Here is a 72,089-nt window from a genome sequence, read left to right on the forward strand (position 1 = left end):
TTTTTATTTTTCAATTTGTAGAATTTTAAAATTCTATTACTATTATTTTTATATTTTTTATTCACATTTTTCTTTTTTCAAAGTATATTTTATTACTATTGTAAGTTTTTTCTTATGAAAATTTATATTTTTAATTTATTTTTCTTTTTTTCATACATCTAACATTTTTCATATTTTGTATAGTAATTTGAACAAAATTACAAAAGTGAAAGTATGCTTATATTTTTTATTATTTAATTGATCATTTGATAATATATATATATATATATATATATATACGTTTTTGTTCTTTTAATTATGCTTCTAATTTTTCAGTATTTAATTCATTGTTTGATAAAATATATATTTTTAAGAAAAATATTTAATTTTTTTATTTGATACAAATTTTAGATATATAAATATTATTATAAATGAAGATGGTACAAAGTGAAGGTATGTCATTTTTCTAAATTATTTTTTTTATGATAAGTTAATCAGATATAAAATTTTATATATTTTATAAAATTTTAAATTGAATATAATTTTTATAGAATTTTAATTTATAATTATATACACATGAAATAAGTACAATTATTTCGAACATCACTAAGGTCACAACTATTTACTATATATAGTAGTAGTATACGTATTTTTATGATGTATTAATGCAGCGGTTAAAGGTAATTAACTTGGTTTAATTACCATGCAGCTCGTTTGTTTGTTGCTTGCTTTACCAATACTATCTTTCTAGCTGTACGTACGTACGTTGTTCTTCTTCATTACATGACAACAACCAACGAATGAATATATGACGTATCTATAATGAGAAGAGAGTTTGAACTTTTAAGAAGAAAGGAAAAGAAAATGGTAAAAAGGAAAGAGGCAAACAAATTTAGTGGATATAGGTAGTGAGATCAATCGTTCTCTCGGTTGTCTTCCTTCCAGCAAGATTATGATCAACTCATCTGAAAGAGATTTGCTCGGTTATCTACGTACTTCAATTGTAGTAATTAACAGTAGTAATTCAACTCATTGTTTACGTTGTTAGAAAGAAAGAGAGACAGAGACCAAATCATCACGTGAATTGGGGCTGTAAATGATCAGGTGGCAACGTTTCTGGCTGTGGCTGTAGAAGAAAAGAAATTCGCCATTCATCTCCATGTCAGCCCAACCATGGCCCATGGCATTAGGGCTTTTCAAATTTTTTTTTTTTTGTCTTTGTCCTGTTGCTCGTATTTCTCTGCCATACTCCGTGCAATCAGCTTTGGTGATGAACCCAAAGAATACTAACAGCTTTAACTGTGTTGACCTATTCCATGCAGGACAAATTTCTATTCCATCTTTGTAATCACATCAGACACAGAGTCGAAGTGATTCATATCTCCATATTTCGGTTGTAATTGGCTGTGTTAAACTGATCTACAGTATAAAATTTAGGCTCTCACGGGAAAAACAGGTTGAATTAGAAAGTAGATATCTCCCATGGTTTACTTTGGATAAGTTTTTTTTTTCAACTTAAGACAAATAGTTGGACTATAAATGGTACTATGAAAATAACGGTATATAAAGAATTTATAAGAATTAGAAACATGCAATTTGTTGCTTAAATGATCAATCTCTGGTGGTCAAAGAAGGCATAATTCTGAGTTAAGTACAGGGATGGTAATTTCACTTGTGCTTGATAGATTATTTGTTTTTTGTCTTGAACGAGAACGATTATGAAAAAAATTTTGTACCTGATTATGATAATTGGATTCAAATATCATCGGGTACGAAGATAAAGATTGATAAAGTGATACTTGCTTCGTGAGTTATCTAATAACCAATATATATATAAATATATATTTTTTTATTTTCCCTTTTTTATAATTAAAATAATATATAATTTAGAAAAAAATATTTTACATACTATTTTATCAAATGAAATTTTTTTTTGAATTTTATTAAATTGTTTAATGTAAATTTGTGATATATAATTTTTTATTTTTTTAATTTATAATAAAATATTTGGATAAAATTTAGATTATCCATTTCTCGTTGAGATTGAGACATTACCTGATGAGTACGAATGCATGAACAAATATAAATATTATAATTAAATATGGATACAAGAAATATCATATTCATCTCAATAATAACCCATTGTCATCCGTAGTTAAGCCAATAGGTACATATATAATTGCACATCAAATCATGCCACTTTTTGGAAGAGTAAGAGAACGAGACCGGTATATATTTAAGGTTAGTTTGGTGCGATGCAATTCTAATTATATCTTGGTTCGTTCTTTTTTTGTAAGTTCAAATGCTTTTGTTTTTGGATTAATTACATCTTGGGATGCATTTAAGTAGCATCTGACCTCAATACTCTTTCATTTGGAGAAAAGGATTTAGTAGTTCATTGTACCTTATAATAGTGGAAGGAAAGGATTTAGTAGTTCATGGCACCTTATAGTATTAGTCGATTGTTTTAATGTAAAATAAAAATGAATATATTTTATAATTATGATAATTGGTTATTTTTTAGAGGGGTAGTCGATTGCCATTTCTAATCCTATCATTAGTATTGTATTTACATTAAAATATATATTTAGCATTGATTTTAATTTTACTGTTTTAATATTCAATTTCATCTAATTTTGTTATCACCGTTATTTTTAATCTCAACTAAATTAATTTGACTGTCCACTCTAATGGACCTTTAATTTTCATTTTTGCCTTACAATTTAAAAAAAAAAAAATTATGTTTTCTTATAAATCATATATCATCTTTTAAAAATTTCAAAAAATATAGTACAATGCAAGCCATGGTTTTTTTTTTTTTTTTTAAATTATACAAATGTAAAATTGTTTTAAAATTAAAATTTTTTTTTTTATCCAAATCTAGTAGAATTTTGCCACAGTACATGCAATTCTAATATATCAACAACAGCCTATTCTAATATTTCAACAGTTAATTTTCATGATTCACACGATACTTTGTTTACTGGATCTGCGACAATCTTGCTTATCTCCTGTAGTCACATTCTAACAATGTCCTGAATTCGATTAATTAATTGCATTATTGATTTTTCCATTTATTTGAATATCTTGTGATTCCTTTCCCTCCAAATCTAAGTAAATGCATGCGTTACAGGCCAACCTTAGTACGGTTGAGATCAGTGATTTCCCCTTTAATCTACGCACTACCAGCATAGTTCTGCTGTCCAACTGTCCAATCTCTTGTCAACCCTAAACAAAAGTAGGATCCTTTTCCACACTTCCTTCTAGAAATGGCATCAAAAGAATACATGGTCGCTTGATTCAACCTCATTTTTACGCAAACAACATTTATCTTCAACCTCCACACCTCAAGCTCTCAATCTGTTTTTTGTTGGGAGCCGATTCAAAATTGTCATCCGGGAAATCATAGAATGCTTTGGTATATGGAATTTGAGCCAAATTAATCTGTGCCACCCTAATTTCCCTTGTTTAGGTTTGATCTCATTCCAAACTGTTGTAACAGAGTAGCAATTCCATGGAAAAGATCATACCTCATGGCCATTTTCCATCTTGATGAATTTTTAGACAATCTCTGGAGTATTTTCCTCCAGCTCCAGCTACTGTTTTGCTGAGTCGGAATCCTTTAAATGCTTCTCCCCCTAAGCACATAAGGTTCCAGCCATGCAATCCATATTGATCTTGTCTTGATGAAGATTGACCATACATGTTTTAATAAATAAACCTGGTTCTTATTCAAATCTTTAAACCTTTAATCTTCATTTTTCCTTACAATTTAAAAAATTATGTTTTTGTATAAATCATATATCATCTTTTTAAAATTTCAAACAATATAGTACATCGCTAGCCATGGGTTTTTTTTTTTTTTCAATCTTACAAATGTAACATTGTTTTAAAATTAAAAAATTCAGGTGAGTTATCATTGGTTTAAGACCGACATTGTTTTAGAATTTAAGAATTTTAAACATTGTTTTAGAATTATAAATTTTTTTATTACATCATAAAAATAAAATTCTATTATAAATAAAAGAAAAGAAAAGACCTATTATAAATAAAAGGAAAGAAAAAATCTGATTCAAAATCAAACTTTCGATGTTTTTTTTAAACATCTTTAGTCATTAGACCAAAGATTTTAAAATTATGTTTCGGATTTATCATTGGATGCTCCGGGAATTTACTCATGAGTGGTCAGGTTTGTACTGTATATATATGATCATTAATTAAAGACTGACAAAGATCCGAGTTTAAAAGGCCCATAACTCTAAAATCTAACAAAAGGTTGCATTAACGGGGGTTCTTTGACCTTTCCAAAGTGTAATGTTGCAGTAACCAAGAACTAATGTTTTGTTGAATTACTTTAGTAAAAGCAAATTCTAATAGGAATGTGTTTTACTGATGAACAGTGTGCGACGGATGCAGTGCCCCTTTATAGTTGATGAAATGCCACACGGTTGGCCACTTCTATCGACCCGTCTCATTATTATTGTTATTATCAGAACTTATTTTGGAATCCAATGAAAAGATGAAATTACTTCCATTTGTGGTACCCATCTCTCCTTCTGTCTCCATTTTTCTAGTTTTGGTTTTCTCATTAGCCGGGCAATTGAGTTTGAATTTGCCCCCAACAGAAAAATGAAGTACAAGCCATAATTAAGTTGGTTTGCAATTGGTGAAGAATTCTTGTTTTGTTTTAATTAAAATTTTAATTTTAATGATCATAATTTAAATGATAACTTCAGATAAAAAAATCAGATAACAATTTCAAGGTCATGTTCACACAAATAGAACCACCAAATCTATAGTTAAATCGTAACAACATGAAGCCATATGCCTGGATTTATAATAAAACAGACTCCTATGACGAAGAAACAACATAAAACACGAGAAAATAAGAACATGGTATCAGCCTTTACAAATGAATATCATCTATTCACTCATTAGAACCTGTCAAAACTTTCACCACAATCTGCATCACTTTGACCCTCATTTGCAAAGACAATATATATTCAGCTGTCTCGCTGAAAAGCCCATCCAAGCCAATCGACTCGTTGTTCGGAACTAACTTCTTCAGGGTTTTTAACTTCCTTGCAATAGGATTTACGGCCCTTCTAGAACCTCCTGTACGTACCCTCCTCTTCATTAAAATACTTCTGGGCCTTTTGCACTTAACAAGCTTTGCCTTTTTCTTAGTGATTCTCTGCTTCTGAACTTTCAACCTTCGCTTGGCCTGCGCTTCCAAAAGTTTGTTCCACAGGGAACAATTAGACTTGGACATTTCCTGATTGCCTTGTACACCATTCGAATCAAATGAAAGCAGGGGAAGTCGAGAAATTCCCATGATTCAAGTTCTTTGCGTGTTAGAGACTGATTTCTCTCAAGAAACTTGGAAGTACACCTTTCAAACCTTTGTTGCCAAGACAATGACCTTGTACAGCACAAACGGCAGGCTTGAGATCTTTTATATGGTTCTTTAGGGTACTATATTGGTGGGCAATAAGAATAATTCAAATAATTTAATGAAAGCTAAAACGGGTAGGGACAAGGGTTCAATTTCATGGAAGGCTTCCAAGGGAATGGGATGAATGAATAAGGAATAACCAAGTTGCTTTGGGCATGTTCTCCAGCTGAATGCACATGCAACCACATGATTCCACAACACCTTCCAACCCCAACCCCCCTCTAAACCACCACCTTTCATCACCCCAATCTCATCAAAACACCCTGGATTATTCCACCCCACTTTCCAAATTCAATGCATAGATAATGTAAATTGGGATCCTTAATTTCCTTATTCCAGCTCAATCAACATTGGCTCCAGGCCGTTTCATGGTTTGGTTAGCCGGCCCATGTTTCCAGACAGGAAACCTATGCATAAGCTAGGAAGGAATTTATGCGCCAGAAGATTGTAGCTTGTCAATATATGTGTAAACAAAAATAGACACTTTAGATCCTAATGTTGGGATAAGGTAGATTTTCTTCTGACATTCATGAACCACATTATCCATTGAAATGAAGACTGTTTTCTTAAGGAAGTATCAAAAGATCGATCATGTTCGAACATGTTCTGATAAAAAAGTACACATAAAATTTGATCAACTAGACAAACCTTGGGGACAAAGATACATGCATCTATCACAGTCGCCGATCCTCTAGTCGACATTCTCAACCTTGAGGTTATAGAATCTTTTCTTTACCTTGTTTCCACACAAAGTTTCAGGAGATACTATACAAAGCTTCTATCATATATATTTTCATCGATCCATTCACAAGTTTATGATTTTCTTAACATATTTAACCAGTTATCAGATAAATGCAGGAAAAGAACGAAAAGGAAATGGTTTTAAACATCCACTTCCATACAAAGGTCTAAAATTGCATGGTTTGTAAACATGCAATCCTGACTAAATATAGACAAAGGCATGTTTCATTTTCTAATGAATTCCCAGCAATGGTGGGTTTAATTTGCTTAATGTGACACATCTCTGATTAGGTAGGCATGCATTGTAGCATGTTCACTTCCTGCTGTTAGCCTATTATCTTAATGCTGATGCATATGTATATGCTTTTGAATTTCTATTTTTAATTACAAAAATGACAGCTATGGCACATGGATGAAACCTTCGCCACATAACTATTAATGCATTATTAATTGATTAACCATTAAACTTTTATGAGAAATATGATAGTAAACTCATGTTGTGTTTCTTCTTATGCGCCGGTGCCCGTTATGTGAAATAGTTAAAAATGACATGGAGAACTCTCCTCGATCTGAACCCAAAGCCTAGTATCTAAAATGACTTCTTGAAGAGAACTAAAATGAAATTGAAGCGTACTAGAGGTAGATCTGATGATGGCTTGGAAGATTTGGATTCATCAATGAAGAGTGGAGACCAATGCAAACGTTGACAAAGCCATGACTGAGAATAGAGGGAAGTTTTCTTATGGTGATTTGCTAGCAGGTAACGGTACTCCTCAAACTGCATCATGAAAGGATTGGGAGAGTACTAATAAATATAAGATACTTTGAAACAAAGAAAAGAATCCACTACTACATATTAAAGAGAAACTCATAACTGTTATTTAGGATTAGCACTATTGGCATGATGAGAATAAGAACCAGGTAGAGCACTTCCATGTGCAGAAAATGATCGCCTACCTAAGAGAACCCAACGATAGTGGTAAGCCTTGTTTCGCCCATGAAACTTGTTCCCTCTTCTCAGATTTCATCATTCACCTTCCCTAACTTGGTGTGCCATTCCCATGTTCTCCATGTGCTTAAAGCTTAGGCTGCTGTATTTTTATTAGGATCAGGATAACTCGTGTCGATAAACTCTCTTTTTTTTTTTTTTTTTTTAATAAAACACATTTTAGAGTTATTTTTATTTAATACATTTTTTTGAACCGTAAAAGAAATTAATTTGATTGATAGAAACAGCTACATCCAAGCTACAAAGTCATTCTTTCTGTGCACACCCAATTTGGCCAATGAATCAGTCAATTGATTGGCCTCTCTATAAATGTGAACCAAAAAAACTTTATCACTCTAGAGTAGAGGTTATACAATTTGTCAAGAAGATCATTATATTTTCAGGAATTAGTGCTAACCTTGTTTGTCCAAGATATGAAAGCTTGCGAATCACTTATTATTATTATTTCCGGCACCAATTCAATGTTTGCATTCACCACAATTGTGAGAGCTTCGATTACCGCTAAAATTTTTCTAGGTTGGAATCTTCGACGTCGATATTCTTTAAAAACATGAGCAGCACATCACCATTTTTATCTCGGATAATGCCTCCAATGCCTGCAGGACCAGGTTTAGGAGTGGAAGAGTCATCGACATTAATTTTCCAAACTCCTTTCGGTTGAGGGATCCTGGGCATGTTCTTTCTGACATTTTTCTTCTGTAGAGGAATAGATAAGTCTTGGATGCTATTTAGAAGTTCAATTCAGAGAAATACAGGTCAGGAAATTTCGCCTTCATCCACCATCCAAGACTCGTCCATATTAAGCTGAGGATATGATCTTGTGAAACAGTTTTTTGGTTGAATATTTTCTCATTTTGAGCTAATCAAATAGGCCACATCACCGCATAAAACAAAGTATCCCAAATTAGCTTCTGATTTCTACTGGCAATGAGACTTGGCCAAGACATAGAGACTTTATTGAACCTGGAACAACCCAACTAATACTCCATTGGTAACAGCACTTACACAAATCTGCCAAGCATAGAGACAATGCAGGAATAGATGATCAATGGATTCAGGGCCCTCACGGAATGGACATTTGTTCTCCAACCTCTTTTATGAAGAGAGTTTATAACAGGGATGCCACCTCTTAGCATTTCCAGCAGAAGATCTTAACTTTTGGTGGAGCAATCCCCTTCCAGATATACTTTTCCAAAACGGAGGCTGATTCTGAAGTGGAATCGAGGACTTCTTTGAAGGATTTGGAGCTGAATACCACATTCGCAGTAGGCTGCCAAATGATCCTATCGCTATTTGATGGGCAGAGAGACACAAAGTTTAGAATTCTCATGAGCTTATTCCAGCTTTCATATTCCCAATCAAACAAATTACGGCGCAAGAGAATCTTACAGCTTCAAATCCACTCATTCTATTCACTGAAGTCTTTAATAAAGCCTTTTTTTGTTGACAGTCAAGGCATATATTCTTTTAAATTCGTTTTTCAGAACCGAATTCTAGCTCCATTACCTGTACAGAAGAACAAACTGGATTTTATAGTATTAGAGAAATCACCTGAGTATCAAGTGTTTTGGATGTCTGACCAGATGCGAGAGAGGGAACGAGGAGGACAAGGGGTAGGCCACAGATCATTCCCATTAATATTGTATTTGTCGTATGTCACTTTCCTCGAGACACTACCAAATCTCCAGGACCATTTCAAAAGCAGAGCCTGATTAGAATGTTTCAAGTTCGGGATACCCAAACCCCCATATTTCTTAGTTTTACAGATAGTACTCCAATCAACAAGTCTAAGTTTACGTTTATCACCAGAATCCCTCCGAGAAACTACCATTGTATTTTCTCCAACTCAAAGATTACACCACCTGAAACTTTTTTACTAATAGAAAAAATAATATATGATTAATTGATACCATTATTTAATAAGTACTGAGTTATTAATTTTTTTTTTTTATATGTAACCAATTCTTTATCTAATTTTATTTTTTGTAAACTAAAATTATCTTTGGACAAATTTTAAATTTATTTTATTATTTTATTAAAAAAATAATTTTTTTAAACGATCAATCACTACTAATGACACTTAAAAATAAAAATCTGTGGCAACTGTTTTGAAACCTTTAGAATTTTTTGGTCTAGTTGTCCCTAAAGCTGTCATAACAACGGCGAAGCAACAACATTTCTAGCTGCATCTACCAGTTCCCATGAGGCGCCATAATCACCTTTTTGTTTTAATGCCAGTTGTTCTGTTTCTCTATTCTTCTCTTCAATGCTTCTCGATTTGGTCATTTTGGAGTGGGTCTCTGGAACTTTGGAGTGAAAAAGCTGATATACATTTCACCCCAAAGTTCCAGAGAAATTATGGGTCTTTCTCAATGGAGACTTTAATAGGATACATTTTACCATTGATCGAAACCCATATTACTTTAGGTAAAAAGATTGTCTTTCTTGATTATGGTTAAGAACCTAGCAATATCCAATCTTTTTTTATTCATCGTATTGTCATCAATGGAAATGAAGCTGCCCCATAGATTTGCAATTTGTTTGGAAAGGTCATAGCACCATCCATGAATGGGGATGTCCTCCAATTTAAGCCACACAAATTTGTCTCCACTTATCAGCTCCTGACCCCGTGGTTTAACCTAGAAAAACCATTCACTTAGCCATATTTTTCCTTCATCTAACATACCGACCATTTCCTCCCTTTGATTCGAATCTTAAAAGAACCATACTACCACCCATAACCGTAATGGAGAACTGTAGAACACTTTAACTGATAATGTTGTTCTGGAGCATGTGAATAGACTGAGGATTTTTCACTATCGCCACCGCACATGCCTCTAATCAATCTAACTCTAGGACATCTTCTTCCAAAACTATCTGAGGACGTGTATGTTTATCATCACCTGTTTCCCACTCCATAAACTCCTCAGAACCATCAAACTTTCTGTTCTTACATTTACCTTTGTTGTAACCTTTGTAGGTTTACTCCTTGCTACTTCTACATAGGATGGTTTTACCGTATCATTACTTGTCAGAAGCTAGGGACCATTAGCATTTGCATACCTCTTCTGCCTCGTGGCCTTCTTGATTGAGACTGTTCTACCTTTTTCATATTTGGATAGCCCAACTTTAAGTCTCCACCCATACCATACTGAGCAGTCCAATGCCTTTATTACAGAAAGAGCTTCATGTAAATATTTGAAACGAAAGAACCCAAACTTGTTACGCCTTCCTTTCTTCTTGTTTAATGGAATATAGAAACAAAGAACCCTGTCATGCTGCATGATTAACTTCCACGATCACTCTCTCTTCCAGATGAATGGATGTTGTCCACAAAGATAGTTATTAGCTTCTTCTTCCATTGTTCGATCTCATGAAATTTCTGAATTTGACTCCTCCTTTGATCTCGAAGCTGCCCCTTGTGAATCCAATTCCCTCTTCTCACTCTAGCTCTAACTCTCTCACTCACCTCGCTTTTTATTTAATACATTATTTTTACTAATTTTAAAAAATATTAATTATAAGGATTTTGCTAGAAGTGAATGCAACTAACAAAAAATTATACAAAAATTAAAAAAGTATATAAAAAAATTATTATTGATAACAATGAATAATGTGAGAAGATTCAAAATTACGATTTAAAATGATTCATTTTTTTTACTTTTCATACAATTAATTTCAGAATTATGAGATATAAAATTTAATTTATTATTATTTTTGTAAAGATTTTGCTAATAAATGTTCTTAGGATACTACATTAAATAACATTTTCTTTCACTGCATTCCCCATTTAATGATAGAATATTAAGTAACATTAAAGAGTATTTTAAAGACACTCCTTGGCAATTTTTTATTTTAGAAAAGAGATTACAACCTAAAAATAAAAGAATGTATATGGGATGAATTTTTTGTATAAAAAAAACCACAACTTAAGAATAAAAAAAAGATTAATAGGTGATAAAATTTAAATTTAGATGTATTAAATATTACATTTTAAATATAATTATATAAATTAACTTTGTTAAGCTATGAATTCTTTGTTAGCAAAATCTTATTTTTAATAGTAATAGGCATAAATGATGTTTAATTGGTCGCTTTGGCATTTAACAAACTTTTAGTATCAATTGAATCTAATTCAATCCAACTTATGAATATCTTTGGCGACATTAAAAAAATTTATAATTAAGATTTTGCTTAAAAGAATCTTACAAAAACCTACGGTGAAGATCGACTGACACTAAAAAACTTATCGAAGATCCAATTTGTCCATAAAAATCAATTTTAAACCCGTTAAAAATATTATTACTTAATTTAAATAAAAATAATTTTATATCAATTAAACTATACTCCAAAGTCCACTCATGGGGCCTGAGCTTAAAACTTTTGTCCAAAAATTAACTCAAATCGAATCACGGCCACGGACTAACGGGCCACAAAGAGTCTCAGACCATGGTAAGGTCTAAGTTTAGCTAACACCTATTAGCGGTTAACAATTTTCTTCCCAATAAAAAAAATGCGCTCCTCATGCACTGGTGATGTGAGGGTTGAATTCCAATGAAATCATAGCTTCTTTTAATTGGTTTACAAAGCCATCTATAAAAAGCAGTATCTAACATATCTGAAATTTAAATTCTAATATTTATAATTTTTTTTTTATGAAAAAGAAGTTAGAATTCGAATCTCCATCAATGTAAAGAAAAAGCAAGTAATGCTTTAAAATTTTATGGCATCTAACAGGTTTTATTATCATTCCAAAGCATTTCGGAATAACCAGACAGTATATACATAAACAACTTCTCGCAGAAACATCTATATTGCGAGACATTTTATGCAACTATCACAACACTTGCCTCACTTCAACACGCAAACTCGACCAACAAAACGATCAACTGAATTAGAGTTCATCCTTGACCTTTGAGGAAGCTTTTCTAATGTTGTTAGAATGCAACTTAACAGGGTAAGAGGCTTCCAATGTTAAACCACACAACCCCTCTTCAGCATCAATGTCTCGTTGCATTCTTATGTAACCATTCTCTCCCCACTCACCACCCCACGAGTTCTTCACTAGCCAGTACCTTGTTCCATCCAGGGTTGCTCCATATCCTACCACTGCCACCCCATGGTTCAGCTCGGTGCCACAGTCTCCAGTGAACACCCCCTGCAACAAATTTTGTAGTTATGCAGATTATATATAGCATTGCTTATTATTTGACATTTTCAATGCATCAGCTTCGGCTTTTGCGTTTTTTTTTTTCTTTTGCAGGCCTAAAAAGATCACAACTGCATTTATTTATCAGTTTTATGGCTTGAAACTTTTAATTACCTCTGAGTAGAATTGGAAATCCTTGCCACCAGCATCTATAGCAATAGACACAGGTTGGTTTGCAACAGCTTTCATCAGAGCTTTTTCATCTTTTTCTGGTACCATTTCATAGCCATCAATGATCACCACAGGACCGTTCAACTGAAAAATCAGTGTTAGCATACTCAAATCTCCATATCTGCATAAAAACAGAATTAAGGAAGAGTTTCTTTTTTACCTTGGATGAGTCACAGGACTCATCTTTGGCTTTGTAGGGGTAGTCATTCTCGGTTGTTAGTCCATTACTTTGCTTGATGAACTCAAATGCTTGTTCCATCAATCCTCCATCACAACCATGGTTCTCCTTATCACAATCAACTAGCTCTTGTTCAGATAAATTTACAAGCTCCCCTGTTTTGATTTGGTTTATACCCTCCACTGCAACTACAGTTGAAAATGCCCAGCAGCTACCTGTGACATCAATAATATTGAGTAACTTCAGAGCAATATCTGAATTGTGATGGAACCGCACAATATGTGAATCTATTCTGGAATTATAATAGTTATGCTGATTTGTAAATTGACTATTGAATCTATTAACAGATGCTTGCCGGTTGAAAACTTCAAAAGAAACGGGTGCTTACCACATTTGCCTTGTTCCTTGATACCAGTAACCGCTCCTTTCTTCCTCCAATCAATGGAGGGAGGAAGGTTGTCAGTTTTCTCATGCCTGAACTCAGTCATCCGCCTTGGACCATGGAACATCCGGTAATGGCTGACCTTTGAGCTCCTTGTACTCATGAACTCATGGTTAGTCATATCGGCGTACTTATTCAGTTTCAACTTGTAAGGCTTATGCATCTGATTCACCTTGTATATATGTTTCAGATTATCTTTGAACACATTGAAACGCTTTTGCTTCTCTTTAAGGTCACGCGAAATCGTATGGTGGCTCCTCTATCTCTCATACAAGTCCCACAGGCTCTCCTCGGAAACCAGGTCGCCCTCATGGTAATCGAAACTCTCAGCCAGGCCAGAGAACAGAGTCCATAATGAAAAGACACCCAGGATTAACTTGCATATATCCATATCCGTCGACTTCAATACCATAGATGCAGATTTTGTAGGTGAAATCCTGTCGCTGGTGTCAACACGAAGTATTCAAGGCAAACCAAAAAAAATATCGATGTTTGATGTTCGATTATAATCGAGAATTAATTCCTCGATTTTCTAGCAATGTGTGCATATACTCTTATGCTGATAAAGGTAGCGAGTTGGCATCTTAACTTTACAATGCTTTAACCAATGCTTTAACCGGAAATTAAGGCAAAAAGTTGTGCTCTTTAGGAGAACAACTCAGCACCTATTTTCCGACGCGATTTTGTTACAGTTTTGTGTATAGATATCAACAATCTACATGCTAACCCACGCTTAGTAGTTTAATTTGTTCGTAGGAGACAAATTGATTATGTACTCGAAGTTGCCAATGTCCTTTCTTCCGGAGATCTGATATTTGTACACGTGTTTAGAATTTGTACAAGCACATTTTGGCAGAAAAACTGCTATTATGCATGAAATGTGTAAACCATCTTTTCTTTTCATCAGAAAAAAACATATACTTTCAAAAGTTTCTAGTTGCCACTTCCTTTTAATCTCATCTCATTTCATTCGAACCCAGGTAGCAAAATAAGCATATATACTTTTGGGAGGAAAAGAAAGATCGGCTAAGGAGTGAACAATTCACACTGGCCAACTCCAACTCAAAGGTTTTCATTGGTATAACATACAAATAGAACAATCATTGGCCAAAACATATCCACCTTGCAATGGCCAAAATACATGCATGCAGAAAATACCTACGGCAGTCTGCCCGAGTTCCTTGTATGAATTGCTTGAATAAAAAGTTGAACTAGCAAGCAGCAGAGTCAGCAACAGCATGTTGTGCTTCATATTACCATTGTCCACTTAACTAAATATCCCAAGCAATCTCACTTCTCGCCTTGGGGAAAGTTGGCTTTGTGAGGCACACATACATAATAAAACCCACACTTGCACATACATCACAACAGATACTAAGGGTAAATGGCAAAAATCAAAGAGTAACTTTAAAAGTTAGCCTTGAAATAGAATAGGTCTGGGTGTTTTGAGATACTTAATATTTGAATAAAGAGCAATGACACTCAATTATGTAATAACCCATCAATGATTCATAATAAGCAGAGTTAGTGTGGCTAAGGAATTTATAGTAAGCAAATGTCAGGTGAACAATATGATTGCTAGATCATCAAAGGGTAACATTTTCAATGCCTTGATGGCAAATAGTTATCACAATACTCATGCATATGTGTTATCAGGTAAGATCTGATCTTTAATGCTTGACACTAAGAAATAACAACAAAATTGACAACATTAAGAAACCCAAGTATTTTGTTTGCATTTGTGTGTGTGTGTGTGTGATTGTGTATATAGTCATGATCGACTTACGATATTTGGTAAGCCTTTGATACATGTTTCACAAAAAAAAAAAGAGTACTCCATGTCATATACAGCAATGTTTCCTTTACAGAATGTCCTAAAATCTAAATATTCAAATGCTGCTTGGTTGAGGATGGAAAAGAAAATGTAGCCGATGGAAACAGCTTACTTAATTTTAGGTAAGGACTAACAAGTGATGTTACAGGAAAAAGGTGGAGTGCATTATCAATATCAGCAAGGCAATACATATTTCTCCACAAACAATGTACAACAATGATTTTTCTCTCCCTCCAATCACTCTTTGATTAAATCATTTAGCCCTCATCTGGAAAAAAAGAAAAAAGAAAAGCTAGAACCCATATTCTCACTCTTACAACAAGAGAGATTAGCAGTCAAAATCCTATAAAATTTACAAAGAAATGCATTCAATAGTCAGAAATTCATCAATTTCCATCACATGTCTTCATCATGACGAATGAACTTGAGAAAGTCACACGCATAAATAAACATGAAAGAAATAGAAAATTCCATCAATTTCAAACAGATAGAGATTTTATTATATAAAGCAGAAGGAAACAACAATCGTCCATGGGGTTATCCAGTTCATCAAAGGCAACATTATGGTTTTCGACCACAATTCCATTGACTCTAAATTAAGCAAATTCCGGGAAAAATAAAGAAAAAGGCGACAGCAAGAATAACAAGTAAAAGAGGACTTGAACGCAGAATTTACGCGAGACGATCATTCTGCTTGGCTTGCTGAAGCAGCTCTTCCCTCATTTTCCTGATCTGAGCTTCAGTCTCCAGTCTCTCTTTCTGTAAACACAAAAATTATTTTAAAAAAAAACAATCTAGGGTTTCAACTTTTAATCTATATGCAGATAACAAAATCAAAAACATTAAACTAAGAATTGAAATGAAAAAAAAGTGCATTTCAGTGGGCATAATTCAATGGCCTAATTCGGATTTAAAACTAGAAATGAAATTGAAATATGCAAAATAAGGTGAAATTAAAAAGAGAGAGAGAGAGAGAGAGAGGTTTCGTGGACCTTCTCGTCTTGGTGGAGGGCGATCCAGACGTGGACTTTTTCCATGGATTGCCAGAAAACGAAGGCGCCTAATGTCATAGCGAAGTAAGTGGCAACTTTCACCATTTTTCTCTTTCTCTTCTTCACCGACTTTGAGGTCGCAGAGAGAGGCTGTTCTGTCGAGGTTCGATTCTCAGCCGATTGATCAAATTCCAAACACCCAAGGAATTTTATGATGCAATTTATCTTATTTTCACCTCCAATGCCTTCTATTTCATACCCGTCCATCTCCGATATGTCCACTTCTTAAACGACGCCGCACTATCGATGTTTTTCTTCTGGAGTTTTGGTCAGACCCACCTTATTTCCAGGTTTTCTATTAGGTTTATATTTAATATATTATCAATATATAAATAGTGTATAAATATTATCTATTATCAATAAATTAAATAAATTTTTATTAATGATCTAAATTAGATAATATCATTTCATTCATAAGTAATTTTTTTTAATTTTTTGTATTTTTATTCTAAATATTGATATTTATTAATTAATGAAATGATATTATTCTATTTAGTAAAATTGTATAAAATTTATATATTAATAGTGTATCAAATATAATTTTTTTTTACTTTATACCTTTTATACTAAGATGAAGAATAAGAAATGTATGGATCTTAACAGTATAAGATGCATAAGAGATGGTAATAAAAGAATTTTAGTGAATGATAAAGAGATGGGAATATTATTTTGATAATCTCTTTAATGGCCATTTTTAGCATGATATAGGTGAGCTTAATATACTTTTTAAAGATGTAAATCATATGTTTAAACCGAATATCAAAAGGTATAAGATTAAAGAAGTTTTGAAAAGGATGAAAGTAAACAAAACTGTATGACCAAATGGAATTTCGATTGAAATTTGAAAATGTATGGGTGAAATAAGGATAGAATGGTTGACAAATCTTTTAATAAAATTTGAAGTAGTAAAAAGATGCCAGAAGAATGAAGGAAGCATACTCTAGTGTCTTTATACAAGAATAAATGTGATATACAAAATTGTTTGAATTATCAAAAAATAAAACTTATGAGTCATATTATGAAATTTTGAGAGAGAATAATTGAATATAGATTGCAACATGAAGTCACAATTTTTGAAAACCAATTTAGGTTTATACCAGGACACTCCACAATAAAGGTAATTCACATATGAAAGATTTTGTTAAAGGGTTTTCAAGTGAGAAAGAAAGATCTACATATAATATTTATTGATTTAGAGAAAATATTTAATTTCTTTAAAGGTACTTTAGTGGGTCTTAATGAAGAAAACAGTTCATTTAACGTACATTAACATAGGTAAAGATGTGTATGAAAAAGTTGTAATGAATGTAAGGACGTTTTGAGGCATGATTGATAACTTTCCCATTACTTCAGAATTTTATCAAGGTTCAGTACTAAGTTTATTTCTTTTAGCATTAGTTATGGATGAGTTCATTGGACATATTAAAGATAAGATGCCATGGTATATGTTATTTGTCGATGATATAATCTTAGTTATTAAAACTAGTGATGATTTTAATACGAAATTAGAATTATGGAGACATACACTAGAGCCTTGAAACTTTAAATTAAGTAGATTTAAAATTCAATATATGAAATGTAAGTTTAGTGATTATTGAGAAACGAGTGCTAGTGTGATTAAGTTGGATTGTAAGATAATATCAAAAGTAGTCATTTTTTATATTTGAAATCAATTATTCAAAGCAATGTTGAAATAGAAAGTGATGTAAATCATAAGATTCAAGTAAGATGGGTGAGGTGGCAAAATGTGTCAATTGTGTTGTGTGATCGTAACATGCCTTTAAAGTTAAAGGTGGAGTTGTATAAAATAACTATAAGAATTGTATTGTTATGTGAAATTGAGTGTTGAGCAATAAGAAACAACATGAGAAGAAAATAAGTATAACTGATATGAAAATACTTAGATGGATGTGTCGTAAGATTAGAACAGACAAAATTAGAAATGAAGAGTTTTCAAAAAAATTAAGGGTAGTATGAATTAAGAAAAATATAAAAAAGTGTTATTTGAGATGGTTTTGACATATGAAACATAGGTTTATATGTGCACCAGTTAGAAAAAATGAGCTTTTAGATTTAAGAGAGATCAAAACATCTAGAGTTAAATCATGAAAAATGTGAAAATAAATAATTGAAAATTATGTGAAGGTGAAGGAAATAGATGAAAAAGTTGTTTATGATAGAAATGAGTAACATAAAAAGATTCAAAACTATGACTTAATATGATTTCTTTTTGGGTCTTTTGTATAGCCTACTCTAGACTTAAAAGATATAAAGCATAGTTTTTTATTGTTGTTGTATTTTTTATGCACACCTCAATTTAGTATTTTTTTTAGCTTATATTTTATATGTTGTTAGTGTATAACTATTATAACATTGTTAATAAATTACCTAATGATATTTTATAAAAAAATAACTTTAAAATTTTAAAACTTAAAAAGTAAATACACTTAATCTTAAAAATATATTTAAAATTATTTTTTTGTGCAAAGTTATTGTGTGATTCACTATCAATGTATAATGTTTATATACTTACAGTAAATCAAATATATATTTTTCCAAACCTAAATTAAGTAGGTCACTTAAAATTTTGAGTAATTATTTTTGTACAAAAATTTAATAATTACAAATTTATCATTTTTATAGTAAAATAGGATAAAAAGAATCTAATAAAAAAGAATGCATGATCGCTTGAAGACTCGGGTGTTCTGTTTTTGTTGTTTCACTAAGTTTTGCAATCATGGGAGAATGCTTAGTAAAAAGGGTTGTTCCGATTAAAAAAAACACTTGCAAAAGTTCTCACCTTTGAGATTGGGTGGTTTGATCAAGACGAAAACTCGAGTGCTGCGAATTTTGCATGGTTATCTACTGAAGCCAGCACATTTCGCTTATTTATTGCAGATCGTATGTCATTACTTGTTCTGGTTTTCTTTAGTGCTTCCCCAATCCCCAGCAACTTTCTTTGCATGGAGGGTAGCCATTGTTATGATTGCCATTAGGAGCTTCTATTCTAGGAGTGTTCTAATGGAAAGTATATCTCAAAAGCACAAAATAAGGTAAGCCACTCAGCAAGTGAAGCTACGTATTTTCCTCTTAAAAAAGGATATTGCATCTCTTCGGAGTAACAATGAGGGGGCCCCGACAGCAGAGCATCAAACAAGGATATATTTCTGGTTTTGGTCTCCAAATTTCTTACAACAGCCTCTATAACAGTAACCTTCCGCTATGGGTGGAAGACTAATAAATCAAGGACTATTGACGCCAATGCATTCTTTATATTGATGAGTACTGGTAAAAATATTGCAGAAACAGGAAGCATGACTTGTGATTTAGCTATAGGTAGTCGTGCCATAAAAAGATTCTTTGCAATTCTGGATAGGTGTGAGACTGACCCTGAAGATCACAAAGGAATTGAAGTTGAGGAAACTAATGAAGGGCAGATTGAATTGAAGGATGTATTCTTTTCTTACCCAGCAAGGCCGAACCAAATGATCTTTACAGGCCAATCCAACTGGCACTTGTGGAACAGAGTTGATCGATTGGGGAAATCTACAATTATAAGGTTGATCGAAAGATTTTATGAGCCGCAAAGTGGATCCGTATTGACAGATAAATACGATATCAAGAGCTACAACTTGAGTCATTTGACATCACATATATATTGCATTAGTAAGTCAGGAGCAGGAACTATCCGTTAGAACATTTGCTCACAGAAAGGGGAAGTTACAGAAGCGGAAGTAAGGAAGAATGCAATCCTACCCAAGGCTCATGAATTTATAAGGTATTCATTGTTTAGATTAAACCTTCAACAACTACAAAACTACATATACCATTTTTGTCATTTCTTTGAGAGGAATTCATTTATCTCATGATGCAGTTCTATGAAAAATGGATATGTCTCTTATTGTGGTGAAAGAGGATCGAGTTCAGCTATCGGGAGAATAGAACCCAGAAGCAAAGGATTGCATTGTCTCGAGACATGCTAAAGAACCCAATGATCGTTCTCCTAGATGAGGCAACCAGTGCCCTAGATAGCGAGTCAGAGAGCCTAGTCCGAAAAGCAAAAGACAAGATGATGGTTAATTAGAAGAACTTGTGTTGTATAGTTGTAGCTCGTCGATTGTCCAAGGCAGATTCCATAGCTATGATAAAGAATGGGAAGGTAGTTGAACAATGAACCACTGCACAAGTGTGTCAAGTAGAAAACCTATATGGGAACAGTTTTTTTTTTTTTTTGTCTTCTAATAATTAAGAATGAAATAGGATTTAACATGAAAGACATGGTTGCGGAAATTGTCAGTTAATATGCGAAAATCTCGTAAGCCCAAATTCATAGTAATATGACATCTACACCAAAAGATCGTTGATGTAGACATTTAATTTGGTTTGGGCTCGAATCAATTGGATTTGTTTTAAATAGGATAAATTGGCCCAATTTTATTTTTATTTTTTATATTTTTGGGTTATTTGTTCTTAATCTTATTTTAATTATTATTTTTTAATATAATTTTTGTTCTAGAAGATAATGAAAAAAAAAACAAAAAAAGAAGAAAAATTTGCCGTGAATTGTGGTTTGGAAATATTGAAATTGGACTCAAGGATTGAATCCCGATTACAGAAGGAATTGGCATTGATAAATATAGGCTTGGACACAGATTAAATCTATGAAACAAAGAGCAAAAAACAGAAGGTAAGAGTTAAAAAATTTTTGAAAGGTGTTAGAAGCAATTTTAGGATTTTTATGAATTTTTCATAATTTTTGGTGTTTTTTTTTTGGAAAATTTTTGAAAAAAATTTCAGATTTCGATCAATTTTTCGACAAAATTCATCTTTTTTGATGAGATTTTCTAGTTTATGGTTGCTTTTTCCAGTTTCCAATGAAATATTCAATCGAAAATCTAGGTTTTTAGAGAGAGGAGGAGAGAAAAGAAGGGAAGAGAGAGAGAAGGAAAAGAGGCATATGAAGAAAAACGAAAGCTTTTGCCTTTTATATCACCTAAAAACGACGTTGTTTTGTGTTTAAGAGACTTATTAGGATCCATGCGTTTTCATTCAACCAACCCGCCCCGAGCGCTGACCCATTTCAACTCGCTCCACAAACCTTACTGCTAAGCCGAGTTGATTTTCCTCGAGCCGCGTTTTAAGTCGTTTACTGTGCTTGTAGCTGAGCCACACCGAACTCTCAGCCGAGTCATTTCATCTTTTTTTGGTATTTTTATTTTATTTTTGTGTTTGTTTTTCTACTATTTTTGCATAATTGAATTTAAAAAAATAAAAAAAAATAAAAAAATATATTTTGGGAATAAATATTCATTATCCAATAATGAAATTTATAAAAATTTCAAATGGTAAATTTTTATAAAATTTCTAGGTGAAAAATTTTGTCTAAATTTGTTCCAAATGGTGGAATAATTTAAATAAAGTTTGAATAATAATAGTTAATATTTATCTTCAAACAAAAATATAAAAAATATAAAAATTTTTTGAATTAAATACAAATTATCCAATGATGAAATTCTTAAAAATTTTAAATAGTAAATTTTTTAAAAAATTTCTAGATGAGAAATTTCTTCTAAATTTGGCCTAAATTGTGGAATAATTTAGATGAAATTTCAATAAAAATAATTGTATTCTTTTCCAAATAAAAATTTGGGTTGAAATATGTGATAATTACCCATGAATAAGAATTTTAGAAATTTCAAATAGTAAATTCTTAAAAAATCTCTAGGTGAGAAATTTACTCTAAATTTATCCCAAATTGTGGAATAATTTAGATAAAATTTCAATAAAATAATTGTCATATTATTTTCTTTCTAAGGAAAAAAAATTTTTTAAATAGGCTCAAATGGTGAAAATTTTAAAATTTTCAAAAAAAAAATTTCTAAATTAACCTAAATTGTGAAAAATTTAGAAATAATATATATATTTAAAGGAATTTCTAAATAATGGTGGAAAACTTAAAAATTTTAAAAGAAAAAATATTTTTAATTTGACCCAAATGGTGGAATAATTAGATATATTTTTGACAAAAATAATAAATAAACTTTTTTTTTATGACGGAGCCTCTTTAAGATATCAAATGGGATTCTTGAATACTCTTGAGGTGAGAAAATATTTTTAAAAATTCTCTCAGATTTATGGAAGAATCTTATGAATTAATTACAATATTTAACATAAAAATTGGAAACCATTAGACTCAAGACTTTATGATAAATTTAAAATAATATGGTACCATCGTTCGGATGAGCATGTAGGGGTGCTATAACTTTTCTCACATGTAACTGAACTCCCGAACCATGTTCTAGTTTGTAGACCCGAACTTATTCTTTTAGGAACCCTTAGTCAAGCTTAGGAGCTTCTTAAAAGAATAGATTTCTTAGGTGTCCAATCACACCTAGTTAAAAAATATTGGTGGCGACTTCATCCATTTTGTTAAGTCTAGCTATAGATTTATGGATCTATATGTTATGACAGTTTGGCGACTCCACTGGGGACAGCCATAGAAAGTCAGGCCATAACCTTTAAATTTATCTTATAATTTGGTCTAATGGTTTTAAATTATGATGATTTGTGTTATTTGTTTACTAACATTTTTTTTATTTTTTTTGTCTTGTATTTTATTTTTGGGGCATGAACCTATATGTTCCTTCACACACACTATCACCTGCACATGCATTTCATGAGCTCTTAGGAGAGAGTAAAGTACCTACATTCTCGTGAAATGATAACCTCCGTAATGGCTAGCAAAATATTCTCACTCAAATTGAATCCTTTCTGATGGTAGCTTGTGATGGGTGAGGATTAGAATGCCTTACTAGTCTATGATGGACGATGATGTAAGGAACAATTTGGTAACCTTTAGTGGTTAAAATCTCCTAACCTTGCATATAGTTTACCCCTAATAGGCCAACCTTAGAATAGAGCTTTTCCTATCCATCAATATATATAACCCAAAATTAGGACACAAGAAGGAACAATTTGTTATCTAACCATTTTGTTTGTTTGATTTTGTGCATCTACACCATTTCTATATCATTCCATTCTATGCATCATTTTCATGCTCATGTTTTAACATTTCTATATCATTTCATTCTATGCATCATTTCATGCTCATGTTTTAACATTATCATTTGCATCATTCTCATATAGGAAATATTTGCCATGTATCAATTATTGATAAATCAGATCTCACACTTACATTCATGGAAAGTCAAATGCAACCAAAGTCTACATCAGTCCATTATGAGTTTGCTCATCAATTAAAAATTGAGTCAGAAGAAAGTCAAAAAAAATAAGAAAATTGCTTGCCTGAAGGTTTTATCTCTGTATTGTCCAAGAAAGTTCATCTCAACCTCTAACAAAACATCTAGCCTGCCTAAGCAGTGTCTAGGGGTGCATGAGTAAAATAAGGTAAGGGGCATTTGAGAACAGATATAGAGACATAACATCACTACTTAAAGTAGATGTGGACAACAATTTGATTAGAGCCATCATTTAGTTCTGAGATCCTTCTTATAGTTGTTTCGTCTTCAATGAAGCAGACATGATACCCACAATTGAAAAATATATGGTCATACTTCATTTTGATTTGTCTAATCCAGATAAGATTTACTGGTCAAATAAGGTGGGTTATCGTAAAAAGCTAGTGTAAATGCTTGGACTTAGCTTGCCTCAAGTTAATGTATTTGTCAAGACAAAAGGTGAAAGTAAAGCTATCTCATAAAGTTTTTTGTAAAACTTCATCTAGGGGCATATAGATGATGATCAAGGGTTAATGGCTATGGCTATAGCTCTATATGGATTGGTGATCTTCTCAAAAGTCATCGGGTATGTTGATGTCGTAGTGATAGACTTTGTTGATCAGTTAGCATACCATGTTAATGTAGCACCAACCATTTTGACAGAAACCATTCGTTCTTTGAATTTTTACCATAGAAGTGGTAAAGGTTGATTCAATGAATGCCTATAGCTACTTTTATATATGGATGAAGAGTCACATTGAATGCGAAGAAAGTCAGTTTCGTAAACTATACTTTCATTCTAGTATCCTAATTAAAGAGTTTTGTTACAGCACATGACCTTAAGCAAAGTCAAAAGAAGAATGAGTTTCCTACTTTTGAGCCTTTAATGGTCAAGAGATAGTTTGGAAAGCATCTTGGATGCATCATGACATAGTGTTATATAGTTATAAGGATCAATCGTGGGTATTCCTATTAGGCCTATGGGGTGCTGTTGCTTATGCCTCAACTTTAGTGAGAAGACAATCAGGATGTAAGTAATTAATTCCAAAAAACTATGGACTTAACCAATGAGAGTTCTCATTCACTGATAAAAGGGCATATAGAATGGTTGAAAGGATAAAAAAGGCATGAAAACAAACCATCAAGGTTAACCAAGAGAGGTTTACTTACGACATCACCCCAAAATATAGTGTGTGGCATACGAGGAAGGGTAAGAACATTGTGCTTCCTAGTGAACAAATAGGTCACTCCTCAAAGCCCATTCTTTAAGATCTTTTGCTTAAAGTGAAAATGACTAAAAGAAAGCTCCAAATCAAAAAAGATGAGTTTGAATAAGAAAATATGCGATTGAAGTTAGAAATGGAAGAGAGTTTAAAGCTTCAAGAACTAAAAATATAAAGCCTCATCGAATAAAAAGATCAATGGAGAGCCTTATTTAATGATCTAGACATGACACATTCATCAGTCACACCCAAGCTTGCTCGACTCTTAAAGAAAAATAAATTACTAAAAGCAAAGGTGGAGAAAGAATAAAAGGCTACTGCTAGGAGGACACAGACATAGCCAGATGCTATAAAAGATAGTGGATCGATGCACAACACAAGTAAAAGCCTTGTTTGATGAATGCAAGAGACAAGCTAAACAAGGTGAGCTATGAAAAGACATGTGCATGGAAAAAAATCATCTAAGGCATTTGTTCGATTAGTTATGCATTGCTACTGATAAAGCTTCAGAAATGGAAGAAAAAGTGAAAGATTTGAAAGTTAAGGTGTAACCAGTGAGAGCTTATGGGCGACAACTACTTGATTTCTTTTACAAGGCACAAAATCATTACCAGCAAGCTAGGAAATTTAGAGTGAGGCATTAGAAGTAAACGAAGATGTTAGGACTTTAGAATAGTGCTTTGACTTTATTAGGATGTAATTTTATTAAATAAAGTTTCAAATGGAGTTTTTTTTTATCAATAATGGTGATATGGAAAATATTAGTACATTTCATGCATGCATTTGTATAACACATAATTTCTAATAATCATATAATTATGGTACTTAAGGTTTAAGGATAGCTCCATCCAACCAAAACCCCACTTATCGATACAATACAAGGGCCAAAGCTAGACAAATAGAACAAAAAAGTTTCAATCATCTTGAAAGGATAGAGAAAGCCTAAGAAAAGCTTGAAGAGGAATTGAACAGAATTCTAGAGGCTTTGAATAAGCTAAACAAAGGGAAGAATGTAGAAGAGAATACTAACCAATAGGACCATCCATCACAAGAAGTGGCTGACCTCTTATATCCACCTGGTTTTGGTCCACTTCAAGCCTAATCTACACAAGAGGTCCCACCATAACAATTCACATATCTCACATATCCTAGAATGCCATTAACCTCTAATCTAGGGTATTACCATAACTATGCAAATCCTGTCTTTATTGAAAAGACAATAGAACCAATTCAAGTTCTTGATCTGGATGAACTAAAAGAAAAAAAGAAAGAAAAGGCAAAAGTTGAATCTTAAAAAGACTCGAAGATTAACGTGTTAGAACAAAGGTTACGAGCTATGGAAAGAATTGGTTTTTATGGTTTTGTCGATGTTGCTAGGCTTTGCTTAGTCCTAGATATGTTTATTCCTCTAAAGTTCAAAGTACGAGAATTTAAAAAATATGATGGTACGAAGTATCCAAAGATTCATATTACCATGTACTATCGAAAGATGATAGCTTATGCCCACAATAAAAAGATACTAATACATGTTTTTCAAGATAGCCTTATAGGCTCTGTCGCTAGGTAGTATGTCTAGCTAGACAAAACTTACATCCGTTCCTAGAGTGATATGGCCCATGACTTTATCAGTTAATACCAGTATATCATGGATTTGACTCTTGATCGTTTATCCTTACAGAATATAGAGAAAAAGATAAATGAGTCCTTTAAGGAATATGCCCAAAGGTGGAGAGATATAACTTCTTAAGTGCAACCTCCTTTAACTGAAAAAGAAGCTATAATGTTGTTTGTCAGTACTCTAAAATCTCTCTATTATAAAAAGATGATAAGGAATGCAACAAAGAATTTCACTGACATAATGATCTTTGACGAAATTATTAAGAGTGCCATAAAAAATGGTAAGTTAGAGAAAGGGGAAGCATCCATTAAAAGAACCCTAAAGAAAAAAAAGACTGAAGCTCAAATTGTGAGATTTGATAGACAACAGTTCAGAGGTCATCAGTCGTATACACCAAAAGGTTACTCTCTAAATTATTTCACTATAAATAATGCTAAGAGGTACAAAAGCTCATGGATTCATATCATATTGAATTCTATGAAAAAATAGAAGGTTCAAAGAATGCTAAAGTGTTTATGACTAACCAGCCATCGAAACTATTTTCAAAATCGTTAACAATATATTGTGGGGATAAGCCAAGGTTAACCATAGACAAGTTTGCTTCCAAACTGATAACTTTTAGAGTCCCTGCTCTATTTCTTTACAAGAGCAATAGAGCTGTCTAATGAAATATGATTGTGACACAATAGTCTAAGGGTAAAAGAAGAATATCTCTAAGTTGGATATTGCTAATATAACTAGTGTGGGGGATATCACCCGAAGTGAAAGATGCTACACTCCAAAAATGCTAAAAAAGGCTAAAAAAAAGAAAAAAAACTAAGGTAGGTGAAGAAAGAAATAACCCAGAAGTGGTACCTGAAAAGGATTACCCGAAGTTAGTGTCAGAAAAAGAGGCTTGTGAATTCTTAAAACTGATAAAACACAATGAATACTCAGTGGTGGAACAATTAAATAAGATGTCAGCATGAATCTCATTGTTATCACTATTATTGAATTCAGAACCACACCAGAATGCCTTGTTGAAAATACTGAACTAAACATATGTGGCACACAATATGTTTGTCAAATATGTTAACCACTTAGCTGGAAACCTGGTCATGCCAAACTATACTTTATTTAGTGATGATGAGATTCTTCCAGAATAAAAGGGAAGCACTAAGGCTTTGCATATCACCATTAAGTCCAATAGCCATATTATAGCCAAGGTCCTCATCGACAATGGTTTTACTATTAACTTCATGTCTATGTCAACTTTGACAAGACTACCTATTGATTACTCACATATGAAGGATAGCCAAATGGTTGTCCGAGCATTCGATGAGACCAAGTGAGAAGTCCTAAAAGATATAAAGATGCCCTTGCAAATTGAGCCATGCACTTTCAATGTAAGATTCCAAGTAATGGATATCTCTCCATCTTATAGTTATTTATTGGGAAGGTTATAGATTCACATGGCAGGGGCTGTCCTTTTTATCATGCACCAAATGATTAAGTTTAATGTGGAGGGTCAATTGATAGTAATGTTTGGAGAAAAAGACATGTTGGTAACCCAACCGTTGAATGCTTCATATGTGAAAGCTACTGAAAAAGTGAAAGAATATTCTTACTGATCCTTTGAGTTAGTCAACTCTGTGGACGAGGGACCCAAAAGCCCACAATGTTCAAAAATACTAATATGTCAGGTCATTAATAAAGGCTGGTATCTTGAAGTAAGATTGGGTAAAAACTTATAAGGGATAAAGAAGCCTCCGATAACGATGGATAACAAAGAGAGACTGGGTCTTGGTTATGAAATAGAAGACTGGAAAATTAAAGGAAGATAAGCCAATAAGACAACAATGATCATCCCACACTTATATGAAACCTTCAAGCTTGAAGGATTCATGTACTCAACTACAGAAAAACACTTAGAACAAAGTATGGAGAAAGCTTTCGCTGAGTTATCCATCCATACGACTGAAGATGAAAGTGGGTATAGAAGAAAACATGGGTTCGTCCTTGTCCACCAAATTATGAGCTGAACAATTAGAGCATTATTGAAATGCCAGCTATCCTTGATATCGATTCAATGTAATTGAACATCCCAATAGCTTATACCCAAGACCTTGGGGTGGTCTTTCTTGTTTAAGCTATTTATCTATTATTATTTTAATAAAATTAAGAAGGATGCATTTTTATTCATTTCTTCTGTTTCTTCATTTTTTTTCCCATACATTTCGCCAACATATCTCATTTCATTCAATTTCAGGTCCTTAAATGAATAAAAAAATAATCATGATAATGATCAAGGGGTTAATTTTGAAAAATAAATTAACACTGATGCACTTGATAATGAAGATGATTCTAAAGAATATGCTATTCCTCCGGACCTAATGAGATTGATTGAGTAAGAAAGTAAACTAATTGAGCCTTATCAGCAGATAATTGAATTGGTGAATTTAAGAGATAAAGAGAATAAGAAAGAGGTTAAAATTGGTACATCACTTTCGTTGATAGATAAAGAACGATTGGAAAATCTACTTTAAAAATTCATAGATGTGTTTGCTTGGTGTTATCAGGATATGCCTGGGCTTAGTACAGAGATAATAAAGCATAGACTATCTTTGAAGCCAGAATGTAAGCCAGTCCAACAGAAATTAAGGTGAATGAAACCTAAAATACTATTAAAGATCAAAGAAGAGGTGATGAAGTAGTTTGATGCAGGCTTCTTACAAGTAGTCAAATATCTAGAATGGGTAGCCAACATTGAACCAATTTTTAAGAAGGATGAAAAAGTATGAATGTGCATAGATTATCGTGATTTGAATAAGGCTAGCCCAAAATATATTTTTTTCCCTCATATTGACACATTGGTGGACAATACAGTTAAGCATTCGATGTTTTCTTTTATGGATGGGTTTTCAGGGTATAACCAAATAAAGATGACTGAAGACGACATGAAAAAAATCATTTTTGTGACCATACGGGGAACGTTTTGCTATAAAGTCATGCCTTTTAGTCTAAAGAATACTGGGACAACATACCAAAGAGCCATGGTGATGTTATTTCATGACATGATACATAAAGTGATTGAGATGTACGTAGATGATATGGTTGTAAAATCTCGAGAAGGCAAAGATCATGTCACCAACCTTAGAAAGCTATTTGAAAGGTTGAAGAAATTTCAACTCAAGTTGAATCTAGCTAAGTGCACCTTCGAGGCAAGGTCAGGGAAGTTACTAGGATTTATGGTCAGTGAAAGAGGGATTGAGGTTAATCCATATAAAATATGGGCCATTCAAAATATGTCATCTCCAAGCACACCAAAAGAAGTTTAGGGTTTTTTGGGTAGATTAAACTACATTTCTCGATTTATCTTTTAGCTTACTTACAAGTGTGATCCCATATTTAAACTTTTTTACAAGAATAACCCTAGAGAATGGAATAAGGAATGTCAAATAGCTTTTGATAAAATTAAGTAATACTTGTCAAATCCTCCAGTATTGATGCCGTCTATTCCAAAAGATTCAGATAATATATGCTCTATCATACCACTTGGCTTAAAGTAAAATTGGATCTAATTAAATATATCTTCGAGAAGCTCTCTTTGTCTGGAAAAATTATTGGATGGCAAGTAATGCTTTCAGAATATGATATCATATATGTGAGCCAGAAGACAATAAAAGGTAGTGCCATAGATGAGTTTCTCGCAGATCATGCTGTTGAAAATTATAAGCCAATAAGATTAAAATTTCTTGATAAAAATTTGATGACTGTTTTCCAACTAAAAAATGAAGGGCATGAAGAAAATCATTGAAAAATGTATTTTGATAGAGCTACTAATGTCTTAAGACATAGGATTAGGGTAATCTTGATTTCTCCAAAAGAATAATATTACCTTATAACAACGATGTTGAATTTCAATTGCACAAATAACATCGCTAAATATGAGGCATGTGTCATAGGTTTACAAGCTACTATAGATAAAAAGGTTAAAGCATTACAAGTGTTTAGAGATTCAGCTCTAGTGATATATCAGTTGAAAGAAAAATAAGAGACGAGAGATTCGAAACTTATTCTATATTACAAGTATATCCTAGAGTTGATCAAGCAATTTGAAGATACTCAATTTGATCACTTACCTCAGGAGAAAAATTTGATTGCTGATACTTTAGCTATTTTAACAGTAATGGTTCAAATTAATGATAGCACTGACATTCAGCCCATCAGATTAGATGTCAAGGACATGCCGACTCATTGTTCTAATGTAAAAGAGGAGGAAGATGAGAAGTCCTAATATTATGATATTTTGTAGTACATTAAAAACTAGTAATACCCAGTCCAGGCAACTGAAAATGATAAAAAGATCATCCGAAGACTAGCTATGAGTTTTTTTTTAGATAAAGATGTTTTCTACAAAAGAAGTCATGACCAAGTATTGTTGAGGTGTGTAAATAAGGTTGAGGCTAAAAAAATTATTAAGGAGGTGCATGATGAAATATGTAAGGCACATGCCAATAGATATATGATGACAAGACAGATCATGAGAACAAGGTATTATTGGTTGACAATGGAGAGCGATTGCATTGACTATGCTAAAAAATATAACAAGTGCCAGATCTATGCTGAAAAGATTCATGCTTAATCATTTGCTTTACATATTTTGACACCACCCTGGCTATTTTTTATGTGGGGAATGGATGTCATTAGTCCTATTACCCTAAAAGCTTTTAATGGGCATATGTTTATTTTCGTGATGATAAATTACTTCATAAAATGGGTGAAGGCAGCATCATTTGGAAATGTAACATGATCTGTAGTCTGTAAGTTCATAAAAAGAGAGATTATTTATAGATATAAACTTTGAGAGAGAATCATTTTAGATAATGCCAAAAACTTGAATAGCAAGATAATGCAAGAAGTATGTGCCCAATACAAGATCAAGCATTATAATTCAGTGCCATACCATCCAAAAATGAATGGGACAGTTGAGGCAACTAATAAGAATATAAAAAAAATTCTTAAAAAGATGACTGAGACTTATAAAGACTGGTACGAGAAGTTACCATTTACATTGCATGCTTATCGGACGTCAATGTGCATCTTTACTAAAGCAACCCCATTTTTTTTTGTTTATGGGATGGAAGCTGTATTGTCAGTAGAAGTAGAAATCTCATTTTTAAGGATTTCAAAAGAAATTTAACTAAAATAGGCTGAATGGATTCGAGAGCACTATGAATAGTTAAATTTTATTGAAGAAAAAAGATTGATAGCACTATGCATGGTCAGCTATATCAAAGAAGAATGATGAGGGCTTATGATAAAAAAGTTTGACCTCATTATTTTCGAAAAAAAGAGTTGGTCTTGAAAAGAATTCTCTCAAGTCAGCATGATAATAGAGGAAAGTGGACTCCGAATTGAGAAGGACCATATGTCATGAAATGAGCTTTCTTAAGTAGAGCATTAATATTAGCTAAGATGGATGGAGATGATTTACCTCATTTATAAATTTTAATGCTATGAAAAGGTACTATGCTTAAAAAAATAAAAAAAGAAAGGAAAACTCAAGGCAAAAACCCCAAAAGGGCAATTTTAGTCAAAAATGGGTTTATCTAAGTTGAAAACTTGAAAAGGTAGCTTAGATAAGGAGAATACAACATCAAATTTGAAAGTTCATTCGCAAAAAGACTAGCACGTTCTAAGAGGCTCTAAGTTGTTGAGTGCATTGGGTGGTTGAATTTTTTAAAAAGCACTTTAAGATATATTATCATGATTGTTAGATTGTTTATTTTTGGGCCTTGTCCCCATACCCATTTTTTTAATTCTTTCTTTTCCAACTGGCCAAAATTTGCTATCATTTTTGCTAATAAAAGACATTTCATTTCATTCTTTGTGTGTCTCTTCTGTTAATTATTTTCTAGCCATTCTTATTCTTTTCTCTTTAATACCTTACAATAGAGGAAATATTGCGAATGCATTCTTAGTTTTTGAGATTGAAATAATGATTGATAAATGAATAATAGCATGAAAGATTTTTACATTACATTAGAAAGGTTAAGAATGGTAAAGGAAAATTTAAAATGTTCAGTTCCTGATAAGGACATTGAATTTGGAAAGAGATTTCTTGAAAAAAAAAAAGATTAATGAGAGAGATGATTGAGAGTTACACTTATTTATCCCTAGTACTTGAAGATTGAGGGGTTTGAAGGCCAAGAAAATAGCTTGAGAAACTTTAGTACCACAATTAAATAGGAATTAATTAACCAACATTTGCATAGCATGCATTACATTTCTAAATGTCGAGTGCATAGCATACACTGCATTTGAAAAGGTCTGGCGTAGGGATGTTTCAAGATCCCACGTGAAGAAGACAAATGTGAAAACTTTTTTATAAAAGAGTTTCAAATTCTTATTTGAGAATAAGCTTGTGAGGTAAGATTTTAATCCTTGAAAAAGGATTTTTCTCAATATTAGGAATGATTTGTAAGACCTTCGGGCATAATCTTCTAAAATTCTTTCAAACACGATCTATAACTCCTTTGGACATAATTGTCAAGGAGTAATTTATTTTCAAAAGTTATGGTTGCATCTATTTAGAGAAGCATTTTATTTTCAAAAGTTGTGGTTGCCTCTATTTAGAGGAGCAATTTTATTTTTAAAAGTTGTGGTTGCCTCTGTTTAGAGGAGCAATTTATTTTTATAAAGTTGTGGTGCCTCTATTTAGAGGAACAATTTTTTTTTCAAAGTTGTGTTGCCTCTGTTTAGATGAGCAATTTATTATTCAAAAGTTGTGGTGCCTCTGTTTAGAGGAACATTTATTTTTCTCAAAGTCGTTGAACCTCTATTTAGAGGAGCTTAATTTACTCTTTTTAACAAAAACAAAAAAACAAAAAAATAAAAAAAGTGCGAATATGTTGCGATGGTCACGTGCAGGGTGTCTACATCTTTGCACCATTCTTATTGCACAAGAAATGCGCAAAGAGGGACAGTTGTAGACACCCAATTTAGTCCAGGTTCGGATTAATTGGGCCTGGTCCAAATGGGCCAAATTGACCCAATTTTATTTTTATTTTCTATTTTTTTGGGTTATTTGTTTTGAATTTTATTTTAATTATTATTTTTTAATATAATTTTTATTCTAGAAGATAATAAAAAAAACAAAAAAAAGGAAAATTTGCTATGAATTGTGGTTTGGAAGGATTGAAATTGGACTAAATGATTGAATCCTAATTACAGAAGGAATTAGTATTGATCAGAAACTCTTCTAATCAATACCTATAAATATAAGCTTGAACACAGATTAAATCCACGAAACAGAGAGCAGAAAATATAAGGCAAGAGTCAAAAAAATTTTGAAAGGTGTCAGAAGCAATTTTAGGATTTTTAGAAAATTTTTAAAATTTTTGGTGTTTTTTTTTTCTGAAAAATTTCTAAAAAAAATTTCAGATTTCGATCAATTTTTCAACTAAATTCATCTTTTTCGGTGAGATTTTCCAATTTATGGTAGCTTTTCCTAGTTTTTGGTGAAATGTTCAATCGAAAATCTAGGTTTTTAGAGAAAGAATGAGAGAAAGATGGCTAGAAAGAGAAAGAAAGGAGACATATGAAGAAAAACGAAAACTTTTACTTTTTATATCACCCCAAAACGACGTTGTTGCGTTTAATAGACCCATTAAGATTCACGTGTTTTCATTCAACCAACTTGACTCGAGCGCTGACTTGCTTCAACCTGTTCCACAAACTCTGCTGCTGAACCAAGTCGAGTCGAGCCGATTTTTCCTGAGCCGTGTTTCAAGCTGTTTGCTATGCTTGTAGCCGAGTCACGTCGAATTCCCAACCGAGCTGTTTCATCTTTTTTTGTTATTTTTTATTTTATTTTTGTGCTTATTTTTTTTAGTATTTTTGCATGATTGAATTTAGAGAAATAAAAAAATAAAAAAAATAAAATTTGAGAATAAATATTAATTATCCAATGATGAAATTTATAAAAATTTCAAATGGTAAATTTTTATAAAATTTTTAGGTGAGAAATTTTTTCTAAATTTGTCTCAAATTGTGAATAATTTAGATAAGATTTCAATAATAATAATTAATATTTATCTTTAAAAAATATATAAAAATATAAAAATTTTTGGAATTAAATACAAATTATCCAATGATGAGATTCTTAAAAATTTCAAATGGTAAATTTTTAAGAAATCTCTAGATGAGAAATTTCTTCTAAATTTGGCCCAAATTGTGGAATAATTTAGATAAAATTTCAATACAAGTAATTGTATTCTTTTTCAAATAAAAATTTGGGTTGAAAATATGTGATAATTACCCATTGATGAGATTCTTAGAAATTTCAAATGGTAAATTCTTAAGAAATCTCTAGGTGAGAAATTTAAATTTATCCCAAATTATGAAATAATTTAGATGAAATTTCAATAAAAATAATTATCATATTATTTTCTTTCCAAGAAAAAAAAAGGAATTTCTAAATGGGCTAAATGGTGAAAAATTTAGAAATTTCGAAAAAGGAAAATATTTTTAAATTGACCCAAATTGTGAAAAATTTAGAAATAAAAAAAATATAAAATATATATATAAAAGGAATTTCTAAATAGGCCTAAATGGTGAAAAATTTAAAAATTTTAAAGGAGAAAATATTTTTAATTTGGCATAAATTGTTGAATAATTAGATATATTTTTGATAAAATAATAAATAAATCTTTTTCTGACGACAGAGCCTATTCAAGATATCAAATGAGATTTTTGAATACTCTTGAGATGAGAAAATATTTTTAAGAATTCTCCCAGATTGATGGAAGAATCTTATAAATTATTTCTAATATTTAACATAAAAATTTGAAATCATTAGACTCAAGACCTTAGGATAAATTTAAAATAATATGGTACCATCCTTCGGATAGGCATGTAGGGTTGCTATAACTTTTCTTACATATAACCGAACTCTCGAACCTTATTCTAGTTTGTAAACCAAAATCTATTCTTTTATGGATCCTTAGTCAAGCTTAAGAGTTCCTTAAATAGATAAATTCTTTAGGTGTCCAATCACACCTAATTAAAAAAGATTGGTGACAACTCTATCTATTTTGTTAAGTCTAACTATAGATTTACGGATCTATATATTATGACAATTGAACCCTAAATTATTCAATATCCAGAAAAGTGAAAAAAGTGACTCTAAGGTTATAACACGACCTAGCAAGTAAAGATTAGTTCATCTCATAATTTTTCGTCCTCTTCCATTCTTGTAAATTAACACACACACACACACATATATATATATATATATATATATTGTTACACTCAAGCATTTAACTCGGTCATCAAAGTATATATATATACAAATATATTACCAACAAGTGGTTGGTTCAATCGATTAAGATTGTTCTTTTCAATGAAAAGATCTTAGATTCGAATCTTACCGGTAGCCATTTGTTGGAATAATCTCGAATGTATGATCTATAATTACCTGTCTTAAATCATCAGATATGACATGTCTTATCATAATCTGGAAGACTAAGCAACCTATCTATCTCTAAATTTTTTTATCAAATATATATATATATATACAAATATATTTTCAAAAATTTACATTCGAGTCTTTCGTTCTCCTAACACTATTATTGCGTTAAATGCCAAATAAATTAAATACAATCAACACCACTATACACGGTGACTCAAATATCAAGATGGAGCTATAAGTTATTATCATTTCATTAATTATATATATATATTAAATTAGTATTAGCAAAAACTTGTATGCACTTTTTCCACGAAATTATGCAATTGAAGCAGTGTTAGCTTCAATACAAATCATTTGTCGTCATGCATGATGGAATGACTTTAATGACATTGATTACAATTAATTATTTATGCGGTCATCCATCATATATATGATTTATTAATAGGGTGTTTTAACTATCTTAATAAATAAAAAATTAATTATTTATCCACATGATTTGAAAAATCCTTTTTATCTTAATTAATTTTAAATAATAAAATAATAATATACTGCCAAGGCCAAACTTTATAACCGTAGTCACTTTTCCAAAATACGTGGAAGGGGTTCGAGTCCCTGTCTTAAATAATTCATCTATCCGATCATATTTTTAAGATAAAAAATGATCTGAATGTACACTATATGTCCGTGATTTATTTGTTTATTTTTAAATGTGTTTGGATTTGAATTTTGTTCAATAATAAAAATTGTTTTATTTTTTAAAATTTAATTTATTTAAATAATAAAATATTCACGTTTAGTTCATGTTAAGTTTATATTGAGTTTAATTAAATTAAATAAATGTATTTATAAATATTAAACGAACATGTTTATGAATATATATAAATGAATATATTTATGAATAATAAATAAATTATAATAAAATAAATTTAAACAAATAAATCTTAAATGAATCCAAAATAATACAAATGAACTTTAAAATAAAATTAAGATAAAAGATAAAAATATAATTTTATTAATATTATTCTAAACTAACAGTAAACGAATAATAAATAAATAATAAATGAATGAGTTTTAAGTAAATTTTAAACGAATTTATTCATTAACATTAACGAATTAAACAGATGTTTGTTCATATTTAATTCGTTTAATAAATGAATATAAAAATATTATTTAAAATTATTTGTTAAATTTAATAAATGAATAAAAATCAAATATATTCACAAACAACTCATTAAAAACTGTTTGTTTATCTTTTTACATGTTTCGGTCAAATTTTAAACCACAAATTAAGAGAAAAAAGTGTACATTAATATAAGAAATTAATCATTAATTAATTATAAAATCATCATAAAAGAAATGATAATTAAATCAGGAAATGGACCTTTCACTAGGGCAACAAGTTGCACAAAATAAATCCAAAAAACAGTAATTTTATCCAAATAATGAGCTTTTTCCTAGTGTGGTCCATATATATATTAATATCCCCTGGCTGGCTTTTACATTATCAGTGCATCTGCCGTCAAGTAATGAAACATCCATTAATAAAACTACAAAATGTTGGCATTTAAGATTGCTACTAAATTGGCAAGTGGTGTATTAATTTTCTTGTTCTTCGTAAAAAATGTCACCAAATGACACTGATTAGGGACATGGACACGATTATATATAGATTTTTTTAACATTAAAGTGCAAATTTAAAATTTGATTATGATTTTAGTGGAAGATACAAGTCCAGATATGACCCTGTTTCTTGAACAATTAGGTTGGTATTTGAAATTATTATAATTTAAATTTTAATCACTGAAAATAAAATTTTAATATTTTATCAATAAATTGTTATTGTTAATACTAACTTTTAAGTTTAAGTTTACTGACCCTAATCCATATGCATATATATATTTTTTCTTAATCAATTGCTTAGTCTTAACAAGTTTGCTAGAAAAAAAAATAAATTAATGAACAAAAAGAGGAAGAAAATAGATAAAATTTTTCCTTTACTTTGAATGTTTAGAAATCAGCCAAATGTTCAATATACCCACGAATCGTAGTGAAAAACAAGGAAAAGTCGACGCAAATTTCATTTCTGCTAGTATCATATAAGTTTTTTTTTTTTTTTCTTTTAAATTTTGAAGTTTCCATTCAACCAAACAGAGAATAAAACTAGTTGGAAAAAACAACAAATTAATGTAGCAAAAACACGATTCCATTTTTCCGTTCTTGCTAGGTTGATGGTGAGATTTTCTCTTTTATCTGTTTGTATGTATTTAATTACTTGCTTCGACCTGAAGTATTCAAAATTCTGCTGCCTGTACGCTCTATCCTTCACAATTGCACTTGCCTGCTTCGGTGGGTTAGCAACACATTTAATTGGATAGGATAATTTTAAACATCAAATGATAAAAAAATATATAAAAGTGATAGTTTAAATTTTAAATAAAAATAAAAAATTTGTATTTCATATTTGGTTAACATAAATTATATTATAATAATTTTTATAATTTTTATATATTTAACACAAAATAAATACTACTTAAATATAAAAATTAGCAAGTCTAAATGTTCATCAGTTTTTTTCCCTCACATATCACTGTTATGTGCCCACTCCTCTCCCGCCTTTGCTGGTTTGGACTCCGGACGCGGTTAGCCACACCAACTTTTTTTCAGACCAAATTTGAATTGCACCGCATCTTCACTGCCGCGTAGTTGCAATAAAAAAAAGTGCCGACTACCGCTTATGTTTCCAAATAAAGTAGTGATGAGGTTAAAAAAAAGCCTGATGAGTGGTCAGTCAAATTTTATTTTTTTTACAATTTCATCCTTTTAAGTTTTATTATTACATCTAAAAAGTCGTTATAAAATTTATTTTTTACTTTTTTATTTTTTATTTAAAAATTATAAAATAAATTTGATAATTTAATATAATAAATAAAATTTATTATTTATTACATTAATAAATATTTTGAAATAATTTTACTATTTATTAATAAATTTCTTAAATATTACATAATTTAAAACTTTTATTATATTTAATTTAATATTCTTAATAATTAATTTTCTTTTTATTATAATTTCCCTTATTACTATCATTATTTTTACATTCAAATATATATTTCAATATTAATTTTAATCTTACAGTAACAAAAATCAGTCTCACGTCTATTGCAATTTTTAATCTAACCAAAGTTCATCTGATTGTCCTTCTGAATGTACCCTCATTCACTCCCAACCGTAGAGCAGCAACTTGGAAAATTGACTACCCTTAATTTACAAAACTACCCCGTTTACGCCACTTGACTCTTGAGACGTGGCATCAGATTTTTTTTTATGGAAAGTTTTCTATATATAACCACACGCAAGGTTTTGTTTCATTTCTCTCCAGGAGCTAAATTTCTTACCCCTTTTTAACAAAAAGCCGGCATGAAGGTCCGATCATGGCTAAACACATGCTCGACCAGCACCTGCGCCACTTCCACCCACTACTCCTCCATTCCATTCCCCAAAAACCCCTCGCACTCATCGGAGCATCTCGTTTCCGACAGCTCCTCCAATAATTGCGGGAGCGCCACGTCATCTTCAGCTTCTTCAAGTGACACCAGCTACAGCAGCCTCCATAGCAACCTCTCCCTCCAGACTCTTCCATCTGTCCCTTCCTTACAAAAGCTCTTCCCCGACGCCGTACCCTTTTCGGTCTTTCATACCAGCATTACTTCAGTCAAGCCCCGACCGAAGCACCCGATCACCTGCGTTGCGGTTCAGGGTAACTTCTTGTATGCTGCTTCTGTCAACGAAATCAACGTCTACGATCTCGAAACCTCCACTCTTCTCGATGTATATAACAGCGAGAAATCATCCTCCGGTTCCGTCAAGTCCATTACTTTCTGTAATGGAAAAATCTTCACTGCTCACCAGGACTGTAAGATCCGAGTCTGGCAAATGACCATGACTAAAAAGCACAAGTTTTTAACCACCCTTCCAACCGTTAACGATCGTTTTCGTCGTTTTATTCTCCCAAAGAACTATGACAAGGTTCGCCGTCACGTGAAGCGGTTGTGGATCGAACATGCCGACGCCGTTACTGGACTAGCCGTTAGTAAAGGTCTAATCTACTCCGTTTCTTGGGATAAAACCTTGAAGATATGGCGAGCTTCTGATGTCCGCTGTTTACAGTCTATTAAAGCACACGACGACGCCATTAACGCCGTCACCTCCTCTGTTGACGGCACCATTTATACAGGGTCCGCTGACAGGAGGATTCGAGTCTGGGCGATACCCTCAGGTGAGAAGCGGTACGCGTTGGTGGCAACTTTAGAGAAGCATAAATCAGCAGTTAATGCACTGGCTTTAAACGCCGATGGATCGGTGCTTTTTTCGGGGGCATGTGACCGTTCGATACTGGTTTGGGAGAAGGAGGATAGCGCCAATTACATGGCGGTAACGGGAGCATTGAGAGGGCACGGGAAGGCGATACTGTGCTTGATCAACGTCTCTGATTTACTTATAAGTGGATCTGCTGATCAGACGGTTAGAATTTGGCAACGTGGACTGGAAGGGAAATACTGTTGTTTGGCGGTTTTGGAAGGTCACCAGAAGCCGGTGAAGTCGTTGACAGCGGTTAAGAAGGATGAACAAAGTGATGTGCTTTCGGTTATTAGCGGAAGCCTGGATGGGGAGATTAGAACATGGAAGGTCTCGGTTTCGAAACCCAATAGCCCATCATAAACCACGAATTTTCTGCAGTGGAATTTGTGAAATAATAATAAGATTGACCGTAAATCCGTAATTATATCACTAAGGAAAAAAAAAAAGACAAGTAGGAACATAATTTTTTTGATAGAGTCCTGGACGTTTTACCAACCATGATTTTTCGTTTGTTTGTTTATTTCTTTTTTATTTTTCTTTTTTTTTTAAAGAACTATTTGCTTTGTAGAATATGTTGATTTTTTTTTTAATTTTTCGTTTTTTAAGAAGTATTTGCTTTGTAGAATATATTGATTTACAGATATATTACGTTGTTCATTTAAAAAATAATTGTAATAGTAGCGATGTTTCATATACCTTAAAATTATGGATGTAAATAAATAAAATATTCAATGAATAATTTTTAAATAAATTTGATTTTTATTTATTTATTTAGTTTATCAAATAATCATAAATAACATTTTAAAATTTATTAATTAAATAAATAAATCATGAATATTGTAAAATTTATTTTTATTTGATAAATAATTTGTGAATATATTCAATTTATATTCTTTTTTATTTGTTTATTAAAATTAACATATAATCACAAATAATATTTCAAAGTTTTTTAATTAAACAAACAAATTACAAACATAATAAATTTATTCGAGATATGTTTTTTAAAATTGATTAGAAATTAGAAAGAAATTTTTTATTAATTCATTATTTTTTTTAACTATTTTTAATCATCATTCATGCATATATGAATTTAATTTATAATTCATAAAAAATTTTACCCACGTAAATGATGAATGAATTAAAAAGCAATAAACAAAAAAAAAATCATAGTGTTGAATATTCCATATCTAACACTCTATTACGAATCATAGACGAAATAATTCTCATAATTCATATATATAGGTGATTAATTTGAATATTTAAAGGTAGGCAAGTGTGGAAGGGAGGAAGTAATCCGGCTGGATTATGGAATTTTTAACATGATTAAAAGTTGAATTTAGGAGAAAAAAAAGCAGAAAGTTAATTCGCTTGGAAACTCGTGTTCTGGGCAATTCAAACGTGAAGGAAAGTATATTCGTTGAAAAGAGAAAACCAATTGACGACATATTAAAAAAAAAAGAAAGGAACAGTCCCAGCCAGTCGCAAATGTTGAAAACCTGAAAGTTGAACATATAGGTTTAGTACTTTAAAATCAACGAAACTTGGCACATTTCCGCAAAGGTTACGTCCAAAACCAGCGACCATGATTCCAAATTCGAATCAACGTTTTTTTAATCTGCTGACCAAACTACAAAACACAGTCATTTATAAGAATAAAAAGGGTGAAAAACATTTAAGAATCAAAATCTGCCTGATTCCAGGAATCAGAGTGTTCATACACATTAATCATATATATTCTCGTGAATATAATTACACAAGCGTCAAAGTCAGCGTAAACAGTGACCAAATTTTCTAAGGTTCTACAAAAACTAAAAATTGTGCGTATGTTGACGAATGGAGGAGTTCATTCCAAGTTTAAAAAAAAATGGAGATTTGACAAAATTAATTAGTAGGCCTTCAGTATCTTAGGTGGATAATTAGCAGTTTCGTGTAATTAATTCACTTACACAACTACCAACTAAATGTCTTACTCAAATCTAATGCATGTGTCATGCCAACTATTTTAATAAGAATAATCATTCATGAGTAGTTGAGTTTCGGTTCGTGACTGACAAATGCATCAACCAATTTTACATTTGTTTGAGATTTCATCCGCTTCTAATTTGAATATGTTTTTGATACCAAATATTTAGATAAAAACTTTCAAGCAATCAATTATTTATATAAAAAGAGTATAATCAAATTATAAATTATTTACACAATAAACAATAATTTAATTTAATTTGACATTCACTTTGTCCACCTTCACAAATAAAAAAAAATTATTAATTATAAAAATTCATAAACATACAATCAAATCAATCTAAAATGATATTAATGATCTCAATCTAAACATTCACACATACCATATGATCCTTATTCTTCAAAAGCTCACTTATAAATATAATAATTATCATATCTTTGAATATTCTTCTATAGTCTTATAAAGTGTTCACACACCAATCATCAGACATGTACTTTTAAAAGAATCCTCTCAATCTCTTTTAATTATGTAACAAGGTGAAACTCTAAACTTTCTTTTGTCTTTCTCCTATTTAATCTAGACTTCCACTAATATAAGCGTAAACACTATTTTATATATATATTATTATTATTATTATTATTATTATTATTATCACTATTATATATATTTTTCTTTTTTCTTTTTTTTTTTTTTTTTGGTTTAGCTCGATAGAAATCTGAATGCATTAAATGTATTCTCCTCGAAAGTCCAAAATCAAGGTCACCACCACCACCAGTAGCCACCTGACACACTATCTAACTTGACAACGTGAATTTTGGATTGAAAATATGGGATTTGAATATCAAAAAGTTTTATAAATAGTGCTTGTTACCTGCAAAAAATGGAGAAAGAGATTAAAAAAAAAAAACTTTGCTGAAAAAAATAGATTCAAAAAAAGTTTACCAGATTCAAAAAAAAAAAACTTTCTATCAAACAAAAAAACTAAAGCAAACCAAACACATACAAACGTAGAAACAATAGCTTCTGGAAACGAGGACTACAACACTAAAAAAAAACACAAACACAAAAAAAAAAATTATGGTCGAAACTTTCATGCTAGATTTGCATCATTTAGGACACTTTCAAGTAAAATGGAGATCATATTTGGGTTCAGAGAGTCGATGGGAGCATTTTAAGAGATTTAGAATTTTTCGCCACTAACAATAGTGGTCGAAGCTCGTTGCCGGCAAGGACCACGGTGGTCGTCACGATGGACAGTCATCGGCCCAATCTGCCTGAAAAAAAGGGGAAAGAGGTTTTTTTTTTTTTTTTTTGGAGAGGGAAAAAATGAGTTGAAATTTTTTTTTTTTGACTTTTATATAGAAGGTTAACCATCAAAACGACGTCGTTTCAATAAAAGCCCAAAATGACGTCGTTTTAAGCACCCAGTATCCGTACGTTAACCCGTCGGCCCAACTTGGGGTTCACGCACCCGACTTGATAACCCATCCATCCCTCAGCCTTTGATCGGTCTAGCTGAACCGACTCGTCCCCGAACCGTTAACTCGAACTGCCTTAACCAGATCGAACCGCTAGATTGAACTGCGTGTTGATCGGATCGTTGATCGATTCGGTTCAGGTAAAAAAAAATTTTTTAAAAATTTTTTATAGATTTTTTATTTATCATTTTTGTTATTTTAATTATTATTCTTAATATTTATGTATGTTAAAATGTTTAAATTTATCAGAGTAAATTTTTGTTATTTTATAATAATAATTAATAAAAATATATAATAAAATATATAATAAAAGTTTTTGATAATTATATTAATTTTAGAATAAATCTTATAAAATAATAAAAAATGTAAGAAAATGAAATTTTTATCCGATGATGAGATTCAAAGGTACTCCAAGTAGTGATACCTACGAAATTTCTAGGTGAGAAGATTTTTTTAAAATACTACCAGTGTATTGAAGTATTTATAAAAAGTTTTCAATACAATAAAATTTTTCTTTTTGTTAATAAAAAAAATAAAAATGAATTAATTTATAAAAAAAATAATAATATAAATAAGAAAAAAGAAAATTTTATTCAATGATAGGATTCTAAAAATATTTCGAGTAGTGATACTTTATGAAATCTTTAGGTGAAAAGTTTTTTTAAAAAATATTACCAGAATATTGTAATATTTATATAAAAACTTCAATATAATAAAAATTCATTTTTTCTTCAAAAATTTAAATTAAAAATAAAAAATTAATAAAATTTCTAAAAAAGAGAATAAAATGTGTGCATCAACATGGTAACATTCTGCATTGCATGCACGACATAGCTTTTTACAAAAAATAAATTTGAGCCTCTGATGATGAAATTTTAAGACATTCTGAGAAGCGATGTCTAAGAAATCTCTAGGTGAGAAAATATTCTTCTAATGTTACCAACGTATTGAAACATTTTAAGAATTATTTTGATAAAAAGGTTCTAATTTATTTTTCTTAAATAAAATTTGAGCATTAAAAATAAAATAAAATTAAAAAAAAGCTTTGCTGAAAAAACAAAGGTTTGCTAGATTCAAAAAAAAAAAAAAACTTTCTATCAAACAAAAAAATCCAAAGCAAACCAAACACATACAAACATAAAAACAACAGCCTCTGGAAACGAGGACCACAACGCCAAAAAAAAATTGTGGCCGAAACTTTTAGGCTAGATTTGCATCATTTGGGACACTTTTAAGTGAAACGGAGGCCATATTTGGTTCAGAGAGTTGAGGGGAGTATTTTGGGAGATTTTAGAATTTTTTGCCATTGACAATGGTGGTTGGAGCTCGTCGCCGGTAAGGACCATGACGGTCGTCACGATGGACGGTTAGACCCCAATCGGCCTGAAAAAAATGAAGAGAAAGAGTTTTATTTTTTTGGGATAGGGGAAAAATAAGCTAAATTTTATTTTTTACTTTTATATAGAAGGTTAAGCATCTAAACGCCATCATTTCAATAAAAGCCCAAAACGACGCTGTTTTAAGCACTCAGGATCCACGCGTCAACTCGTGACCAGACTCGGGGTTCGCGTACCCGACCCAATAACACATCCATCCCTCAGCCTTTGACCGGTCTAACTGAACCGACCTAGACCGAACTGAACCATCCCCGAACCGCCCTAACCAGACCGAATCACTGGATCGAACTGTGTGTTGACCGGATCGTTGATCGATCTGGTTCAAGTAAAAAATTTTTTTTTTTGAATTTTTTTAGATTTTTTATTTTTTATTTTTTTTGTTATTTTAATTATTATTCTTAATATTTATGTATGTTAAAATGTTTAAATTTACAAGAGCAAATTTTTGTTATTTTATAATAATAATTAATAAAAATATATAATAAAAGTTTTTGATAATTATATTAATTTTAGAATAAATCTTATAAAATAATAAAGAAATATAAGAAAAAAAAATTTTTATCCGATGATGAAATTCAAAGGTACTCTGAATAGTGATGCCTACGAAATCTCTAGGTAAGAAGATTTTTTTTAAATACTACCAATGTATTTGAGTATTTATAAAAAATTTTCAATACAATAAATTTTTTTTTGTTAATAAAAAAATAAAAATGAATTAATTTATAAAAAAATAATAATATAAATAAGGAAAAAAATTTTATTTAATGTGGGATTCTAAAAATATTTCTAGTGATGCTTTACGAAATCTTTAGGTAAGAAGTTTTTTTAAAAAATATTACTAGAGTATTGAAATATTTATATAAAAATTTCAATATAATAAAAATTCTTTTTTTCTTCAAAAATTTAAATTAAAAATAAAACAATTAATAAAATTTCTAAAAATGAGAATAAAATGTGTGTATCAACATGATAACATTTTGCATTGCATGTACGACATAACTTTTTTACAAAAAATAAATTTGAGTCTCCGATGATGAGATTTTAAGGCATTCTGAGAAGCGATGTCTAAAAAATCTCTAGGTAAGAAAATGTTTTTCTAATGTTACTAACGTATTGAAATATTTTAAGAATTATTTTAATAAAAGGGTTTTAATTTATTTTTCTCGAATAAAATTTAAGCATTAAAAATAAAATAAAATTTTTAAAAAATAATTTCTAATAAATGAAAAATCAAAGAAATTATTTAGAAAATTATTTTTCAAACATTAAAAATAAAACTGTTTTTTTTCATCAAAATCAAAGGATAACACGTAGTTAATTGGTATCATTTTTAAACAGGTGTTATAGGGTGCTAATCCTTTTCCACGATAATCGATTCTCAAACTTAGACTATTACGCAGATCCTAAAATTATCCTTTTAATAAATTTTAATTAATTTTAAGATTTTATTAAAAGGATAGGTTTTAATAGGTGACCAATCATACATAACTAAAAAAGATTGATGGTGACTCCGTTATTTTTTATTTTATTTTTAAATTCGTCGAGCGGACACAAAAGCGTTACAACAATAAGTTTATTAACTTATTTATCGAAAATTTTTTTTCTTTTATAATTTTTTTCTTTCAAATCTTTTTTTTCATCAAATAATATCTAATTAATTTTGAAAAAATTTCAAATAAATCTTTTGCAAGAGTTGAGTTTACAACAGTATTTATTCCTAGGGCAGTGTAGTACTAAGTCTTTCACTTTGTCGGTAAAAGATGAGTAGGGTTATAACATGCATGTTTAATTATCTATATTTAGACTGCATTTTAATCTATATATATTTATATTTCTGTTTGGATTTTGCTGCGATGGTCCTTCTATCCTTGTCTGGGAAACTATTTGAAATTGAAATTAACATAACAATTTGCTGGTTTGCAAATATCATCATTTCGACTCAATCTTTTCCCACAGATTTTACGTGAAAGATTCAAGGTACTATAGTAGTGGAGTTTAATATATCTGAAATTAAGGACGAGAGTTACTCGAGTTAAATGATTAAGTTTGAATAATGCAAGAAAGAATGCTTGGAGAATTATTGAAGAATGATCAGTTTTATGATGACTAATGACAACTCGAGAATTCTTGACCCCCTGCCCTCCAGATTGTAGACTATGCTTCCGGTCATATTTACGTGACAAATACTAATCGAATTTCAATCAATTTCCAGGAAAAATCATCACACATTTCCTGATTATCATCGCAAGATTAGAAGACAAAAAGGTCAATGTCAAATGTCAAATGTCTCACTTTCTTAGGCTAAACGTTTGATAGTGGTGGTCTTTATCCCAAACCAACCCCAAAAACCATGAAAGTCCCCTCTCAGACTTTGAAGTTTGAACATTAAAAAGAAGCTTCTTCTTTTTTTCCCTAGTTATTTAGCTCTTAAAGCAACAATAAATATCTTCAAAGACCAAATAATAATAAAAAAAAAGATCCAAATGCTTGAATGGCACACCAATTATTCTCTGTTTCTTGTCTTTATTGAAACAATAAAGGAATTTGATTATGATAAGAAAAATGGAAGAAATTAAAATTTTTTTTTCTTGGTTGATTTCAGCACAAAAACAAGCAACGGTATCCCACTGAAAAGTTAAAGATGCTAATTTTTGAAGCTCTTTTCATACTTGGAGTAGGAGGAGAGGACCAGATGTTAAAGTCATAGCTGATACAATTAAGCAAGTTGGCAAGTTGGATAAAATGGTGAGAAAAAGTGTAAAGAGGTGGTGACAAGAGCTAGCTAGATACAGCTAAGTTAACAGTCATTGCGTCGAGCAAGAAATTAAAGTGATGAAAACAAATTGATGCACGCCTTATCATCATCATCATCTTCTTCTTCTTCATGTCTATGATCTAACTGGCAAAAATTTTTGGTGATTCTTAACTGGGGACATTGGTTATTGTTTCTTAGCTAAGGCAGATACATATATTTATATGTGGGTACTCAGTCAGGGACGTGTAACTTTATATGATCAGAAATAAGTCCGTGGAAATTACTTGTTAGGAGACTAAAACATGAAAAGAAAATTAATATCTTTCATTGAAGTAGCATGCAGCTGGTAATAGATAATATGGTTTAGGTATAACTTAGTGACAGTGGATGCAAGGCATGTAGCCCATTAAAAAAAGAAATAATCATTAATAAAAAATGGAGTTAATTCAATTTTTTTTCTTAAAAAATTTACTTTGTTCTTTTAATTTTTTTTGAAAAAAATATGAGTGGCTTGAACTTGCTGATTAAATAATCCATGTATTACAAAAATTATTAATACAATATTTGTAAAAATATTTGTTATATTCTCTAAAGAAGATTAATTAAGATCCGAGTTGCAAACCACTTCATGCTTAATTAACTTTCTTTGTATCTATAAAAAAAAAAAAATCATAATTTACAAAGCCATTATTTTCACCTCTTACTAACTATAAATAAATATGTGATTGCACATAATAATATAATTTTATGGTGCATAAAGAAGCCACTGATACCAAGCAATATTTAACCAAATATACTCATCATTAGTTCAATTAAAACAACAAAATATTGTCCATAAATTATGTGACATATGACGAGGTAGCTATATAGAAGACTTGTATATAGTTTGAATGCATTAGCAATATTGAAAATGACATAATATCTAACTTAAGACAACATTTAAATGAAGTTTTCTAATTGAAGTTTGTAAAATTTTTTATTAAAAATAATTTAATAAAAATATTAATAAAAAGTTTAAAGCAGCAAAATGATATAATTTAAAGAGAATAATATGTAAAAGTTTATTTAAAATATTATTTATAATTTAAATTTGATGAATATTTATTTACAGTAAACAATTTAGCAAAATTTTTGTTAAAAACTATAAAAATATATATAATTTTTAAAAATTTTTTTAATTTAATTATTTTTAATAGAAAATTAACTTCAAACTTCACCTAAGGAAGTTTTTCCTGCTAAGAACAACTACAACTTCATGACGTCCTTACTCCCAATATAAGCTACCCTATCAAACAATTCATTAAAACAGTATCTGCACCAAATTAATGCATGCATTTAACACAATTAATGAAGCTAATTTATAATTAATTTTTGGATGTATTCAAGTTGGGTAGGCTGGAGGAAGCAAAGCAATGAGTTAATATTATGTATAGCATAAACTTGTTCCACTATGAAAATATGTTGAACACATTAAAGATGCTATTGACAGCTATACATGTACATTAAATTAACTCACAAATTATATATTAAGATTTAGTCAGGTAGAATTTTGCATGACTAAGATCTCAAGTCAAGAATATATATCTTGTCTTACTCGTGAATCAGTGGTGATCCATAATCTAATTAATTTGTTTAATTTAATTAATTAGATATACTAATCTTAATTAACGTAATATTCGCAAGTTTGTCTTGTCGTTTAATTATTAAATCTTATTATAACACCGGATTAACTAAACACGCAATTAATGGCAAACACATGAAGTTGTCTGTTTTGTCTTCTTTGCAATCAATCAAATAAAAGAAAAAAAGAGTCATACAAGCCCCATTGCCCATGAAACTGGTTTAATATTTAATTAATGAGATGGTTTAAGTCAACTCCTGATGATTTAACGTACGACAAAAAGAATTCAAACTAAATATTGCAAGATATTAATGCACGCATTTCCACCTAAGTGCTAATGCGAAAAGTAGCAGTGAAACAGCTTAATTACCATCTACTTCTACTTCACTTTATATCTATAACGCTAGTTTTATCAGTTTCAGTAGCATGCAGTGAATAAACGAGTAAACAAGATGAAATTTGCAGTCTTCATGACCATTTTTATTTGACCAAAATCAGAGAAGTTAACATTTAATATGCAATTACTCTTAATAGATGACATCGAATCGTTATATGATTTAAGTTATTGTTAACTTTTTTTCTATATCCAGAGTAAAGCCTCCTATGTAAAAAAAAAGAAAAAGTTCTAATTATCTTCCTGAATCCATGACTGGTTGACAATACTGAGTATATAACATGCTTAAAATTCATGTACAGTGCCTTCAATTTGAAGCAACTTTCTCCAAATTTCATAAACTATGTTTATACACACCACACACTGAACGCTATACAAAATAAACCTATAAGTATATACTTCCTGAATCCTGAACTAGGGAAATTATAATAAAAGCCAATGATCATCCTACAAGATGATCCATTAAACAACGCCATGATTGGTGGTTGAAACGGTAGTCAAAGCATTCAGAGAAGAATTACAGATTATCAAGTTGCACCATCAACTTGCCAACTTGTTATCTGTCTCAAAAAAAAAAAAAAAGTAGTCTGCAACCATTTTGTTTATCTCAAGCTGATCATAGCATATTTTAGAGTGAATGTGGACAATATAAAAACAGTGAAAGCGTTTTCTGTCAAAGAAATATGGCGTAAGCGTCGTCCACCAAATCAAGCACACTGTAGTCCAGTCATCTTTTTTTTTTCTCTTGAAACTTCTATATGTGAAATTCGTGCCCACCCCCTTCTTTATTCTTTATTATCTGATAAGGTTTTCAAAACTTGCAAGAAACAAATAAACAATCCTTGGTATTGTTTTTATTTTTAATACAACTCTGTGCTGTCTTCAACAATCTACGAATATTGAATTGAAAGAAAAAAAATCGAGAGGCTTGTTATATGTATTGGTAAGAGAAGAATCGTCAGTTGTTTTCTTGATGATTATATATATTGTTGTCAAAAGCTAAGGATCGTAAAATATCCATGAATGGTTTTGCCATCCTCATAAATATCGTATTCATGGGTTAAATGAATGGGTGGGAATTGAAATTTAAAGATTATGACTACACAAGGAGAGATGCTTAACGATAAATTGATAATGCTGATCATTGCTATCATCAATTCGTCTTTTATGATAGGTGTTAATAGATGGTTAATGTGTAACGGTTTTATCGTCTGAAGAATTTGGAGACGGAGAGAAAAATAGATAGAAAACGGATTTTGTTACCAATTTTTTTTTTTGACTAGATATGATTTGACACATATTAAAACATATCTTTTTAATAAAATTTTAAAATTAATTAAAAAAATAATTTTAAGATCTACGAAACAATCTAAGTCTGAGAGTCAGCTATATGTGCGAAAGTATTAACACCCTTATAGCGTCCGTTTAAAACGATATCAATTAACTATGTGTTATCAATTAATTTTGATAAAAATAATCTTATTTTCAGTGTTTGAAAATATTTTCCTTGACTTCTTTCGTTTATTGGAATTTGGTTTTTTCTTTTTTGTTTAATTAAAATTTATTATTGATTGTTATTTTAGTTTTATTCGAGAAAAATAAATTGAAACCATTTTATTGAAATAATTCTTAAAATATTTTAGTAAGTTGGTAATATTAGAAGAACTCTTTTTCATTTAGAAATTTTTTTAAGCATCATTTCTCGAAATACTTTAGAATCCCATCTTCGGTGGCTAGCATTTACTTTTGGTAAAAAAAAATGTTGTGCATGTAATGCAAATGATAATATATTGATGCACACATTTTATTTTACTCTTAGAAATTTAATTATTATATTTATTTATTGTTATTATTTTGGAGAAAAGAGAAATTTTTGTTATATTGAAGGTTTTCTATAAATATTCCAATATACTGATAATATTTTAAAAAATTTTTCACTTAGGGATTTCGCAAAGCATCACTTCTCAAAAAATTTTTAGAATCTCGTCATCGGATAAAATTTAATTTTTTTTTATTTTTATCACTTTATTTTTAACAAATTAGTTAATTTTACTTACTACTTTATAGCAAAAAAAAAAAAAGAAAGAAAATTTTTATTGTATTAAAAGTTTTTTATAAATACTCCGATACATTAATAGTATTTAAAAAAAATCTTCTCACTTAGAGATTTCATAAATATCACTACTCAAAGTACCTTTGAATCTCATTGTCGTATAAAAATTTTCTCTTCTAACATTTTTCTAATTTTTTTTATTTTTGCTTTTTTTTATTTTTAATTTAAAAAAGTCATCAAAGGTTAGTTATCACAATCATTAATTATTAATTATTATTTTTTTTATCATTACTTTATAAAGTTTATTCTAAATTTTAACAAAATTATCAAAAATTTTAACTATGTATTTCATTGTTTATTTATTTTGTCTTTTATTAAATTATAAAAACAATAAAAATTTATTCTAGTAAATTTAAGCATTTTAACATCCATAAATACTAATAATAAAATTTAAAATAATAAAAATAATATTAAAAAAATAATTCAAAAAATATCTATTTTTTTTTATTTAAACCAGACTAATCAATGGTTTAGTCAACATTGGTATGGTTAATAGCAGTTTGAACCAGTCAGTAGTTCAACTAGATCGGTCAACGGCTGAGGAGTGCCGGGTCATCGGATCAGGTGCATGAATTTCGAGTTGGGTCTCGAGTCGATGCACGGATCTTCTGAGTCCTAAACAATGTTGTTTTAGTTTTGGCAGCAACTATGAAAGCCTAAATTTTTTTAATTCATTTTCCTTCTTCTTTCTATCTTTACCCCTCTCTCTCTCTTAGACTATTTCTCTCTAACTCCAGCTAACCATTGTCGCTCCTAGAATCCAGTGTTAGTACATAGTGTCATCTGTCGATTGTCGTCACTGTTATCGTTCGTCAATTGTTGGTTGCCAAAAAACCCAAAAACTTAAAAAAAACCTTTCCCTCAACCCTCTAAACATAGATTCGAGCTTAGTTTTGCAAGAAACGACCTCGAACTATGTAGATTAAGGCCAAAAGTTATGGTCAAAATTTTTTTTGTGTTTTTTTTAAAGACGCTAAGATCCTCGCTACCAGAGGTTGAGTTGCTTCATGTTTGTGTTCTTTTTTAACTTTTTTGTTTAGTTTTCTTAGGTTTTTATTATAGAGATTTTTTTTGGATCTAGCAAGATTTTTTAACATATTTTTTTGTTTTTTTGTAGGGTTTTTTCGATAGCTTCCTCTCTTTTTTTGGATTTTCCCATTTGTGGCTCTATTTATAAAGCTAGATCAGAATCAAAATTCTAGATTTTCTAAGATTTTCCTAAACTTTGGCTGCCTAGGGTTAAGGTGGCTGTCGATAACTATCAGGGTGATGACCACCAGTTGTTAGAGCTACTAGCAATGTGGTTGCCAGCGATTGGCAGAAAAGGTGCCAAAAAAGAAAAAAAGAGAAGAAAAAAAAGAGAAAAGAAACGAAATGAAATGAAAATAATAATAATAATAATAATAATAATAATAATAATAATAATAATAATAAAAAAAATATATTTACAACTGTCCCTCTTTGCCTCTTTTTAAGAATCAGGAATATAGCAAAGACAAACACACAACCATTTTTTTGAAAAAAAAACGTTGAACAAATTTTTTTTTTAGAATTTAAAAGGCTCATCTTAATAGAGGCTCAACGATGTTTTTAAAAATTGAAAAGGCTCTTTTAAGCAAAGGCGTAATAATTTTAAAAATCCTTTATCTTGAAAAAAACTCATCTAGACATAGGCTCAATAACTTTAAAAAAAATCTCATCTTGACAAAAACACCTTTAGATAGAGGCTCAACAACTTTAAAAATTTCATCTTGAAAAATGCTCCTCTAAGTAGAGGCTCAATGACTTAAAAAAATCTCATCTTGAAAAATGTTCATCTAAGTAGAGGTTCAACAACTTTAAAAATCTCATTTTAAAAAATGCTCCTCTAAGTAGAGGCTTAACAATTTTAAAAATTTTATTTTGAAAAAAACTTATCTAAGCAGATGCTCAACAACTTTAAAAATCTCATCTTGAAAAGAGCTCCTCTATATAGAGGCTCAACAACTTAAAAAATTTCATTTTGAAAAACTCATTTAAATAGAGACTCAATAACTTTAAAATTTAAAATATTCTTCATTTTTTCTTAAAATCAAGTTTTTATCTTTGAATACGTAAATTTCTCTCTTTCGAAATCTCTTATTTGATTATAATCATTACCCAAAGATCAAAATCTTGTTTTTCATTAGGGAATGAAAAATCCTTGTCCTTGTTATAACCGTTCATGGATGCATGTACATAGTGCTTTAGATGTAATGCTTGTAATGCAATCAAAATCATTCATTTCCAATTGTGGTAAAAGGCTTTCGAAATCTCTCGCCTTTTTGCTTTTTTTTTTATCAGAATTCTCATCAATTAACATAAAACCAATTTGTTCTTAACCATTGTATTTTTTCTTAACAATATTTTTTTTTCAGAAGTCTGCAACATCAATATCTTGTCATATTTTTTTTGTCATTTTTTATTTGCCTTTATCGATTTTTTTTACAGTAATGTTGAAATCTTTCGTGTTATTATTTTTCATTGTTTTAAGTTAAAGACAAACAAACTACAATCACACATTCCTTTTATTCATTCATAAGGTGAACAAATGTGACAAATTGAGATAAAAGAATGGATAGGCATTATTCTTGAAGGAAAGAAAACATATTTCATTAAACTGATAATAAGTGCATGGCAACAAACGTGTTTGGGTAGGAATAAAGGTACCCAAGTAATGATTACTAGATAGTCATGAACAAAATATTCCTAGATTATTTTTTTAAAATTGAATCAGATGACTTCTCTTATTCTTCAAAGTTCGTCAAACTACACTTGCCCCGGTGTTGTAAGGTCATCTCTCGATTATACTTCTCTTTCACATCTAAGCTACTTTTTTCAGATTTTCAACTTAGATATGTCATTTTTTTAACTTTTTTTCTTCTTTTATTTTTCAAGCAAAGTATTTTCTTACGGCATCTAAATTTATTGGAGTAGGTAAATCACTTCTGTCCATTTCTGCCAAAATCAATGCCCTACCGAAAAATACCTTTTTTACCACATACAAGCCCTTCTAATTTGGTGTCCATTTTTTTTTATCATATTGATTTGGAAAGGTCCTTCTCAGCACTAAGTCTTCTTCTTTAAAATGATGAAGGTGAATCTTTTTTCATGTGCTTTCATCATCCTCTTCAGTACAATTAATCATGATAAAGCATTGTAAGTCTTTTTTTCTTCAATGAGGTTCAATTACTCGTAGTGATTTCAAACCCATTTTGCTTTCTCTAACTCTATTTCCATTAGGACTCTTAATGAGAAAATTTTCCCTTCAATTGGCAGCATAACTTCCATTCCATAAACCAAAGAGAATATGGTGCCTCAGTAGATGTTTAGATTAATGTTCTATAAGCATGCAAGGCAAAAGGTAACTTCTCATGCCAATCTTTGTAAGTGTTAGTCATTTTTCTAAAATTTTTTTAATATTCTTATTTGCTACTCTACTGTTTTGTTCATCTTTAGATGATATGGTGTCAAATTACAATGATGGATCTTGAATTAAGTGCAAATTTCATTCATCATTTTACTATTTAAGTTTTTGGCATTATCGAAAATAATTGTCTCTAAAAGCCCATATCTATATATTATCTCTTTTTTTATGAACTTGCATGCCACAGATCAAGTCACGCTAGTATACAATGTAGCTTTTACCCACTTTGTGAAATAATCAATCATCACAAAAATGAATCTATGCCTATTTGAAGCTTTTGAAATGATGGGACTGATGACATCCATGTCCTACATAGATAATGGCTATGAAAGAGCCAAAACTTGCAATGCCGATGGAGGAGCATGAACCTTGTCAGCATAAATCTAACATTTATAAAATCTTCTAGCATAATCAATATAGTTACTTTCCATTGTTAACCAATAATAGCTAGCCTTCATAATTTGTCTAGCTATCATATAACCATTTACATGTGCCCCACAAATCCCATCGTGTATTTCTTCAATAATCTTCTTCGATTTAGCTGCACTCACACACATTAAAAACACCTAATCTTGTCTTATTTTGTAAAAAATATCCCTATCAAGAAAAGAAACTCATGCCCAACCTTTTGATGATCTTTTATCATTTTTTGTTGAATGCTTCAGGTATTGCTGACTTTTGATATATTAAAGAATATCATAATACCATGGGCTCCTATAAATTTTTTTTTGACATCTGAGTAATGTGTTGGTATATTTTTAATGTCCAGCTTGATGGGTTGGATCTCGATATTTGCATCTATTTTGATCATTGCAACCAAAATAACTAGTGCATCAGCAATTTGGTTCTCCTTTCTAGGTAAATGCTCGAATTGAACTTTTTCAAATTGCTTGATTAACTCAGAGATATATTTATGGTATCGGATCAACTTTGAATCTCTCGTTTCTTATTTTCCTCGTAACTAATAAATGACTAGTGCTGAATCTCCAAACACATTTAACACTTTGATCTTCTTTTCAATTGTTACTTGCAAACCTATAATACAAGCTTCATATTTAGCCACATTATTTGTACAGTTAAAATTTAATCTAGTTGTAATGGGATAGTAGTATCCATCAGGAGATATCAAAATTGTCTTAATACCATGACCCAAAGTGTTAGTAGCTCCATCAAAATACATCTTCCAAGACTTTCCAACAGGTTCATTTCTTCAATGACTAGCACATCTTCATCAGAAAAATCTAGTTTCATTGGTTTATAATTTTTAACTGCATAATCAATAAGAAACTTGGCTATTACACTTCCTTTAATTGCCTTTTGAGTTACATAGACAAATCATATTCTGAAAGCACAACTTGCCATCGTGCTATTCTTTCTGTCAATGAAGGCCTTTCGAAGATATACTTGATAGGATCCAACTTTGCTATAAGCTAAATAGTGTGATAAAGCATGTATTGCTTGAGCCTTTGAGTTGTCCAGGCTAGTACACAACATATCTTCTCTAATGGTGAATATTTGGACTAATAATCAGTGAACTTTTTGTTTAAGTAGTGGATTGCTTGTTTTTCTTGTTGGTTTCATCTTTTTGCCCTAACACTGGTCCCATTAAATTTTCATATATTGTTAAGTATAAAATCAAAGGCTTTCTCTAGATGGGTGACACCAATATGGGTGAATTTAATAAGTATTCTTTGGTTTTGTCAAAAACTTTTTGGCATTCATCATTTCAATTTCCTGGATCATGTTTTCTAAAAAGCTTGAAAATAGGATCGCACTTGTAGGTGAGTTAAAAGATGAAGCGAGCAATATAGTTCAATCTTTTCATAAGCCTTGCACTTTTTTTGAGGTAGGAGGAGGTGATAAATTCTAAATAGCACATAATTTATCTAGATCTATTTCTATTCTCATTTTACTAACCACAAAGCCTAATAAGTTTTTTGATTTAACACCGAATATACATTTGGTGAGATTCAACTTCAGCTAGAATCTTTTCAGTCTATCAAACAATATTTTGAGATTGACTACATGATCTTCTCCTTCACAAGATTTTACAATCATATTATCTATATACGTTTCTATCTCTTTATGCATCATGTCATGAAAGAGAGTTACCATAGCTCTTTGATAAGTAACACCAGCATTTTTTAACCTAAAATACATGACTTTATAACAAAATATCCCCCATCACGATCACAAATGTTGTTTTCTCCATATCCTTTCTAGTCATCTTAATCTGATTGTAGTCTAAAAAGCCATCCATAAAGGAAAATGTGAAACGCCTTGTAGTGTTATCCACTAAGGTATCGATATGGAGTAGAGAAAAATTATCCTTGGGACTTGTCCTGTTCAAATCTCTTTAATCGACACACATTCTCACCTTTTTATTTTTCTTGAAAACAGACATTATATTGGCTACCTATTCATGATATTTTGTCATTTCAAAAAATCTAGCATCAAATTGTTTTTTCATCTCCTCTTTAATTTTTAGCAATATCTCTGGCTTCATACGCCTTAGCTTTTACAATACTAGGTTACAATTTGATTTCAAAGGTAATTTATGTTTTATAGTATCAGCATTGAGCTTTGGCATATCCTGGTAAAACCATGTGAACACATCTACGTATTCTAAAAGTAGTTCTTATAGCCTTTGCCTATCAACTGGTGAAAGAGACATACCAATTTTAACCTCTTTTTTATTTTCATCATCCTTCAAATTCACTAATTCAATAATTTCCTAGTGGGACTGAATTGGCTTATCTTTGTGTTCTATTAATTTTAATAAATCAAGAAGCAATGTGTAATTATTTGAATCTTCTTTATTATTAAGTTCATCAACATGAGTTGGGTTTTTGAAATTGAATCCGAGATTATTGTCATGATTATCTTCATGTTTATTATTTGAGACCTTTTCAAAAGTTAAAAAGATAACAGGCAGCTATATGACTTTTCAATTATTCAACTCAAAATTTGAAGAACATGGATGCACAAACAGTTATTCATCTTGGCTCTTTTTTTTTTCTTCATCCATCATTTGAATGGCCAGCTAAAAGAAAGCTTCCATCAATTCTGCACTTAGGGCTTCAAATGAATCTGGGTAAATATATCTTCTCGAATGAAAGGAATCATAGACGTACGAAATGACTATTGACTCTGACTCCGGCTCATATTCCACTAGATTAGCCATTCTTTTTCTTTTTTTCTAGTTCATCATTTTTATTCTGTCCCCTTTTATTGGCCTATATTCCAAGCTAAATCTATCTTTTTTGTCATATAATGCTGGTGGCTCTATGATTTCTTACAAGTTCTTTCCTAGTCCGATTCCAGGTTATCATCCTATTCCAGTAAGCTAGTTAATGACCATTTTAGTAGTTGTAGACTAGTACAACAAATATAATTTAGATATTTTAGCCACATATGTTGTGTTGGTTATCTCAAAATATCTATAAGAACACTCAAGGGCTTCATCTGTTACTTTTACATAAAGAATATTTATCGATTGGGTTACTAATAAATCTTCTTCTCCTACCATACATGTAAGCTTCCCATTAACAATGAATTTGATTTTTTAGTGCAATAAGAATAGAACGACATCTACCATATGAATCCATGATCTACCTAATAAGCAGTTGTATGAGGGTAAGATATCTATAATTTAAAATTTCACATTAAAAATGCAAAGGCCAATTTGTAATGGCATTTATATATCTCTCAGCACCTCTCTTCAAGTCCTATCGAAAGCTTGAACTACTATATGACTAGGCTTTGTGTAAGATCCATCAACAAGTAGTTTTGCTAAAGTAGTCATTAGCATAACATTGATTGATGAACCATTATCGATCAAAACTTTAACCATTATATGACTCTTATATTTTATAGTAATGTGGAAAGCTTTAGTACTTTTTCATCCTTTCGAAAAAATCTCTTCATCACTGAAAGAGATATAGTTCAAAATTACCAAATTACCATCAAGCTATTTCACATACTCAACAAATACATTATGAGATATATATGCTTGATTGAGCACTTTCAGTAGAGCATTACAGTGTCCTAAGCTTAGCAATAATGACAATAGCGAAATTCTAGTTGACATCTTGTTTAACTATTATATCACACTATACTCGCTATGTTTTATTAGTTTTAAAAATTTACAGGTTTCATTCTTAGATATCGACTTCTGATATTCTTTATCGGGGACTACCATAGGATTACTTAGACTTTTTTCTTCTTCTCTGACCTTTGTTTTTTCTTTTTAGTTTTCTCTAGTGTTTCTAGAGTATAACATTTCCTACTTCGAGTCATACTTCCTATACCTATTATGTTTGCAGTATCCGGATTAATCATGACATCATAATCATACTTTCATAGCACTACTTTATTATTTTAGTATAAAAAAAGCTAGAGACTCTAAATATCACTACTGGTCAAGAGATGAGCTTTTTTAGCCTTGGGGTTAGCTTTTCATTATAATAGATTGTTACCAGTCTACATACAAACCTATTCTTTGAATTAATGGTAGACATTTCAACTTTTATTAAATCTTTTTTTTCTTTATAAAACTCTACCCGACATGTATCCATTAACTTCTGTACCTCTTAATAGAATTGGTTGCAACTTTCGATAGAATGTTCCAAAGCACCTTGGTGATAGTCATAGCTTTCAGTTGAATTAATCACTCCAGAGTAATCTAAAGATTCTATTGACTTCAATATACCAACTTTAAGTAAAACTTTAAACACCTTGGCCATTAGGGTTCTGACTTTATCTATCTCGATTTTGACATAGCTTACTTGTCCATCAATCAAAATATTTATTGATGGTCTAGTATGGTTTGGTAGAGGGTTCTCATTAACATTTCGAGCCCCTCATTGGCTGGTATCAAAGTTTAACACCCTTCATTGATTAATTATTGCACTTTATGCCTTAAAGTAGTGCAGTTTTTTGTAGAATAACTCTTATTTCCATAATGATTATCATAATACGCATTGGGATCATACCAATTGGGAAATAAAGGTTTCAAATGTTCAATGATAATAGGGGCTAATAAATGTTTCTCAATAAGTTAAGGGTATAAATCTATGTATGTCATAGGGATAAGATCGAAAGTCATTTTTTTCTTGGGTATTTCTTGGGGTTCTTAGATCATTACTTAGATTGAGCTTTCATTCTAGTTTGGTAAGTGCAGTAAGATAGTTGTATGAATAGGTGGGTGTCCGAAAGGATAGCTGAAAATGAGGTGGATAAGTTGATTGTTATAGTGACTGATATAGTTGATATGGATGAGGGATGGATGTAACATTATTTATAGGAAGATAAAAAGTTTGGTACACTGGTGTGAGGTATGGCATTAAACCTTTGAATTGTTGCCCCACATAGTTTACTGTTTAGGTTTTATTTTCTTTCTTTTTTTGTGTTACCTCTTTTTGTGCCACTTATTTCTCCTACATCGAGCTTGCTATTCTTTATGGCGTTTTCAATAATCTCACCTAATATCACCATATCTGTAAAGTTTTTAATTACATTGCCTATCAATTTTTCATAGTAAGGTACTTTTAAAGTGTTCACAAATAAGACATTTGTCTCTTTTTCAATAAGAGAAGGTTGTACTTATACAAACATATCTCTCCATCTTTGTGTATACTTTTTAAAGTTTTCTGTTATCTTTTTTTTTTTAACTTTGTAGTGATAGATGATTTGAAGCTGGATCTATGACATGCTGGTATTGTGTAAAAAATACATTGTGAGCTCTTGCTAAGAATGAATACGAGTTCTATCTAGTTTAACATACCATCTGGTTACAGAACTCGTAAAGCTATCTTGAAATATATGCATTAATAGCTTCTGATCACGAACATGTGCTGTCATCTTATGATAATACATGGTGACATGAGTCATTAGGCATTTTATGCCATTATATTTTTTAAATTTTAGAACCTTAAATTTAAGTGGAATGACCACGTATGGAATTAAACAACATTCAACTATTTTTGTAGAGCCATGAAGTCCATTCCTTTTACAGCCTTAAATTTTTTTCTAATAGTTTCATCTTCTGCTGGGTACTAGTATCTTTCATTTTTTCATGTGTCTTTATCCCTAGTTTTCCTCTTTCTTTGGGATCATCCATGTTAAGAACCAAGATTGGCTCAGGTGGTTTCATCATAATAGGATTAGTGAAATTTTGAAACTGTCCTAGAGCAGGTGTGCATGTCATTCTTGGATAAGGATTGAAATATCCTCTGAGAGTAAGAATTTGTACTTTGGTTCCTTGAAAATGTTAGGTCGATCGTGGCTCAAACTCTAGAGGGTAAATAAGATCCACTATGTTTGACGATTGCTCTTGGAAGTTGAGATTTTCTTTCATCATTTTTTCTTCGTCAAGATTTTTATGCATGTCTATTATCTTACTAAGATCCCCATTTAGCTCTTCTTAAGCCTTCTTAATCCTTTTAAATTGATTGGCTTGTTCTTATTTCATAATTCTTGTTTGAGCTCTAGTAATGTATGAATGATGAGTAGGTTGAGTCAATTTTTGGTGAACGAGCTATTCTTGAACCTTTATTACTATAGATTTTTAAAAATCAAAATACCATGTGTTAAAATTTTTATTTTTTATTTTATTTTGATTTAAAAAAATGGTGCACATGATGCATGAATGCAAGTGGGAGATATTTACTGTTGGACAAATTTCAACACAAAAAATTTTTATTGATTTCATACAACTTTTGTTACATGAGATTTATCATCCTAGAATTATATCCGTAAAAGCGTTTGACTTACTCATAATGATCTTTTGCTTCGTGTAAAAAGTTTACTAAGTGCTGTCCATATTCTCTTACATAATTGACTTCTCTTTTTAATGCTTCTACCTTTTTAACTATCTCCCATACCTTTTTTACTGCCTTGCAAACTTGACTGGTTAGGTGCTCTATGTATTATTGTCTCTATAAGCTTTCTACTTTCCATTTCATGTAAGCATCTCTTTCTGAATTGCATGTGAAGATCCAATCTTTTTTCTTTCTTTACCACTCATTTATTATTGCTAAAATATGGTTCTTGTGGTCTTACAGTTGTAGCTTCAACCTTTAGATCATCTGGTGAAGCGATTTTTTTAGTACTTCAATGTGTTTTTTTCTCTCTTTTATAAGTATGGCCTTCAACATTTTTTTTTCTTTTTAGCATTCAATCGATCTTGTTGAAGCTGTAGAGTACAATCCCTTTCAATTCTAGCATTCTTAAGAAATTTTGTTGATCTCTTCTTACTTTTCAACTACTTTCCCTTTTCATTGATTTATTTCTTTTTAGAGCTCATCCATTTCACTTTATCAACTAAGGTAAGACTTGGTGACTTTTTCAGTCTTACATTAGACTCGTAATTTCTTATTTTCTTGATGTAGAGCTTTTAAATCATTTTTGGCCATATCTTGTTCTTTTATGACGTTCTTCAATCTACTCTCTTGTACTTTTGTTTCATATTTCAATTATCTCATCTTTTCGTGAAATCTTAAATTTTCTTTTCTTATTTTTCTTTTTTAGCTACTAATTATTTTTTGACAAGTTCGACCTCTAATAATTGCACTTTTGTCAAAAGGTTAACTGATTGATGTGAGCCATCATTAGGAGGGAGTACTATTCTTTAAGCCATTTCATTTTTCAAATCTGATAATCAAAAGTAACTTTATCAAGGAGAGGCCCTAGTCTTATTTTTTACATTTTTTTTCATGCTTGGATTAACTGTTCTGAGGTCCTTGGTGGATTTGATTCCCTATAAATGAATTCTACTTAAACTAGACCATGAGTGGCAAGAACAAACTGCTTGACATCGAATTACCTAAGCACCATCAATAAAGCGTAACTTATAACACCCTATAGTCCTAACAGTGATATCTATGGTTCATTTTTTCCATGATACAACATGAGCACACAAGGCATCTAAGGCACCACCTATTCTATTTCATTATCAATAAGCCTTTGTAAGAATAAAACCCACTATTTTTTGGTTTTTATTATTGGTCATTAGCTTTTGTAAAACTTTTTGATTGGTACCTTGTTTCAGGATATGACTTCTGATCCACATATACAATAGTGGTGCACACTCTATAAACTGTCTTTTTCCATTCTGTAGACAAAAATTCAATATCGAATGGTTTCAGCTAGGACTGCTGGTGTGTGATTAATTACATGGGTTTCAATTTGCACAAAAGGTCCACCATTGTTATCTCGATATAACTCAAAGTCTTCGAGAAGATCACTGTGCCTTACAATGCTAAAGCAAACACAACTATGCCTTGATCATCATCTAAATACCCTTGAATAAAATTTTAAAAAAAGTTCAAACGAATATCGAGATGTTCACCTTTATGTTTTGCGAAAGAATCTATGGTTTCCACCTTAACCCCTATAAGCTTGGCCAATTGTTTATGATAACTAGATTTCAACTTTCGAGTAAACACTTTATCTGGATACTATAGTTCTATCCCGAGCAAAATTGAGTATCCTTCAATGGTTGGCACCAAATCTTCTTCATTAAAAGTGAAGCATATATAAGATGGGTCTCAAAACTGTGTAGCTACCTTGATCAACTATTCATTAATCACTATTAGAATAAAAGATGCAATTTGCCTATACTTCTTGTAAAAGCTTTATTTCTTTTCTTCACTTAACTGACCCCAGATGATAGTTAAGTTTTCTAAATCATTCTATATGAGATCCAAATACACTTTTTAGGGTAACTTAGATATATAATCAGTAGGCAAAAAGTCTTCACTCTTTTGTTGGGCTTCCTTCAACCAAACATATATTTCATTATATGATTCACATGGGACATTAATAGAGGATGAGCAAATTTGTAGTTTTAAGGGATCTACGAAGAATTTTTTTGGAGAAAAATATCCTAGAGCAAATACCTCAATACAAGACTGTATGATATGATTTACATAAAAAAAAATTGAGTTAGTGAGAGGATGTGACTTAAAATTAAAAAATTTTTATTTTTGTTTTGAGATTTTTTGTTTGTTTTATTTTTTATCACACACGACTTTTATTTCTATACGTTTTGGTCTTAAGTATTTTCTATAATCGTGTAGGCGAAGCTTTACCTAAGGTTGGCTTCCTACACCTTATTACATGTTTGGTTTTGATTGACACATATCTAGAGGTTCCCAAATTATTTCTTATTGTCATATATGCTGGACTAGCAAGGTACCTCGATCCTCACCCACTATAGGTTATGAACAAAAATAGTTTAATTTGAGTAAAAGTATTTCGCTTGCCATTGTAGAGATTATCATTTCACGAGAGCATAGGTACTTTACTTTCTCCTATAAGGAACAAAGCCCGGGTATAGAGCTCATGTATGAAGTGCAACGTGTCATTGTGTGTACAAATATTTTTTAATTTATTGAGAATAATATATACAGATAAATAAAAGCCATAAAAAATGCATATGGAAATTTTTTTTTGTTTTCAATTTGTTTTTGATTTTTGATTATTTTTTTGAAAAGAAATTAAAACCTAGGAACTTAAAATTAAATATCGATTAAGACTGTTTAAAGCAAAATTGAAGATAACACATAGTTTAATTTTGGCCTGACTCTAAAAAAAAATGATATTCCTAACGGAGTCGCCAAGCTATCGTAATGATTTTATAGTTGCCTGACAAATTTAGAGATGAAAAAAAAAGAAAACGGAGTCCCCATAATCTTTTTTGGCTAGGTGCGATTGGCCATCTATCAAAACATATCATTTTAATAAAATCTTAAAATTAATTAAAATTTATTAAAAAGATAAGTTTATGATCTGTGAAACAATTTGGGTCTGAAAGATGATTATGTGTTCGAAAGATGATTATGTGTACGGCAAAATTAACACCTCTATAGCGTCCATTTAAAACGATACCAATTAATTACTGTTATTCATTGATTTTGATAAAAATAGTCTTATTTTTGGTGTTTGAAAATAGTTTTCTTGACTTCTTTCATTTATTGGAATTTGTATTTTTTATTAAAATTTTTTATTTATTGTTATTCCATTTTTATTCGAGAAAAATAAATTGGAACCATTTTATTTAAATAATTCTTAAAATATTCTAGTACGTTGGTAATATTAGAAGAACTCTTTCTCACCTAGAGATTTTTTAGGTCTCACTTCTTGGAATACCTTAGAATCCCATCCTCAATAGCCTGGATTTACTTTTTGTAAAAAAAAAAACTATGTTATGCATGTAATGCAAATGATAATATGTTGATGCACACATTTTATTTTACTCTTAGAAATTTTATTATTATTTATTGTTATTATTTTGGAGAAAAGAGAAAATTTTATTATATAGAATGTTTTTTACAAATATTTTAATACACTGGTAATATTTAAAAAATTTTTTTTTACTTGGAGATTTCGTAAAGCATCACTTCTTGAAATATTTTAAGATTCCCATCATTAGATAAAATTTCTTTTTTTTTTCTCATTTTTTATCACTTCTTTATAGCCCAAAAAAAGAAAATTTTTTTATTATATTGAAAACTTTGTATAAATACTCTAATACATTGGTAGTATTTAAAAAAAATTATGACTTAGAGATTTTATAGGTATCACTACTCAGAATACTTTTGAATTTTATCATTGGATAAAATTTTTTTTCTTACATTTTTACTATTTTTTTATTTCTAATTTAAAAAATTCACAAAAAGATAGGTATCATAGTCATTAATTATTATTTTTTATCATTACTTTATAAAGTTTATTTCAAATTTTAACTAAATTATAAAAAATTTTAACTATATATTTCATTATTTATTTATTTTATTCTTTATTAATATTATAAAAACAAAAAAAAATATTCTAACAAATTTAAGCATTTTAACATGCATAAATACTAATAATAAAATTTAAAAGAATAAAAATAATATTAAAAAAAAAAAATCAAAAAAATTTTTTTTACTTGAATTGGATCGGTCAACGTCAATCTAGGTGGGCTGGTCAATAGCAGTCTAAATCGATTTGGATTGATTAGTGGTTCAACTGAACCAATCAACGGTTGAGGGGTGCCGGGTCTGGTGTGCGGATCTTCTAGGTCATAAACGACATTGTTTTGGTATTGGTAGCAACTTTAAAAGCTTAATTTTTTTAATTCATTTTTCTTCTTCTCTCTCTATGTTTCTCCTTGACTCTTTCTCACTCTCTCTCTAACTCTCGTCGATCGTTACCACTCCTAAAATCCAACGCTAGTGAGCCTGTCATTCATTGATCTCTATCATTGTCTTCATCCACTGGTCGTCGGTTGCCCAAAAACCTAAAAATTTTAAAAAATCTTTCCTTTAACTCCCTAAACACAGATCCGAGACTAGGTTTGTGAGAAATGACCTCGAATTGTGTAGATCGAGGCCCAAAGTTATGGCCAAAATTTTTTTTGTGTTTTTTTTAAAGACATTGAAATCCTCGCTATTAGGGGTTGAGTTTCTTCGTGTTTGTTTTTTTTTTGTTTGGTATTTTAAAGGTTTTTTACAAAGATTTTCTTGGATCTAACATATTTTTTGATCTTTTTTTTTTTGTAGAGTTTTTTCGATGTCTTCCTCTGTTTTTTTGGATCTTTCATTTTGTGACTTTATTTATAGAGCCAAATCAATATCAAAATCTTAGATTTTTTTAGATTTAGTTGAACTTTGGTTGTTTAGGATTAGGGTAACTATTAAGATGGCTACTGGTGGATGTTAGGATGGCAACTATTGGCTGTTAGAGCTGCTGATAGTGCGGTTACTGAGTAAAAAAAGGTGCAAGAAAAGAAAGAAAGAAAAAAAAAAGAAGAAAAAAATGAAAAAGAAAAAAATGAAAAAGAAACAAAAGAAAAGAAACAAAACTGAAACAAAAAAATAAAAATAAAAAATAGGTGTTCACGGTTAATGATAGATAAATTACCCATCCCAAAGAAAAAATCAAAATGTACGTGTTCGGTGATTAATGGAGTAACGAAAACTGTTTGGAGTACTCTTGATTAGTCGATATCATATACAAACTGTTTGGAGTGGCAATAGCAAGAAAATAAGGTTACGGAGCAGAGTCACACACCACTTCATGTTTGCGTATGGTTTATCAAGGCTCCCTTTTTTTTTTTTTTAATAAAAAAATTCAACCCAACAAAACTTAGAGAAATAAGTTATATCCGTCCTGAATACAAAGTCATGGACTTTAAACAAAAATGGGCTGATAAAATTTGTCAACAGGCCCGATAAACGGTGGATGGGTTCAGTTCACGCTTTGACCTCCAACTCCAAGTTCTGACATGAGACAATTTTCCCACGTTTTAGATTTTCTGCTTGTCAGCTCTACCTATCTATACCTATAGATAAAAGTTAAACTACATTGATTCGCTATACATTGTCCCTATTCCTTCATGGCTCACGAGAGCCTTGAATGTGTTTTTTTTTTTTTTTTCTCAAATGATTTCTCCAATCCATCTAAAGAGAGAGAATATTTTGATTTTGAAGGAAATGGCCGAATGGGTATTGATTGCTTTTTAGACGGGATCTCTCTTTTTGAGGTTCATGAGAAGAGATTTGTTTACAAGTAAGATGGAACCTAAGTTTTGGCAATGTTTACAAGTATGATGGATAAGCTTTCCGCTTTGTAGTTTACATGAGGGCTCATAACTTTGTGGCCCATGTTACGACCCGTTGCCAAATTCAAGTCCAATGGCTTTTTAGTCATTTTATCCAAATTTAGGGTTTCTGGTCCTCCACCGCTATAAAACTCCACCCTTTGCAACATATATCATTCACTACTCTTCTCTTTCAACAACTACCCATAAACTCTGGCTGCTATCTTTTTGATATTTTTCTTTAATAAAAAATTATTGATTCAATTCAATAGCTTTCGATAGGCGTTGCGTTCTTTATTGGCTTTTATAAGAATCCGGAAGGGCGCGTCAACGAAAGCGTAAATCACCTTCAATTCCAACGATTCATTTAAAACATTGCATGCTGCGCGTTTTCACAGCAAATTGTAGCCTGTAATCAGTTGGATTCTGCCATTTTTTTATTTAGTTCAAATTACATCAGTTGACTCTGTTTTTCACAGGTTTCAATTTCTGAAATTTTAGTTTTTTTATTTTCTCTTTGTTCTGTAGATTGCAGTTGCTTCTTACTGGTGAACGCTCTCTGATTTAACAGCGAGGGATGTTCATGTTTCCGAAGCATAAATTGATTAATTTTGGCCAATTTTAAACAGCGCTCTGCATTTTATCTTTACTTGCAGTGTGCTACCTGTCTCTTGGTATATATAAATTTTTTCCATCTCTATTATTTTCCTCGAAGCCCTTGACTGTTTTAGCATAAAATTGAAATAAAAATCAATTTTACATAATGACAATCAATTGTATTTGCTTGTACAATCATTATTACACTTAATTTCACTTTCATTTCACTGTAATTATTGATTTTAATCTAATCTCTATAATAATTAATTTCACCGATTATTTTTAATAATTAATATTACCTAAATTAATTTTACCGTAATGGATTTTAATAAAAACGAACAAAGCAAAGAAAAGTGAATCAAAATATCAAATAATAGTAGCAGGGCAACTCGCAATATCATCATCGCAATAATTAAAACAAATGCAGTAGTTCTAAATGAAGATTTTGGTAGCATAAATAGCAATTCCAAAGAGTAATTAAGTTATGGGACTTATTCAATCGACGCAGCAGCGAAACATGAATGGCTTCTCCATTTGACGGCCACATTCAGTGCAAACCATCGTATCAGGGATACTTTAGCAGTTTCAGGTAGCATCAAGCGAGAGCAGTGTTAATCGGTTCACAGCCCGGGTGTCATGAGTCAAGTTTGTATAGGCTCATGGTTAGGTATAAAATGACATGACCCACTTATGTATAAGGCTATGATAAGGTAAAGATGTCAAGAGGCGAGTAGATTCTATGTGTTGAAAAAAAGTGTTTTTATATCAAATATTGTAATGATTTTTAGTAGCATAGTTATAAAATTTTATAAGCTTTTTAAAAAAGGTGAGCAATTTGTATATTATTGGATTGTTTTATTGGTTAAGGTATGTGTTAGACTATTCATTTAAGGTTACCATTTTGACTTTGTCAATGTGTCGTAATAGTTTTGAGATCATCAGACGTAAAATATTTTATAATAAAAAAAATAAAAAGAGAGTCGTCATCAATCTTTTTTTAGGGTGTAATTGATCACAAAAAAAAATTTATCTTTTTAACAAAACTATAAAAACGAGTTTAAAGTTTATCAAAAAGATAAATTTCGATCTACGAAAATCAGGTTGAGTTCGGAAGTCGATTACGCATACGGAAGGGTTAGTACCCTCACAAGTCCATAAATTGGTACCAATTAATTATGCGTTATTTTCGATGTTAGATGAAATAATTTTAATTTAAAATTTAATAATAATCCCCTTTCGTTTAAAAAAATAAAATTGTACTAAAACTCTTTATTTAGGAATATTGAAAAAATCTTTAAGTTAAATAATTATCTTCAAATTCTTTAACATCTAAGCAGAATTTAAAATAACTTTTTTCGCTTAAAATTTAATACAATAATCCTTAAAATGAAATAACACTTTTTATAAAAGATAATTATTGGTGACTTTCTAACATCTAAGCAGAGTACCAAGAATTCTTTCTTTCGGAATGTTATTTTTACTTTATTTTATAATATCACAAATAAAATTTATCGTCCTTTTTTCATTATAAAACACTTTATTATCAAGTAATAAATAAAAATTAAAAATAGAATAATGCAGACAATTACCAATGATAATACGCTAACGTATGTATGCCAATGAATGTTATGTAAGATGAAATGCAATTTTAAAGTTTGGTTCTTAAGTATAATGAGACCACCCCGACTCTTCAACATCTAAGCAGAGCTTATGTGCGATTATTTATATTTAAGATTCCAATTTACTATTATACTTTTTATTTATTAATCTCATTATTAATCGAATTAAGAATTCGTATGAAAAAACTTAATGAAATAAAGTTTCCTAAATACCCCATTATCTAGGCGATATTCAGGAACAAATCATTTCATATAAGATTTTCACACATATCCTTAAAGTTTTAAAATGATTTTGAATATAGGCTTAGGTCAAGGTTGTAGGACTTGCATGATTTTTGGGTAATGATTAGGGATTATGTGTTAAATTTAGGGTTTTTAGAAATTTGAATTTTAAGGTTTTGGATTTTAGGGTTTGGGATTTTAGAGTTTTATGGTTTCAAATTTTAGAGTTTTAAGGTCTCAAATTTTAGAGTTTAGGATTTTAGGGTTTAATTTTAGGGTTTAGAGGTTTGAGGTTTTGATTTTAGAGTTTCATGTTTAAGAGCTCGAATTTAAGGTTTGGGATTTTAGATTTTTGACTTTTGAATTTAGGGTTTCAATTTTAGGGTTTGGATGTTTTAGGGATTTGATTTTAGGATTTGGAGGGTTTAATGTTTTGTTTTTAAAGTTCAGAGGGTTTAGGGTTTTGTTTTTAGGTTTTAGAGGGTTTAGGGTTTAATTTAAGGTTTAAAGTGTTTGGGGTTTAATTTAGGGTTTAAAGGTTTGGGGTTTAATTTAGGGTTTAGAGTGTTTAGGGTTTAAGAGTTTTAGGGTTAGGTTTTAAGGTTTGAAGGATTTAGGGTTTCAATTTCGAAGTTTTGATTTTTGAGATTTTAAAAAAACGCGAACATCTCTAAAAATCTTCAACATCTAGGCAGACTTTCAGAGCAAGTTTGATTTTTGTGAATTTTAAGAAAATAAATTTTTTATTATAAAGTTAATATTAATCTATTTAATTTTAATATTTTTTATAATAATAATAATTCTCCAACATCTAGACGAAATTATTATTATTTAAAGTACGATTGTATTCCTTCCAACATCTAGGTAGGAAAAAGTTTTTATTTATTTATTTTTTATACATATATTATTATTATTTTTTATTCAACACTTGGATTATTAAAAAGGAATTAAAAGTTTTTTAAAACATCATTATTATTGTTATTGTCATTTAATTATTATTATTGTTAATTATTAGTATAAAACAAAAAGTATTTAACTTAATAAGCTCTAAAACTTTTAAAGCATGCATAATAACAATAATAATAATGTTACAAATGATATAAATAAATAATATATAAAAATATAAAAAAAATTTTAAAAATTTTTTTTACTTGAACTGGATCGATCAATGGCGATTTGATTGGGTCAAAAATAGGGGTGGTTCGGCAAACGACTCGGTTGAACCGGTTGAGTGGCAGTTCAGCGCACGATTCAGTTGAATCGATTTAAGGCTGGTTGAAATGGGTTGACGGGTCGATTTACGCGGATCTTAGGTCGGGTAACAAGCACGCGCAGATTCTCCCTATGCTTAAAACGACTTTGTTTTGCTCATATGGTTTTTTTTTATAAAAGTCAACTTTTTTTTTTCAATTCATTTCATCCCTTTTTCAGAAAAATAAAATTCCCCAACCTTCCAAACTCTCTTTGACTTTGGCTAGAGTTCGGTGTTGTACCATTGCGTCGGCTGTCGTATGGGTTGTCGATGATCGAAAAACTCTAAAATTCATCGAAAAGGTCCCCTTTCGACCTCCTAAGCTCAAATCCACTATCTTTTTAGCTAGAAATAGCCCTGATTGGCATAATCGAGGCTTGAAGTTTTCTGTGTTATATCCTCTTTTTTTTTTTTTAAGAATCATTGATAATCTTTTTTTCTTTGCTATAGGTGGCTTTGACGCTGAGGCTCCTCTCTACGAGGAGGACTGTGTTGTTGGTTTTTTTGTTTTTGTGGGTCTGTTTTTGGTGTTTTTTACGTTTTTAGTTTTTTTTTTTTAATTTTCTATGGGTGGAGTGTTTGAGTTTTTGGAAATGGTTTCAAGCTTTTGGGTGTGGGAGTTTGGTGTTTCGGAGTAATTAGAGATGTGTCCGAAAGAGACTAGAAGGGGATTGAATTAGGTTTT

The 72,089-nt window shown here is 30.7% G+C and overlaps 3 protein-coding genes, 1 long non-coding RNA gene, 1 other non-coding gene and 2 pseudogenes across 5 annotated transcripts; 4 read left to right on the plus strand and 3 right to left on the minus strand.

The window, feature by feature from the left end:
- Positions 1-4,752: 4,752 nt before the first annotated feature.
- On the minus strand, positions 4,753-5,503 carry LOC111283147 (transcription factor UPBEAT1 pseudogene; annotated as a pseudogene).
- A 6,419-nt stretch (positions 5,504-11,922) lies between these two features.
- LOC111282712 (vignain-like) lies at positions 11,923-13,737 on the minus strand. The gene is made up of 4 exons (XM_022870924.2): positions 13,131-13,737; positions 12,725-12,957; positions 12,508-12,648; positions 11,923-12,342 (listed from the first exon to the last, which is right to left on the minus strand). Exons 1-4 carry the CDS (start codon positions 13,345-13,347, stop codon positions 12,079-12,081), a joined length of 855 nt encoding a protein of 284 aa, XP_022726659.2. The 5' UTR covers positions 13,348-13,737; the 3' UTR covers positions 11,923-12,078.
- Positions 13,738-15,495: 1,758 nt separating this feature from the next.
- On the minus strand, positions 15,496-16,334 carry LOC111282713 (uncharacterized). Its single transcript, XM_022870926.2, has 2 exons — positions 16,011-16,334; positions 15,496-15,777 (listed from the first exon to the last, which is right to left on the minus strand). Exons 1-2 carry the CDS (start codon positions 16,275-16,277, stop codon positions 15,691-15,693), a joined length of 354 nt encoding a protein of 117 aa, XP_022726661.1. The 5' UTR covers positions 16,278-16,334; the 3' UTR covers positions 15,496-15,690.
- Positions 16,335-30,824: 14,490 nt separating this feature from the next.
- On the plus strand, positions 30,825-31,331 carry LOC149518711 (uncharacterized). The gene is made up of 2 exons (XM_089760376.1): positions 30,825-30,932; positions 31,068-31,331. Exons 1-2 carry the CDS (start codon positions 30,825-30,827, stop codon positions 31,329-31,331), a joined length of 372 nt encoding a protein of 123 aa, XP_089616502.1.
- A 7,446-nt stretch (positions 31,332-38,777) lies between these two features.
- On the plus strand, positions 38,778-40,599 carry LOC111282513 (protein JINGUBANG-like; annotated as a pseudogene).
- A 25,987-nt stretch (positions 40,600-66,586) lies between these two features.
- LOC149518712 (uncharacterized) lies at positions 66,587-69,197 on the plus strand. The gene is made up of 2 exons (XR_016342457.1): positions 66,587-68,125; positions 68,243-69,197. It is a non-coding gene; the product is annotated as an uncharacterized LOC149518712 (long non-coding RNA).
- On the plus strand, positions 68,249-68,396 carry LOC149518713 (small nucleolar RNA snoR137). The gene has a single exon (XR_016342533.1). It is a non-coding gene; the product is annotated as a small nucleolar RNA snoR137 (small nucleolar RNA).
- Positions 69,198-72,089: the final 2,892 nt, after the last annotated feature.

Source organism: Durio zibethinus, chromosome 5 (assembly GCF_047325235.1).
Source record: "Durio zibethinus cultivar Kanyao isolate XHJ-2024 chromosome 5, ASM4732523v1, whole genome shotgun sequence".
Lineage (NCBI taxonomy): Eukaryota > Viridiplantae > Streptophyta > Magnoliopsida > Malvales > Malvaceae > Durio > Durio zibethinus.

Excerpts from the sequence above, each read along its gene's own strand:
- LOC111282712 (XM_022870924.2), bottom strand. The coding sequence starts at position 13,347 with ATGCATAAGCCTTACAAGTTGAAACTGAATAAGTACGCCGATATGACT. Across the intron at positions 12,958-13,130 it reads CAAGGAACAAGGCAAATGTG|GTAGCTGCTGGGCATTTTCA; the intron begins GTAAGCACCCGT and ends TTGATGTCACAG. Across the intron at positions 12,343-12,507 it reads ATTTCCAATTCTACTCAGAG|GGGGTGTTCACTGGAGACTG; the intron begins GTAATTAAAAGT and ends AATTTGTTGCAG.
- LOC111282713 (XM_022870926.2), bottom strand. The coding sequence starts at position 16,277 with ATGGACGGGTATGAAATAGAAGGCATTGGAGGTGAAAATAAGATAAAT. Across the intron at positions 15,778-16,010 it reads CCCTCCACCAAGACGAGAAG|AAAGAGAGACTGGAGACTGA; the intron begins GTCCACGAAACC and ends TTGTGTTTACAG.
- LOC149518711 (XM_089760376.1), top strand. The coding sequence starts at position 30,825 with ATGGATGTCATTAGTCCTATTACCCTAAAAGCTTTTAATGGGCATATG. Across the intron at positions 30,933-31,067 it reads AGGCAGCATCATTTGGAAAT|ATCAAGCATTATAATTCAGT; the intron begins GTAACATGATCT and ends GCCCAATACAAG.